This window comes from Schistocerca cancellata, chromosome 2, assembly GCF_023864275.1.
Source record: "Schistocerca cancellata isolate TAMUIC-IGC-003103 chromosome 2, iqSchCanc2.1, whole genome shotgun sequence".
Taxonomy (NCBI): Eukaryota; Metazoa; Arthropoda; class Insecta; order Orthoptera; family Acrididae; genus Schistocerca; species Schistocerca cancellata.
In genome coordinates this window covers 449,359,438-449,431,526 of record NC_064627.1, presented here as the reverse complement: position 1 = coordinate 449,431,526, position 72,089 = coordinate 449,359,438, and the positions used below count along the sequence as shown (strand labels likewise).

Genomic DNA, 72,089 nt, shown 5'->3' with positions numbered 1-72,089 from the left:
TAAAAAGACGAGGGCTAGTAGAAATCCTTGGGTAACAGAAGAAATATTGAATTTAATTGATGAAAGGAGAACATATAAAAATGCGGTAAATGAAGCAGGCAAAAAGGAATACAAACGTCTCAAAAATGAGATCGACAGGAAGTGCAAAATGGCTAAGCAGGGATGGCTAGAGCATAAATGTAAGGATGTAGAGGCTTATCTCACTAGGGGTAAGATAGATACTGCCTACAGGAAAATTAAAGAGACCTTTGGAGAAAAGAGAACCATTTGTATGAATATCAAGAGCTCAGATGGAAACCCAGTTCTAAGCAAAGAAGGGAAAGCAGAAAGGTGGAAGGAGTAGATAGAGGGTCTATACAAGGGCGATGTACTTGAGGACAAGATTATGGAAATGGAAGAGGATGTGATGAAGATGAAATGGGAGATATGATAGTGCGTGAAGAGTTTGACAGAGCACTGAAAGACCTGAGTCGAAACAAGGCCCTGGGAGTAGACAACATTCCATTAGAACTACTGACGACCTTGGGAGAGACAGTCCTGACAAAACTCTACCATCTGGTGAGCAAGATGTATGAGACAGGCGAAATTCCCTCAGACTTCAAGAAGAATATAATAATTCCAATCCCAAAGAAAGCAGGTGTTGACAGATGTGAAAATTACCGAACTATCAGTTTAATAAGTCACGGCTGCAAAATACCTACACGAATTCTTTACAGACGAATGGGAGAACTAGTAGAAGCTGACCTTGGGGAAGATCAGTTTGGATTCCATAGAAATATTGGAACACATGAGGCAATACTGACCCTACGGCTTATCTTAGAAGCTAGATTAAGGAAAGGCAAACCTACGTTTCTAGCATTTGTAGACTTAGAGAAAGCTTTTGACAGTGTTGACTGGAATACTCTCTTTCAAATTCTGAAGGTGGCAGGGGTAAAATATAGGGAATGAAAGGCTATTTACAATTTGTATAGAAACCAAATGGCAGTTATAAGAGTCGAGGGCTATGAAAGGGAAGCAGTGGTTGGGAAGGGAGTGAGACAGGGTTGTAGCCTATCCCCGACGTTATTCAATCTGTATATTAAGCAAGCAGTAAAGGAAACAAAAGAAAAGTTCAGAGTAGGTATTAAAATCCATGGACAAGAAATAAAAACATTGAGGTTCACCGACGACATTGTAATTCTGTCAGAGACAGCAAAGGACTTCGAAGAGCAGTTGAACGGAATGGATAGTGTCTTGAAAGGAGGATATAAGATGAACATCAGCAAAAGCAAAACGAGGATAATGGAATGCAGTCGAATTAAGTCGGGTGATGTTGATGGTATTAGATTAGGAAATGAGACACGGAAAGTAGTAATGGAGTTTTGCTATTTGGGGAGCAAAATAACTGATGATGGTCGAAGTAGAGAGGATATAAAATGTAGACTGGCAATGGGAAGGAAAGCGTTTCTGAAGAAGAGAAATTTGTTAACATCGAGTATAGATTTAAGTGTCAGGAAGTCATTTCTGAAAGTATTTGTATGGAGTGTAGCTATGTATGGAAGTGAAACATGGACGATAAATAGTTTGGACAAGAAGAGAATAGAAGCTTTCGAAATGTGGTGCTACAGAAGAATGCTGCATATTAGATGGGTAGATCACATAACTAATGAGGAGGTGTTGAATAGGATTGGGGAGAAGAGAAGTTTGTGGCACAACTTGACTAGAAGAAGGGATCGGTTGGTAGGACATGTTCTGAGGCATCAAGGGATCACCAATTTAGTATTGGAGGGCAGCATGGAGGGTAAAAATCGTAGAGGGAGACCAAGAGATGAATACACCAAGCAGATTCAGAAGGATGTAGGTTGTAGTAGGTACTGGGAGATGAAGCAGCTTGCACAGGATAGAGTGGCATGGAGAGCTGCATCAAACCAGTCTCAGGACTGAAGACCACAACAACAACAACATCTCATGCTTACATTTGCCTGTGATCTTGCGAAGGTGATCACTTAAGACAAATGTATTCAAGTATTTTCATTACTCTACATTAATAATTTTTTGATGTTGCAATTTTTTTCGATCAGTGTACATCAGTTTGTGTAAAGCTACTGATTTTCCTCTTAAACTACAGGGCTGACATTTTTATCTAATACTTCTATAAAAGCACTTACGTAATTTTCTACAGAAGATTATCAGTTGTCTGTATACAGGCAAAATCAAGCTCTGTTTCACACAAATATTGGATTTAAGCTGAATTTATGTCTGTGATACAAAATACTCTGATAACTAATTTAGTGAAGGCTTACAAGCAGCCTGCTTTCAATAGGTAGTAAGTGAGTGACTATATTAAATCATGCCATACTTCTCCTGATGATAATCCACACGAAAGGAGTCCCAAAACAGACACCACATATGAAAACACCGAGAAAGGAAAGTATGTAACACAGCGCAGGAGAGTCAGAGTTGAAAAGTGTATCAGACTACTGTCAAATCAGAACAAGAATGCGGTATACTTTATATGTAGAGCTAATCACGAAAGACTTGTGGACATTCGACACTTGCAAGAAGCACATATGGAAATGAATGTTTTGGTCACTCTAATGAGAATTCAACTGATTCTGGGTGTCGATTGTATACAGTGGATGGAACTATCATTCACCCCTTCAGGCCAGAACCAAACAAATAATCGAATCATTGGTGGATTTTATCTTCCATAAAGTTAGTGGCCAGTGTTTTCTGAGTTGGAGTTGCGGAAGGGATCCTTCTCATTCATAACCTTGCAAAGGGCAAAGCAACACTGGCAAATCGTATGGAAGTCTTCTGAATCAAATGAATGAACAAAATACGTACGAAGAGATCTGAATTAGACAGTCAGTCACCTTTTATCAGGGCAGTGCATGCCTCTGACCAGGCCTGCAGAGACCCAGGACAGGTGCTAGTTAGTGGTAGGTCTCACAGGGTCACCCAACTCGACCACATAAAAGTACTTCATGTGTTTCTTTTATAAAGCCCTGTGAGTTGGCGATCAAACAATTATTGAGATGAAAGAAGCTCTATGCCATTTGCATGTAACAATATGTGGACAACACAGAACTCACACATTAGAAAGGTATGTACTGTATGAAGCCAACACTGCATTCCACAGTATGATTTAGCCATGTACTGCTTCTCATGTATTGTAACACATAATGTACAGTCATAAAAGACTGTAACAGAACTGTGTTCGCAACAGATTGTTAAGCTCATAAAGCAGCTTTCCTTGCTCTTTGCTGGGTAAATGCATCAATTCTATCATTGAAGTTTAATTTATGACCAGAAGTCTTTTCTACGGCAGGTATGTTATGGATCTTAGAAGACTTAGACTACTGTTTATTTGTTCCAGTTTGCTAAACAATCTTGCTGCCTCAGTCACAGATACAGATCAGTCATCTTACAGTTAAAAAACTTCAACACATGGAGGCTGCAATGCATTAACACTCAGACGCAGGTATCGTGTGCCCATCTGACAGCAATGTCATCACCAAAGCACCTGTTCCTAAGAAAGATAGTAGGTTGTGTAGAGACTACCATAAGCTCAATGCATGTACTGTACTGCATGCAGAAGAATTATAGGCTGTCTGTTAACCTTTTGCATGATGTAAGCTGTGACATATTCAAATATTTTCCTGCTTCAGTGGACGTTTCCCAAGCGCACTGCAGAACATGGAAGTTGTGTGCGTAAAGCCCAGTCCCTCACATTCATGTCTTTGCACAGCAGCTCCACAGTGTGTAGCTCTTTTCTTTTGCTGACTGTCAAAAAGCTTTCCACCAGATACATATGCACAAGGACGATATTCCAAAAACTGTCATCATCACACCATTTGGCCTGTTTGAGTATTGCTTTATGCCTTATGGTCTGAAGAATGATCACCCATGACAAGTCACAACTTCGACACCATAGCGTTAACTTCCTCAGCCACATCCTCATTTCCAAAGAAGTCCATCTGACTGCGTAGCTTTCATTATTGTATTGCTTCACAAAAACTTATTGTAACATCAGATAGTTTCTTGGCATGGTGAGCTTTTCCTGGTGTCATATTGCTCACTCTGCCTCTATTCGGGGCCCTATGACAAATAGCCTGGCAGGCAAAAACACTTCCAGCACACGGAAGTGCAGTGGTCCGAATGTATAACTCATGCTTCAATGACCTCAAGACAGCTCTTACAAATGCAATCACTCTCATGCATCCAAGCACTGATGTTTGCATCTCCATCACTACAGACAACAGCGAACCTTCGATCAGCGCTTTTTGGTAACAGTATGTTGGTGACACCTCACAGCCACTACACTTCTTTTCCAAAAAACGTTCCTCCTCACACTACAAATGATCAGGCTTTGATAGAGAATTGTTAGCAATTTTCATGAGGACACAGAAGCGAGAGGTCACAATTTTCACCCATCACCAACTGCATGCGGATGTACTCCACAACCCTGCAGCTTACCTTCCCCACGACGTTTCCAGCAGTTGGACATCATATGTCAATACACCACAGACATCCACGGCATTGAAGAGGCTGACAACTTAGTGACTGACTTTATGTTGCATGTGCATGCATGCTATTTCCTCCTCACTTGAATTAAATGAACTAGATCACCTGCAAGCACAAGACCCCAACATCCAAAACTTATTACATGATACCTCTTCCTCTTTCACTGTCAACCACGCCTCCTCTTCAGTTCTTTATTGCCGGTTTTGTGTGACACAACCATGGGTACACCTCGACCTGTGGTTTCCACATCCCTACGGCATAAGGTTTCGCACATGAGCTGGTGCCATCCCCACATCAAGGCTACCATGCTCCTTGTGAAGGAACTTTTGCCTGGCTGGGAATTAAATGTGACTGTCACGCTTGGACTCACGAGCATTTATGCTGTCAATGGAGCAAACTTGGTCGTCATGTCCAATCTCCTCCGGGATGTTTGGAGATCCCTAAAGGTCAGTTTTGTCATATACGTCTCGACCTCATACGCCTACCCCCTTCTGATGGTTCTAGGTACATTCTATCCATGACCGACCATGCCAGAAGATGGGTGGACGGAGTGACACAGTCTGACGTTTCAGCCGATTCAGTCGCATAAGCTTTTGTTAACAAAAGGGGCCACTGAGAGCCAGGGCTGGGCAAGATCTGTGATTGGACCTCATCTCCAAATATGGCAACCCAATCTCATTGTTATTTTAAAGAAGGTTTGACAAGATTTAAATGTAATGTGATTTGGGAAATATTGGAGATGCACAAAAAATACTCATTGGGATGAAATATAAAATGAATATAATTTCTTACTAAACACTAAATATATCTTCATAAATGCAATGGGTTTGTGCATGACAGTGCAAGCTACCAATATATTCTAAAAATCCTTACGCAAAAATGCGATGTATCAGGGTGTCATGTCTCAGGTTCTACGGATCACAGGGGTAAGCCCTCGGCCTACCAACCAATTGTATACCTATTGGAAGAACTGACGTACTGTATCTATCCTTCAGTGCAGGGTGAAATTTAAACATAACACATTTTCTCCAGCGCAGGCAAATTGGTTGGTTCCTTTGCATTAGGTATGGACTAGAGTGGACCTTAGGTAGCTAAAATTTTACCATATGTTCTTAAGATAATATTTTCCATGGACTTTGAAACTTTTTTTCAATGCTATTGTCTGTTACCAATATCCAGAGGTTCAAAATTACTGTACTTGTGCAGAAAACTACAAAAATCCATTTTCAGCTGCTTTTCCACCATAGGTCGCAATTATCTAGATAACTAACCATAGCATTTGAGGCCGAATTTGAGCTGTACATTCTTTAGGCATTCTTGTGGAAATGACATTTCCTGTTGTTGAAAATATCTATCCTTTAGCAAGATGCACCCGAAAAACCACAATATGTGGTTACCAAAAGTACCAGTTGTGGGGCTGATCCCTTATATAATTTATATTGATTGCAGATCGTCTTTTACATGTTCTTAAGCTGATTTTCTAGGGGAAATTCAAAACTTTTTTTGATTATGTTATCCATTACCAAGACCCAGAGGTTCAAAGTTGTCATCCTTATGCAGTAAAATATGCACATAATATCTGGTCTGAAGCATAAATGTGCTTATAACTGATGATGTGAACACATGGCAAGGGTTCTAGGGTCATTGCAAGGGTTCTGGGGCGTCAAACTATGTTTTTAGTCGGCATTTTTTCACCAAGAGGCCTTTGTGACTCACTGTCTCTGTATATCGGGCATTTCACACCTATACAAATATATCCAGAGTGGTACTGCAGTAACAAAATGCGGGCTAAAAAGGATCTAACTTCAACATGCCTGAAAAGAACTTAAAATGACTGCAAAAATTATGTAAAATTGGAAAGACTGCAAATTAAGTAAAGATTTCCATACCATTTTTATTCTTTTGTGATACAAATTATAACTGGGTGTTTTCAATGAAGTGCAGTCAATAAGCAAAGTATTGAGACAAAACGTACAGCAAACGATTTTGTGTTAACCTTATATTATGCGTAATTATTTGTTGTTTATATGTGTCAAGTATATGAATGTGTCAACGTACATAAATAAACTGTTAAACTTCATTGACCTATAACATTCATTTTATGTAAGCTGCATATGCTGCAGTAGCAGGAAAAAGAAGGGAACTAGCAGAAAAATGCTCCCACTGGAATGCTTGAAAGTGAATGTGTTCCTCTTTAAAAGATTGACAGGAAAGTGAGGAACCAGCTGTCTCGATCCTCATTTCACCTTCCTCACCAAAAATGCTGGCAATTGAACATATTTGCTCATTTTTGTTCTGAAAGAGGATAACAGAGAGTCAGTGCCAGAGACAATGGGGGCGGGAGAGAGAAAGCTACAGTAAAAGAGAAAGATACATTGATTAAGGGAATGGAGAGGGAGGAGATTCTGTTGGTAAGTGAGAGAGGGATAAAAAAATAAAAATAAAAAAAAAGTTCAGTGGGGGGGGGGGGGGGGGGGAGAGAGAGAGGAGAAATGAATAAAAGAGATGAGTGGGCACCATACATAGGCTTGGAGGGGGAGGGGGGTCTGGACCCTCACAGACCAGTGAACTTTTAACACATAAGGATACGTGCATTTTAAACGAAAATCTTAAACACGTGGGTTGGGTCTTTCACCACCCCCTTCATATCTTTGTCATCGCTTTTGCTTCCACTGTTATTCTTACCAAGGAAACAATGAACTACTGAAGTTAGTTTGTTCTATTGGTCACAAAACATCCTCTAAGAATTTGGTTTACTGTTTCCAGTACTAAAATACATGACATTGTTTTTCTACAAAAGTGGAGAAAGACAGGCTTTCTAATTACAGAATTGACACAAAGTTAATTTGCTGCCTCCGGTACATAAATTTTTTACCAAGCACATTTTCTGCATTCACATTTCTGATTTCCAAACATATTCTCAATCAGAATTAGATCAGACTGTGGTAACTACAAATTTAAATAACATTTATAAAATTAATCACAATTTTCACTGTATTTAATTATAATAATTTTACAGAAAGAAAACAGTTAGTTGCATACACACTATAAGGCCTTATTATGATCCCGCTCTAAATTTCACAATCAATTTGCAATAAAGTCTTTCCAGAACTTTTGTTACAATATATAGCATCCTTCATCCCACTGCAAGTTCAAAACAACACATTACTGGACACAGCTTTATTAATCAAAATTATTAACTTCATGTCCTCAGTTATTTCAGGAAACCAGTCTGAATTATTGTAATACACCTTGTACAATGTTCTACAACAATTAGAATTATTTGAAATGCAGAGAACAGAACAAAAATTGTCATAAACCATGTCTCCAGTTTCCTACTGCAGCTCTGAAAGAACTAATTTACCAGTCAGACAAATCATGAATGAGCGTGCAAAGGTTAAATATATCGAGGAAGGATAGTAGCGTCAAGAGTAGGGGACTGAAAGAACAGTAATAAATTGATCTGAAGAATAGTGAAGAAGACATTTATCGGGAACCCAAGACCATCACAGCTTTGGAACTAGATGATAGCTCACCTACTAAGCTAAACAGAAAACTGATATGAATGACAAACTTGGCTTCAGATGCTACTCAATAATGAATTATTGTAAAATGTATGTATGCCCCATTTAATTTTATTTTTTACATTGGTTTAATTTACTTTCACTTTACTTTAAAACAAAAGGCTAAGTGTTATACTGACTTGTACATTAACAAAATGTCTGGTGCCAGTAACAAGCCTTATGGTGTTCTGTCTCCACTCATTCCCTGGTATGTCCACACATTTAAGTAAGTAGGTTAAACACCCCCGCATGTAAACTGCCATGAGTCATACAACATGTAGCATTATAATAGCCCACTTGCCTATAACACTGTCAATGACACTTAGTGAGCCTTTCATTCATAAAATATTTGAATCACCGCATCAAGTCTAGTTCTCTTGCCCAATTATATTCAGTTGCCAATGTTCTCAGATATGTGGGACGTTGTTGATGCATAGCTGATTGGAGACCCCTTTTTAACATGAGTCACAGTGCTCAATGACCTTTCTGCTTCAACTACTCTCACTGGAAGAGTGTAAAAGATGAAACTAGCTTAAATTTTTGAGCCTGTCAACACATGGCTCACCCATTTCAGCTGCCCCTCATCCACCATGACCCACCAGGGAGGCAATTTGAGTCACCTTTTTTCCAAGCTGTGTGCCTGATGTGGTGCCAACCAATTCAGTCCAATATATATCACCCTCACAGCAACGGGTCAGTTGAGCATTGGCACTACACTGTAAAAGTACCCTTACATGTCACGACTGAACCTGGTCCTATCTGGGTGTTACTCACTGTACATACCACTTTCAAGGGCGATCTCAACTCCCGGTTGGCTGAGCTCCTGTATTGTGGACATTTTGTACATCTGGCCAAGTTTGTCAAGGAGTCTGCTCCCCTTCATCTGGCCAAGTTTCCTGCACTAGTCAAGTGCATCTGCTCTTACATCACCCACATACCACCCCCTCCCCCATCCCAACAAGCACTCACTCCATATGTCTCGTGTTTATCCGCATGGAAATCAATTTGTATGGGTTTGTTATGCTCCCCGATGACTTTGTTCACGCAGATTTGCAGCCTCCATACTCGACATCACACAGAATATTTCACTGTACAGACAATACAACAGACATTTACCTGAATGGGAAGTGCCAAACTGTATCACTCAACAGAGTCAAACAGGTGAATATCTTGGCCTGTGGTCACCTACGTGCAGCTCATCAAGTGTGCCTTCAGATTCAAGTGCTGCATGTGATGTGTCACCCCCCCCCCCCCCACACACACACACACACACACAGTGGTCCTTCTTCTACGTGCCGTGGTCTAGAGGTTTCCCTGACCCTCCCGTTCAGTGCGCCCCAAGATATGTACGCTGCATGTGAAGTGCCTTCACCACCTCACACTCCATCCAGTGCAGCCACCTTCTGTGTCAATGTTTTGTTATACTACATCAAGGACTTCTCCCTCCAACTATGTGATGGTACTATGCACTCTGCCTTACTGTCATCATACCCCTCATCTCGTACCCCACCTCTACAACATATGACCAAATGATTCCACTTCCAATGTGGGTTGCCCCTTACATCCACCATGGACTATGTAATCCACCATGGACTATGTAATCTTGGTCTTCAGCATCGAGTCACAGCCATCTCCACAAGAAATGGTCCACTCATGTCTCCCCACAGAGCCAGCCACGTAAGTGGTCACACAAACGTTCAAGGACCCCAACCGGTCACCATCTCTGCCAGACGCCCTCTCCTCATCCTCCCTTATGCCCCGCACTGCTGGGGTAGGGGCTCTGTAGTCACTATTGACAGTTACATCACCTGGAGCATTATCAGTGTAGTGTTGTTTACATTACTTAAATTAGTGTATTGTGTAATAACACCTCAATCTTGCAATCAAGTGATGAATCATTCTATTTTACAGTGAGTATAGGACCCAATTTCCCACACATTAATGATATGCAACTTTTTTTGTATGGTTCAGGTGCTCTAAATTCACTTGTGTCACTCCTGAATATTAGCACTACATAGCACTATGCTCTCATAATGGCCGATCGCATGCTGGGCAAGACAGGCTGTATAAACCACCGTCACAAGCAGTTCATAGTGAGACAAATAAGAGTAACTTCAACAATTTTTAAAAAATACTTGCAGTGCATCTTAGCATCTAAAATTTTATCAGTGTGTTTCTTTCATTGTATTTTTCCTGCATACATAATCTGTGAAAAGGGGTAATTATATTTCAAAAGATCCATTTTTTAAATTTTTGATGGCTCTCGTAAATCAAACAGCTTTACTCACAGTGAAATAAAATTTGTATCAGTGCGAGGATTAGATCCTGGCACTGGAACAAATTTTATTATTTCTTCAGCCTACACTATTATCATAAATAGAGGTGAGACTCAATATATATCACGAACATGAGCTTTATATGATTAATATATCACCTACACATGAGGTAGAGGCAAGATTAACTCCATTTTGCTAATTGTTAAGGCGCTACTCCAATACTGAAGAGTCTTGGCAATACTGATGCGAGTTCAGAAGGGGAATAGCAATGGGCTGAAGTATTAACTGGAATTTGTATTGGGGAGGAGACTTGTTGTTGTAATTTGTGCAGCTGTGGTAGATGCAGTGCCAGTGTGGCGCAACAGTTAGCGCATCTGTCTACTAAGCTGGAGACCTGGGTTTGAATCGTATGCAGTGCAACTGCATTGCTATCTAAATGGGGCACATTTCACAGTCCTCCCCTCCTGATTCTCAGACAGTGTGGTGTGGCAGTGGGGGAAGTGTACAACCAGGCGAGAGAGCTACGACACACAAACAAGAGCACTGCTCGCATGCCAATTCTTGGCTGTCCCTACTTTATACATTCTGGCTTACTTCAAACTGACAGTGAATTTATACATACATATGTGTGACAGAGTAGGATGCGAGTTAGGTCTGTGAATATTACAACCTTTTTTGCAACAGGCAGCCAGCAGAAGCTGCTCTCTCATGTCCCTCACTCAATGCCTCCACCCAGTACTACCACATACTTTCAGTTCCAGATATTTATGTGAGATGGCCGCCTCCCTTTGTGCTTGGTTAAGCCCATATTGAAAGTCTTCTATATTCTTGTTTTCATAATGCCCATTCACCACTTTACACTTTTTACTTGGTTTGTTGGTTTTTGACCCTGTTTCCACATCAAGTTTGTCAATGTGACTATACTAAACTATTTTGTGGTTAATACTTCAGACTGAGATTATAATGTCCTTTTACTGCTTTGTTTATACTTCACAGAGCACATCTGAAATTAGTTCTACATCTGTTCTCTGAGAATAAACTGTAGTTTCACCTGCCAAGACATACTCGTTTCAGTCACATTTCTCACCAGGTACAGCACTGATGCAGTACAACACTGAAGCTGTTGGAAGACCAATTAACATGAAATCTTGCTAGTTACATTAACCCAAGGTTCCTGAATATATAAGTTGTGAAGAGAGATAATTAGATCTTAAAAGATAAACTTACTGCATTTTTGATGGCTCTCATAAGTAAATAGCTTCACTCACAATATTTTAGTTACATTGCAGCAAGTACCAACTCAATAATATTCTGGGTAGTTGCATGTTGCAAATTGAAGTTATCTATGTTGCATTTCAATTACTGGAGACATATTCTGCTCAAGGGGGTTTTTGTAGGAGATTATGGTTAAGGGTGGAGGTAATATGGTAGCAAGCTCAACACAAGGCTGTGACAGAGATTCAATTGGTTTGTAACAGAAAACTCATTCATTGGTGAGTCAACCCACACATTAACTATTTACAGAAATAAATTGAGCCCTAATTTATATCATATGTAACCCAAGCAGTACAGTGGCAGATTCAAATTTAACTATGAATATAGCGAATACTGGAGTTCTTGGTTGTTTACATGTGGCTATGGGACTGGGGACCTCATGGATTGGCCCTCTTCAATTTTCTTCATACTTATAAGATTTTAAATTCAGTGACCAGAAATCAATTTCCTATTAGCGATGATGATGATGATAATAATAATAATGATGATAACAACAACAACAACAACAACAACAACAACAATAATAATAATAATAACAATAAGAATGAAAGCTCTAAATTTATTATAAATGAAAATGTTAACAAACACTGACTTATAATTTTTTAATCAAAAGTAACAAATTTCTATTTGTAATTACTAATTGCATGTAAATGCAAGTATTCACAATTCACCCGCTCCACACCAAGAAGTCCATTCCATATGGCCTCGCCACCCATGGTCATCACATCTGCAGTCACGAGCAGACCCTCTCAAAATATACCGAGGTCTCACTGAAGCCTTCACTGACCATAATTATCCTCCCAACAAATCTCCCACCACCTCCCACAGTCCCGTCCAGCCACAGACGAGCATTCCCCTCATAACTCAGTTACCAGCCAGGACTGGAGCAACTGGATTATATTCTCCACCATGGTTTCCTTTACCTCTCGTTGTGCCCTGAAATGAGGAATGTCCAGCCCACTGTCCTTCCCACCCATCCCACAGTGGTATTCCACCGTCCACCAAACCTACACAATATACTCGTCCATCCTCACACAACCTCTGCTCCCAATCCCTTACCTCACGGCTCATACCCCTGTAATAGACCTAGATACAAGACCTGTCCCATACATCCTCCCACCATTCATTCTTTGTCTTGATTTCCATGTGCTTGTTACGACATCACAGAAACAGAAAGCATATTCTGTGAGTGACAAACTAAAAATTATTGATCATGTGAGGAATGGTGAACTAAAGCAAGTTTACTACATGGGTGTAGTGTACCAATGGAACAATCAGAAGGTAGGTGAAACAAGAGAATAAACTTAGTAGCTTTGTAAACACAGTTGAAATTGGTTGGTGAATGGACAGAAAAAGGATTGAATTAGGAAAAGACAGTGGACTTGATGAATGCTTTTATAGGTGGCTTTTAATATACAGAAAAGCCCAAGCTGGAAAATTTGACTTTGATCCACATGTCAATAAATATTTTATAGTTTCTGACAGATGGTATTCAATATGGAAATTTCATCATGGAATTCACCAAATGACCATTGCTTCACAGTTTCTTGAAATTCTACACAAAGTGATGGTAGATGAAAATTTGAATGATAAAGTGCTTAATTGTGACTAAATGGTGCTTTGTTATCACTTTCTTCCAATGCTCAACACAAAAGAAAATATCAAGAAAGAGAGCACAACTGAAAATGAATACAGACAGAATAACCTCCTATTTCACACACAATTTAATGCAGACATGTTGCTCCTCTAATTCTGCCATCTTGGTGTTCACAAACTGTGTGACACAACGTTCTTCTCAATACAGCACTGAACAATAACTAACAGACATACAAAAATGAAACTTTCGGCAGTTACACATTAAACACAGGCTTGTGTAGAGATGCCAACCGCATTTTGCTCCAACACAGCACTGGCACAAAATTCCAATGTTCTGAAACATTTTTGAACAGACCTTGTACAGAGAAATATTTGGAATCAGAAACCACGTTTTGGATGCTTTGAAAAAATGAGAAGTCCTGTATGCCTGAAATGTTTACAAGAATACTAGGCAACATGAAATGAGTGGATGATGATTCAAGTCAGTAAGTTAAAGGTGCTCAGAAAATGAAGGAAAAATGAAGTGAATTAGTTTCAAGTTCCGTCGAAGTATCATTTTTAATCAAGGTTGTGGAAGGAAAGTTTGTAGAAAAAGACATTTTCATGGAGATGAGAATAATCTTCCAAATGTAATGTTGCAAATATCTTGTTGAGAAGAGCATAAATGTGTTAAAGGAACTACGTATATTCAAATAAAAGTTTAATTGCAATTCTTGGAGCCAAATAAGAAAGAGACCTACCATAGGAAAATAGACTCACTCCAGATCTCTCATAAAATTTGACAAGCACTGAAGTTTATTAGGTTGGTTGATTTGGGGGAGGCGACCAAAAACAGCAAGGTCACTGGTCCTGTCAGATGAGGGAAGGATGTTCAAAGGAACCATCCCGGCATTTGCCTGAAGCGATTTAGGGAAATTACGGAAAACCTAAATCAGGATGGTCGGACGCGGGTTCTAACCGTCGCCCTCAGGAATGCAAGTCCAGTGTGCTAACCACTGGGTCAACTCACTCGGTGAAGTTTATTAGATTGTGTACGTAAAGGTACAGGAAGATAGTATAACTACAAATGCAATAATGACCAAAACCACGAGATAACAATTTTTTTTACATCCAATCTATTGTCAGTGAAACACTTTGCATCCTAAAACTTTCTTGCACTGAACTCAGCATAATAAAGTGTACAACTGAGTAAGATGATGCAGAAATAAAAACACTGGAGTAATATTCAATGAACTTTAGGTCTCAAAACCCCATACAGCTGCCCTGAATTACTTTTTAGGTGATTTCCTCAATCATTTATGGTAAATGCCATGATGCTTCATTAACAAGCAATGGTACACTTCCTAACCTGTCCTAATTTAGCCTAGTCTGAACTACTGCTATATCTGTTATCACCAATGCTGAGAGGCCATTAAACTTTATCCCTACTTCAAATAGCACATGGGGTTTCACACTTAAACTACCTTCTGTAGTAACAAGAGAAAAAAAATCAACAACCAAATTTCTAAATTATCAGATTTACCATTGATTCATGCACTGATAATCTAGTCTGTTTTGAGGCTGATCCAATGGCATATCTGGGGGGGAGGGGGGTTCAAATGGTTCAAGCACTATGGGACTTAACATCTGAGGTCACCAGTCCCCTAGAACTTAGAACTATTTAAACCTAATTAATCTAAGGACATTTCACACCCATGCCCGAGGCAGGATTCGAACCTGCGATCGTAGTGGTCATGCGGTTCCAGACTGAAGCACCTAGAACCGCTACGCCACACCGGCTGGTGGAAGAGGAGGAGGAGGAGGGGGGGGGGGGGAGGTAGATAAGGTTAATGTGACACAGCTTCTGAGTTGACAAGTTCTTACAGTTGCTGATCATCTGCCAAGAATGTATTTGCTTGCATGAGGGCTAAATAAGGATCAAGTCAGTATGCTCCATCCACTGCCACCTCTATATAGGCAGCCAATGGTCTGCCCTATCAACTTGTTCCTCAAACGATTGTTCACCTCGATACATATTGGCAACAGCCAACAATTTTCGTGGTTTCAACTTCTCCCAACTGTATCAATCTAATATTTATTGTGTAGCACTAGGCTTAATATAATTTCATATTCTGTCTTCTTTTTTGTATTTGTATTGTTCTGAGGAATTCTCAATGATTTCGATGTATTGGTCAAGTTTTACAGGGATGACCTTCTTGAGAATAGTGCATTCATCATTCATCACTGAATAATTACACAGTGAATATTTGTTTTGGAAAAAAAAGAGACACTGAATGACCAGTTATCAAAATATTAACTAATTGTGGGAAAGAGATGTTTCCGAACATACATGAGCTTTTCAGAATAGTTGCAGTAATGTGTGTTACCGAAGCAGTGGCAGATAGGAGGGATTAAAGACAAAGTAGAAGTCTGCAATAACTCAGTTGTCGGGAGACATGCTTTAATGCTTTACTCCTGCTTTATAGCATACCTGATTTATATCAAGAGTGAACTGTTTAATGACAAACTACACATGGAAAGTTAAGAACAACACACAATACAACACCATACAACACTGTATTTAAAGAAACTTATCAGATAGGATACAGCAATTAGACAAACTTCATCACATGTTGATCAAACATAACATGAGTTTCAATCCAGTATTTGAAGTACACTATCAAATACAGTATGATAATTTACCACAATGCCTGCAAGCTGCAGAACATGATTATTCTCCCACTTTAAAGAAGTCAGTTAGCTTTCAGGGCAGGTCATTCCGCGCAGTTCTTTGTTTTGTTTCATACTCTTCAGGTGCAACAACTCATTTGGTTTGGTTCACTTTATTGCTCCATCCATGTAATCACTTTATTTCATCCAATATTTCACACATACTGGGAACAGTATCTATACTTTTTTCTTCAGTTTCTTCACTCTCATCACTACTCTCATTTCAAACATCATTCTGACAACTACCCAATGGTTCAAGCCTTCCAGACCAATATTTTACTGTAAAACACGATATGCAAGTGGATTTCACTGCTGTTGAAATCTATGTCACTGCAACATTTGTTGCACTTTCTCCAATGGAACACTTGTTCCAGCAATTCCTAATTGTGGACCGATGTTTTGCCACTCCAGGCCTTCTGAATATGCAACACTCAAGATTCACACGTTTCAAGAACATTTCCATTTCTTCATCTGAATATATTATTGCAGTGAGCAGTTCACAGCAATAATGACCCTTAAATGCTACCCTTGTACAAAATGTTGCTTTCCATCTTCACTATCTGTTTTTGTTGGTCTCTTCTTTACAGTTTTATTCACTGATTTGATAATGTTGAAAATTATGGTATCAATGACAGTGATGATGACTCCCATGTCTCTACCAGAAGTTTGCTGTGCCTCGAAAAGCTCTTCATAAGAAATGCCTTTGCCAGGGGGGACATTCAAGCATTCCTTGCCTCTTGTAGTTGGTGCTACTATATCATGGCTTGTACTTCTTGTCTTGTATTCTTTATATTTGAAACACTCGTCCACCAAGTTACGTGTGTTGCCATCCTCCAAGTTAGATGAGAAACGAGACAGAACATTAGTGTCTAGTGGACATACATCAGTCTTCGTAAAACCATTTTTAAACTGCTACATCCAACCTCTTCCATCTTTTGCATAAGCTTGTTCAAAAGGGATGGGAAGGTCTCCTTTGGTACAGTAGTCCATTTCAGTCCTCTTGTTGTATCTTTCCAGTGATATAAAACCATTCTCTACAGACATTTCAATGGTCTAAAGAAAGCAATGTCAAGAGATTGTAGAAGGTGTGTAGGGTTGAGAGGTAGAGCAACGAAAGCAATATTATTCTCTCTGCACAATCTTAAGACCTCTAAGTTTAACTGTGAGCTCAAGTTGTCAAAAAAATTTTCCTAACATGCTGTTTCTTTAAAATTGGTCACAGCAGATGTGAAAACCAATCTCGTTTACAATCGAACTGTCTAGATTTTCTTGTTACACCTGGCAAGGGCAGGCCACTTTCTGTCCAGGTGCTCCTTAGTTTCTCCACTTTGTATAAAACATATGAGGTTCTATTGTCTTTCTGCATTACCACACATCATTAGCGATGTACATGTCTTTTTGACATGTTGCAAATTCTTTCAGGATATTTAGCATCATGTTTGGTCACGGTTTTTTTGCCCCAAGATCACCTACCAAGTTCATTTTGTCATAATTCCACACACAACAGAGGAATGCTTACTAGCGTCCTTGACAATTGATCAAAATACTCAATGCCTGTCGCCTCATGAACATCTGTTCTAGCCCTTGTGATGTTTTGGGTAAACTCGCTACTTATTTTTTTGACTGTGCCGTGCCACATTCTTTGTCTGGCAATTTCTTTTGGAAGGGTAATTCACTGTGGTCACATTGGTCAAAATATGCTTTCACTGTGGGTCACAAATCCAACAATGGGAGTGGGAAACAATAATCATACATTGTTACAGGATGTGCAGCCAACACATCCTCCTCTTCTTTACTAAATGCAGTATTTTCATCATCTGGTGCATTACCGTATTTACTCGAATCTAAGCCGCACCTGAAAAATGAGACTCGAAATAAAGGAAAAAAAGATTTCCCGAATCTAAGCCGCACCTGAAATTTGAGACTCGAAATTCAAGGGGAGAGAAAAGTTTTAGGCCGCACCTCCAAATCAAAACAAAGTTGGTCCATTGTAATATGAGACACAATTTAGGTCGAATGAATGACGATACAGCTACAGTAGTTTGGTTCGAGTCGTAAGCTTAGCAGTTAAGCTTTACCAGGTAGCCATTGCTATGCGTCAGGCGCTCCGTCCGTATTTATACGGGTACCCTTCCTTTTTCACGTGCTTCGTCTGGTTTGAATCGATTGCTTATTTTGCTTTGATCTGATAAGTGCCGTTTTCTCTGTTATAGGTGTTTACGTGACTCTAAGCTGAAAATGCATCACTGTACTGTGTCATGCATTGTTTGTCGCATTCTGATAGTGCGTGTTTACGGCCTGTCGCCGCTCGCGGCATGGCTTGCTTTTGTGCGCGCTACCGCCGCTTACAACTAAAAAGAGGCGAATCGTCTCATTAGCAAAACAATGGCAAGAGACTGCTATTTGTTGTTACTTACACTGCTGCTTCCTTTGAGAATGATCAACAAGAACCAAATAATAGGCTGCGTATGATAGAACATGTTCTGAACGAGAGTTAGGCGAAAATTTTTCTCAGTTTGAAAATCTTTGCGGCCGCTTCTTTAGTACATCAAATTCTGCGCAGAAATTAGAGTCATCTTAGATTTAAAAATCTAGTCAGTTGCCGTGCTTCATTTCTGACTGTATCACTATTAGGCATAAGAATAATACGAATATAAACATGAGACGATAAGTATATTCTTCCGCATTTGCTGTTGTCTCACTCTAGTTTCGTAGTTTATTAGGCAGACAGGATTTAAATGAGATAGCAACAAACACGGAAGAATACATGGCAAAATGTTTATATTCGTATTATTCTTATCGTGAATGGTGAAGAGAATACTGCTTGTGATTCACATTTCATCAGGTTACTATTAACAACCATCTCTTCTCACAGGTAGGAAAAAATTCAGAACGTAGAGTTGGCCGTATTGAAAAACATCCCAAACAGTCTTGCCAGTCGGATTTTCGTAGTACATTGAAATTCTACTACATTCGAAGATGAACAATACGGAATTTGTATTTACTTTGTTGGATAATGTATGAAAATGCAGTGGTCGAAGCTCGGGGCGGAGAAAAAAAAAGCTCGTCTTCCACATTTTTTTAAAATTTATTTACTGACGCAGAAGTTTTGGCGCCAGTATTTATCTTTGTGCCGACAAATCATGCCTGTGTAGCGCTACATATATTCAACGGCAGAAGTTAGTTTTGGCGGCACCTACCAACATTTTTCAGAACTTCTGCTTGCTTTGCACTCGATTCTAAGCCGCAGGCGGTTTTTTGGATTACAAAAACCGGAAAAAAAGTGCGGCTTAGATTCGAGTAAATACGGTATGCTTCCTGTGCAATTTGTTCATGAAAGTATTTCACTGAATACCATATTTGTTAACTGCTGCACGAACTGAGATTTTCTCACAGATTTCTTGAAGAGCATTTTCGAACAAATCATCAGTGTAGGGACAACAACTTGAGAGTTTTTATACGCTCGTGGCATTTTCTGCAACAATACCATACATTGAAAATCAGTATTATTGACACGGTGATTTGTAAAAAGGGGAAGGGGGGCTCTGGCACTATGACCTTCCAAAGGGGGGGTGTTGCTGAATTGAGACTTTTAACTCTTTCCTGCCCATTTTAAATGTGTGAATATATTTGTACTGGTAAAAAATTCAGTTATATCGTCCCACATCTCAAAGTCTTTGGTTCTCATCCCCCCCCCCCCCCCCCCCCCCCCCCCCTCCTCAGAGGTATCGGTATAGGGTACCTGTGCATACCATCACAAAGCAAAGATGGCACACAGTCACCCCTGCATCTTTCAATTTTTAAAAACACTACCTAATGTGCAAAAACAGCGAAAGATCATTAATACTGTGGCATCAGACAAATGAATAATGTAGCAAACCATTTACTAATGTCAGTTCGCTGATATTCTTCCTCCTGTGAGAGGCAAACAAAATTTTCCCGACAGGCGCAGGCATGCTCACACAGCAAAATACTCAAGAGTGCTGTGAACAATTTGGTGGGACCATCCAAACTAGGATGCAAATTATGAATAAACCTGCACATAGCAACACTATCCATCAAAATTTTAGGCACTTCAGCGTTTCTGATGGGGACTTTCTGAATTGCTAAGACACACTTGTTCGAAAAAAACTGCAGAAGTCACCCGTCCGGGCATATAGTCACCCTGGTTTATGGTAGGCTTTTGCCTGTAGATGAGCAACAACTTCATTCAGTTACAGAGGAAAGTAGTGTGCAGCAGGCTGTTAATAAGAATTGAACAGACAGGTTGGAAACTACATTTAGAAAAAATATTGGCCAAGAATGTACAATACTAGCTTAGTGCCCACTGCTTCGCTCGCGTAGACTGTATGGCTGGCAGAGATTTATTTAATCAAATTTTTATGTTGCTCATAATTTGCAACACCTCCCAAGCTTTTCACATTAATTAGGCCATATAAGCACAGTATTTTCTGAATGTATTTCTGACCAAAAAGTGATTCTGATAGCTGGAGTCCAAAGTTTTTGTTAATCATGCTGTTTGCACTCTTGTGGGAATATTTCCATAGCAACTTTCAACCCCTAACATGTTTCTTTACATCCAACCAACAAGTGAAATACCAATTTTCATAAATTTAGCTTTAAATTTTTTTAATGTAATGAAGTATTTTCTTAAAAATTTTCGTCCTCTATTGCAGTCCCTTAGAGGCTGAATTTCCAAAAACACTGAAATTTATTTTTTTTTTTGGACTGGTCACACTACAGACTGTAGCTACTTCGGCGCCTCCGACGCCATCACCTGTACCGACACCGTCACCGACGGCACCGCCACTTCGTGCCTTCAATCCTAATGTTGAATGCTGGCCAGAATACATCGCCCAGCTCGAGTCACACTTCACAGCTTACAATGTACCAGGTACAGAGCGGCTTGCTTTTTTCATAGCCAACGCGGGTGTTGTGTTGTACCGTGTGCTCGAGAAATTGTTTCCCACCACCCTCCCAGAAACTAAAACTTACGACGAAGTGATTGAAGCTTTGAACTCCCACTTCCGTGACAGTGTAAATGTGGTTGCTGCAAGTTACAAATTCTTTTGCCTCCAGCGTGGCCCTACTCAGTCGAATAAATCTTGGTTAGCGGACCTTCAGCGACTAACTTCTGATTGTGACTTTCATTGCTCGTGTGGACGCTCATACGCAGATATAATGATTAGAGACGCTATAGTGCAGAATGTGTCGGATCACCGCATCCGCGAACACATCCTTAGATTTAAAAACCCGTCTTTGCTGTAAGTAGTGGACTTGCTAGACAGAAAAGATACATTAAACATGGCTACTTCCACGTTCGACGTAACTCCGGGTATGTGTACTGTTAGCGCGGCTCAACACGTGCCCACCCAGCCAGCCGCGCACCGCTCGTAAACATGGTTCAAACCAGGCACCCACTAAGAAACTGAAATCGTGTCCGAACTGCTTTTGTGCCCGCCCAGGGACAGTTGCGGATCCCGTCAAGCACAGTGTTATTTTTGTAACAAGAAAGGACATGTGCAAGATGTGTGTAGTAAGAGAAACTCTGATTCACAATATGTCTCTCGTTCCCATGACTCGCGTGGGCGTCACTGCAACAGACACCGCCGTGACCGTGATTCACATCAGCCTATAGACATTAATGCCATATATTCAAAGCATTATGCTTCACGTGCTTCGACAGCTCGTCGTGTGAATCAAGTTTTACCTGACGCTTCCTCTCGCATTCAGCGGGATGCGAGGAAATTTTTTGTGACTTTGAATGTTTATGGACGTTCTGTTCACATGCAGCTGGACACTGATGCGTCAGTTTCTTTACTGAACAAATCAATGTATGACTTGGTTGGTTCGCCCCCGCTTCGCCGTTCGCATTCCACGCTGACTGCATTTACTGGACAGGAAATCTCAGTGCTCGGCGTGTGTAGTTTGCAAGCCACATATGGTGCCACAACCTGTACAATGTCTTTCCATGTGCTCCACTCTAGTGATGCTACAAACATTTTTAGCATGCACACATTTGAACTCTTTGCCCTCGCAATTCAGGACAATTTACTTTGCATCAACGCTAGTGACCATGCAGACAGTGTTGCCGCACTATGCGATGATTTTGGTGAACTCTTTTCTGATGGACGGCGCCACAGACTTTCCAGCGCATGCCATATCTATTTTCCGGGGCGCACAACCTGTACCGAACGCACTGCGCAATGCCGTAGCCGCTGAACTAATGCATTTGCGAGACAGTAGTGTCATTGAACCTGTTTCTGCTTCGCCAAGGGCTTCGCCTATAGTGTGTGTAAAGAAACCCAATGGTTGTCTCTGTATTTGTGCTGACTTTAAGTCTACAGTAAATCCCCAGACAGTGGTAGCTACATTTTCCTTACCGCATCCTGAGGACATTTTTGATAAGCTTGGTGCGGGAAAATTCTTTTCCACGACTGACTTGCAGGACGCATACTTTCAGATCCCGCTTGACGAACAGTCGCAGTGCTATTTTGTGATCAACACCCACCTTGGCTTTTTCAAGTTTCGCTGCCTTCCATTCGGTTATGCTTCGGCTCCTGCTATTTTTCAGTCTTATTTGCAACAGTTGTGTGCCACTGTCCCTGGTTGTGCCAATTATCTGGATGATATAGTTGTATCAGGTCGCAACCCTGATGAACATTTGCAGAATTTGCGTACCTTATTTACTGTACTTTTGCAGGCAGGACTAAAGCGTAACAGGGACAAGTGCAAATTTTTCAAAATGTGATTCAGTATTTCGGACATATGAGTAATGGACAGGGTATCCATCCCTCGCCGTCACATCTCAGTATGATTAGAAACTTGCCAGCGTCCAGGAACTTGAAAGAACTTCCAACTGTGTTGAGCAAACATACTCACTATATTCGGTTTACACCAAATGCAGTGCAGATTGCAGCGCCTTTTGTTTGGTCTTCGGAATTTGACGCTGCTTTCCATAAGCTCAAATCTGCTTTGCTGAGTGATCGCTGTTTGATACCTTTCGATCCATCCAAACCAGTTGTTTTGGCTGTTGAATCTTCTTACGGCATTGGAGCGGTTCTCTCACACCGCATTAATTCTGTCGATCGCCTGATCGCTTTTGCATCTAAGTTGCTCAATTCTGCCCAGCAAACTATTCTCAAATTGAGAAAGAAGCTTTGGCCATTGTATATGGCGTAACTAAGTTTCATAATTTTTTTGTAAGGTCGAAAGTTCTATTTGGTCACTGACCATAAGCCTTTGACGTCGTAGTTCCACCCGCCAAAGCCAGTTCCAGCCCGTACTGCACAAAAGTTGCAACATTGGTCTTTGTTTTTCTCCAACTACAATTATGAAATTTTGTTTCAGCCACGGCCCAGCATGGCAATGCTCATGCTTTGTCTCATCTGCCTATCGGTCCTGACGAAGTGTTCGATTCTTCCGGATTGTCATGCATCTTTATCGATTCGCAAGATAAGGACTTAGCTGATGGTTTTCCGGTTGATTTCCAACACATTGCAGCTGCAACAGCCGCCGATGCTTCTTTGTAGATTCTTTTGCAGTATATTCATACTTAATGGCCTCCATTTGCTACGCAGATTCGAGATCCACTTGCTCGACATTACTCTGCGCAATGTCACAACTTGTCCGTACACCACGGTGTTATCTTGTTATGAATAGACAATGATCAGTCTCGTGTGGTTGTACCTCGTTCGTTGCAGTCAGAAATCTTCCGCTTGCTGCACACTGGTCATTGGAGTATCGTGCGGACGAAGCAATTAGCGTGTCGTCACTGCACTTGGGTCGGCATTGATGAACAAATTGAGAATTTGCTTGCTAACGGTCGATCTTGCGCAGAGCATCAATCTACTCCCCGCCAGCACTTATTTCCGTGGCCAACTCTTACTGCGCCTTGGCAGCGCGTTCATATTAATTTTGCGGGTCCTTTCTGGGACACCCACTGGTTGATTGTCATTGATGCATACAGCAACTTTCCTTTTGTTGTGCCTATGTCTTCTACAACATCTGCGAGTACTATTCAGGCTTTGACATCTATTTTTAGCATTGAGGGCCTTCCTGAAGTTACTGTCTTCGACAATGGCGCCCAATTTGTGTCCTCAGAGTTTGGAGCGTTCTGTGCTGCTAATGGCATTTGCCATCTGACCTCAGCCCCGTTCCACCCTCAGTCTAATGGTGAGGCTGAACGCTTTGTGAGTACATTTAAGTCGCAGATGAGCAAGTTGCGCACCACGCACTCGCAAGCGCACGCTCTAGACTTTCCTTGCTTCCTATCGCACTCAGCCGCGCAGCACCCATTCCCCATCGGAATTGCTGCATGGCCGCACCCATTGGTCGCTCCTGCAGCTATTGCACTCACCACAGCACATCGTTCTGGCTTGGCGCCGCATGATTTGGTGTTCTATTGCGTTTTCACTGGCAGGCAGCGCTGGGAGGAGGGGCGCATTCTTCGCCAGCTTGTCCGCGCCTTATTTGGCATTTCTGGCCCCTCCGGCACTGTCAAGCGACACAAGAAACAGATTCGTTTGTGCCATCCTCGGTTTTCGGCCGCTGGTTGTTTTCCAGCAGAATTGGAGGCTTTGTGGCTTCCAACGCCACGGCCCACGACTCCACTGATGGCGCCTCCGCCGCGGGCGTGCCTCCAGTCGTCGCCGCTGCCGGTCCGGTCACCTGCTCCAAACGTACACCTCCCGCCACTGCCGCCACCGTGTTCCTCCGCAGTGTCAGAACCGATGGACACTGAAGCTGCCGTTACGCCGCTGCCGCCGCTTATGGTGGTCGTTGCTCCGCCTCCTCATCCGAGCATACCCAGTAGTAGTGCGCGGCCAGGGCAGGTTTTCCATGGGGCATTTTCCTCGCAAGAAATTTGGGGTCGCAGGTGGACAGCGCACCCCAGCAGTTCAGCTGTCCGCCACCTCAGCTGCGCCGCCCCTGGGTCCCTCCACCCACCGTTGGAAGCCATACTCAACGACGGCGCGTCGTTTCAGGAGGGAGGGATGTGGTATCATAGTAACGATGCCACATAGTTTCAAAGGTTGGCACTACCAAGAGACACCGATGGCAGCGCCCTCTAGATGGTGCTGTGCAGCTCAACAAGCTCCGCAACTGCTTCATCCCATTTCATTAGGCGCAGCCAGCCAGGACACTTTGCTTCAGCTTCGCACCTCATTCCAAGTTATGTATTCTTATTGCTTGAGTAAAGGGAATTTAAATTCATACAGCAGTACCGACATGTTTTACTTTTTCCTGATCCAAACTACGCGCCGCCTTCCAGGCGGGATACAAAACCCTTCCTGAATGATGCCTACAGTAAAAGATAGCAGTCTCACACAGAAACATAGTTTTCATTGAGGTTCTGCAGTTTCTGGATCAATCCTGTACAAATAAAGCCATTATGTGTGTTAGCCAGGAACTGAGCATGTTGCTGCTGTTTTAGGTGAGGCTTAAGGTACGTTTATTCTGCCAGCTTGCTGCTTGCCATCATGGCCCAGCGATGATGAATCAAACCCACTGCATCTTGATGGTGGACTAAATCTGCACCATTACTGCATTTCCTGCTGCTAGCTACGATCCTCACCAGGAGACAATATCAAGTTAGATTGTATTTCGTGCTGCAATCATTGTCATATGTCCTCAAACTTGAGCCGTGATTGGATGCTTCAGCATCATTCCTCACATTTGACTATGCTTGTAGTAGGCTAGGTAAGTGAACAGCTGCAGGGTAATTACTCCTAGTGAGCAGTAAGCAGAGAGGCCGCAGCATTAATACAACAAGGCTCCCAGCTAGCAGTGAGGTTTAATGTGCCAGCAGTGAGCAGCAAGGTGCCAGCATTGGTATTGTGCTAGTTGCTGCTACTGAGAGGTGGAGATACACAAGACAAGGCTTACGACTTAACAGGAGCATTGAGGGGAGATATCTTAGTAGCAAATATGAAGTGGGGGTCCCAATGTTACAAATGGTAAAATTTCTGTAGTTCCCAGTGTGGGAAGTGAGCTGATTCACTTTTTTTAAAAACTTAAATACTTATTCACACATACTGCTGCAAAAGTGATCTAGATAAATTAACTATTATACTCCAATTAAATTTGCTTTGTGACTGATGCTTCAGTGAAGTGAGTGGTAGGAGCCAGGCATCAGCCAATCACAGCTGTTTTGAAGACTCCATGTGCTCGCTGCACTTCCTGCTCTGAGAGCACAAGCAGCACGGCCTTGCAGGTGATGCTGCCGTCGGGATCTGGAGGAGGAGGAGGGAGGGGGGGGGGGTCATGCCACACATGTGGGAGTGGCAAGGAAAAAGTGCAAAACATGCAGTAATTTTTGATTTGCAGCAATAAAAAACAAATATTCTTATTCAAATAAGGCAAAAGTATATCCACTGCTAAAGTTGGTCTTTGGTGAAAATTTTAGTTTATGTACAAAAATATTGAAAAGAAAAATGTCAGGTTTATAATATCTATCACACAATTGTATAAACTAATTGGTTAAAAGCTTCGATTCTTTCGCAAGTCATAGCTTTCCTTTAGTGGTGATAGTTATTCTGATGTTTTGAAATTAAAAGACCTACAGCAGTTAATTCAGAGAACTTGCAGTGAATAATGTAGTTGCTTTACATTCAGAGAACTATAGATCTTATGTTACTACACACGAAAAGCAGCCATTATACCGAAATTCTTTTAACGGTGGAAGGACAGCCACATCTCACTGTACTGTGGTATAAATATAATATGCTTACTGTTATGCAGAAAACAATGTTCTCATTGTAATGTGATCATAAAGTTAATAGCTCACATTTCACTATAATACTTTTATCAATGTAATAATCTGTTTTGTTGTTATATTTCCACATCCATGTGCACAGAAAGCTGAAAATTTATATATATAATCTTTCCTAGGTTTTAGCTTCTGATCAATACATTAAAATGCAATGGGAATATGTCCCAGTTAAAGGCATACAGAAATGGGATCTGTGAATTGTTCTGCAACTCTTGATATCAAAGAGCCATCAAACACTAGAGAAGATCTTCAGTAATAATTATGGACAAGGCCTCTTATCATTTGTTTATCCCTGATAAGGCACCTACATTAACTTTCAGAAAACAGACATTATCGACTGGCTACAGTGAAAAACAGTCCCATACCAGACGACCACAGGAATTACTGCATCTCATGGCTCAGAGTAAACCACCGTTACCTCTTATGTTGTAGATGACCTGACATAGGGCTCTCAAGACTTCCATCATGTCACTGCCATTTCAATTCCACTGAACTCATGCAAGCTTAAGTTAAGGGGTAAGGTGGCAAGGAACAACAAAAAACGTATAAAAGATGCTATAAACCAAACACTGTCATCAGACAAACATAATATTGTGAAACACATAAAGGAAGGAATAATGAAAGCATGGGAACATGAATGTGTAATGGAAAAAATGTAGAATAACTTATTATTTCATTAAATTCTGACAATGATTCTAGTGGCTACACAGACGATAATGAAAGTGGTTCAGATATAACTAGTGCACTTTTTCATTAGCGGTATAGCGCGTTACCAAAAGTTCAGCTGTTTTTACCCCCTACAATTTTTTCTGCTTATCTGGATAATTTGTTGCTTTGCGACCTGAAACTTGCTTCATTAAGCAAGCAGTGATACATTAATACAACAGAAGACTAAAATTAATGAATTTCTTGTCTGTTTACATGATCTAGGAGGTCTAAAGTAAGTTGATGTGTCCTAGCTCCACATAAAGAATTATTACAATATATAGACTTCCTAAGCAGAGAATATTTCAGGAACAAAATTAACTTTGAGGCTTTTTAAGAGAGAGAAATGTGCAGAAGACTTTCCTGAGGAACATAGGAAACAGCAACATAAAAGAATGACAATTATTAAGAAGAAACAACAGTGGGCATAAAAAATCGTTAAGTGACTGCTGTACATGATCAACAGTTGGCCACATTCCCCATTCCCTCTTAAGGTTTAAATTCTGTGGTGGTGGTGGTGGTGGTGGTGGTGAGGAGCTGTAGATTCAATGTATGTTCTCATCAACAGAACAGAATGTGTTCAAGGTGTATACATGGACAAGAAGAAAAAATTCCTGCATTTTTTCCAGTTTTCCCGGTTAAAAATACATTTTTGCCCTGGTGAAAATACACAATTTCCTGGGTTAAAATATACAAACTCTCTCTCTCTCTCTCTCTCTCTCTCTCTCTCTCTCTCTCTCTCTCTCTCTCTCTCTGTGTGTGTGTGTGTGTGTGTGTGTGTGTGTGTGTGTGTGTGTGTGTGTGTGTGTGTGTTAAGTGACAGTATACATTCCCCCAGAACTGTAAAACTTATCAGTTCTCTGAATGGTAAAAGTTTTATACACCACTTCCTGGCACTTCAGGAAACGAAATCTAGCAAAAACTAACATGTTTTGGAGAAAGATCTCTATTCCACAGCAACACGTATGCTGCATATTTTTGTATTACAAAAGTACAAATACAAAGTAACTGGATAGATAAAAAATTTACTCACAAAGTGCCAGAAGCAGATCACACATACTTTATAGTGCCAGAAAACATAAATGTGAATTCCACCAAACACAGCACGTTAGTTTCCGAAGCACTGAAATCCAGATTGTGATGTGCTTTTGTCAGCCAATCATAGGTCAGTCATATTACCTCACCAGCAAACGAAAGCAGATATTCAGACCACAGGACACCTGATGCAGTCAGCCAATAGACACATCACTCAGCCCCTTTACATGGGGCTCCAAAACCAGATTTCGTAAACAGATTTCCTAACACTTCTTCTGGGTGGTCATATAAACACTTCAAAATCAAACCTGAAAATCCACATCTAGTTTGCCAGCTTTCCCACTCTGCAACCGATTTTTGCTCCCATGTAAATACAACCGGCTCTGATGTGTTTCTGGATTGTCAAGTTATATCTTGTTTTTAAAATATTCAACTAATATAGACGGGGTGAATTTCTGTGCAGTGAAAGAAAAGCAGAAATATTAAACTGGGCATGAAACTGTCTGGGCTAGCAAATCCACTTCAGACCTTAATATGTAAACATGGCATCAGAAAACGGTTTTCGAAATTCGGTTTTCATCTTTCAGAAGATGGTCGCATGTAAACATAGTGACTGTTAAGAAGAGTGAACACACAAATAAGAAAAGTTCATGGTTTAAATTAATATACATATAGTACAGCTACAAAAAAAGCTAACTTTTCAAATATAATATTGGTCTTTTTTGTGTGTGTTGCCCTTTTAAGATATACCAAATACAAACGTGCCAATAAAATTTTAAACGATGACGTAAATGTCTTGTCTTCTGGGCCCGAAGAGGCTGGTCCTCAAAGCATTAAGTTTTGAATGAGAGTCAAACGCTCTGTCATTTAAGAAACTCATCGCACATTCTCACACATAACAGAATTCATCTTCCATAAAAGGAAATTTACTTTGAAAGTAACGCTTCTCAAACCACGATTTGCAATATTTTTCCACAACCTGTCAGAAAAATAGGTGACACCATGCTCATCTAAAGCAGTTGCCATGAAGTATTGCATAGCCTTCAACCTGAAGCCTCTGGCACATTTTGATGACAGCGAACATTTATGTGCGCACTGCGTTTTGTTTCTGTAAGGGTGCATTTTCTTCGCGGTTTTTACATTGGTGTTTTTCTCTCATTTACATTTTATTGCTGCAGTATTAGTCTACAGTAGTGGACTTCAGTACAATTCTTTGTTATAGTATCAGTTCTTACCAGCCAAAACTACAACAATTTAAATAAAAACTAAGGCAGTGCCCGAATTCTAAAAGATTCCCAGGTTTTTCCCGGATTTCCCAGTTGTCCCGTGGCATGTCCACCCTGGTGTTTTATTACCAATTCCCTGATTAGTTTCTAACGGATAGGGGTAATTTGTTGAAGAGTGTCAATATTTCTCAGTCCATTCAGTCCATCAAGACTTCTGCTCGATCTTTGGCTAACCGGATGAATGTTTCCTCGATTTGTGCTAGTATGGTTGTGGATTATTATTAGTTTTACTATTATTATTATTATTATTATTATTATTATTACAAACACACAGGAAATTGTTTCTAGATTGTAAAAATATTGAACTGGCAATATATTCAGTCATCTGAAACAAGGAAAATTTTTTGTGAACGATATTCATAGGCAGCAGAACTCAACATAAAACATTGTTTTCTAATTATATTAATGTTCTTACTGTAACTATTTCATTCAAAGACAATTTACCACTTCTCAGAGTTTGAAATGATAAAAGCTACTTGATTACACAAATTTTACTTCGTGCTAAACATTGTTGTAGCAGCTTTATGATTCAGGTACTTATTGTAAGTAATATTGGAGTGTCCCTCAACACACTTTTGTTTAAAATGTTGAGAGTAGATTATAAAACTTTATTTGAAGCAAGCTATTGCAATATAAATCACATTCTGCACATCTCTAAATAAATATAGGGGGACATAAGCAGTCATGATTTTTAAGGAAAATGTCCTGAACAATTTTTCGTTAATGCAGAACACTTGAACTCTATACACTGTCTTGATGACACAGGTCATTAACAGTAGTTGGTAATACTACCACTCACCTATCAGGTGGTATCACACTTACAATTACAGGTATACAATACGTGATAAATCTGGGAAGTGGTCAGCTGTGGCCTTGGCAAGAGTTAGCATAAATAATGCACAGCAAATTATCTATTTATTTTAATCATCATTCTCAGAGCTATTTACATCAAGATCACCAGTGGAATCACCACTCTCCAACGTATCACCACCATCGTCGTCGTCGTCACTCTCATCATCATCATCATCATCATCATCATCATCATCATCATCATCATCATCAGTGTCCATAGATTCATCACCATTATTTTCATTTTCCTTCAATTCAGTGTCAGTTTCGCTTTCTACTTTTGATTCTGTTTTAAGAGTTTCTCCCACTATGTTCATTACAGAATTTTCATTCTTCAGTCCATACTTCTTCTTCATCCCACTTCCCCTTAGCTGTTGACTTTTAGCTAATTCAACAACCACCTCTTTTCCTTTGAACTTGTGTTTACTGGGATCTGCTACAACAGCAGCAGCTTGCTGTGCTGTAGTGAACTTGCATATAGCACGGCTGTAAAAATAGAATTAATTTGTTAACTTAAAAGACATTTTCATGCACTCTCATTTTTCATTTTCTTAATAGTACTTAAAACACAGTACGCCTTGTTTATTCAGGCTTCTTTTGTATAGGTTTATGTTTATAGTATCTGAAACTTATTTATAATCAAAACAAATGTTGACGAAAATTGCGACAGCTTGTGCAGCAACCCTTCTTGAGTGAAGTTTTCACATGCTTCTAACGCAGAAACATTGCTTTCAACAGAGAAAAGAGCATTACAGAAACTAAGTATACTTGGCTAAACAGGCTGAGATCGCTGATGCAGTCAACAAAATAAATGTTTTACTGTGACACAACGATATGTGAAAGCATAATTCTTTGAGTATACACTTCAGTTCCATTACAATATCTAGTGAATGTGAAAGGAGAGGCAATATTTCAGATCCTATTCATATTAATTTCAAAATCAATAACACAAAACAAATATCAGAGGCAAATGCTGGCCAAACCTCCACTGACTGCCTTGCTATCTTATGTACACAAAACAGGCTTTTCCTCTTGTAGGTGATGATAAATCTGTTTCATCAAACAGTGACGGGAGATTCTCACAGTAGAACTGTAAAGAGCTTCATTAAAACCCCTACACAACCTAGCATTTCCACTGAGTTCTGACGTGTTTCAATATACTGCAATTTTTTAAAATTTTTTTCCTGCATCAAGTTTTAACATATAAGCTCACAGAAGCACTCAGAATTTTCTTTTATCACAGTGATCTTAATAGCACTCAGTCAACATCGCCAAAAACATCATTGTGCGTAGAGTGAGCAAAAACTTGTGCAGCAGCCAACATCCTAATTTAACACAGTTTGGAAAAGATTATCTGACAACTGATATTCAAATGACTTCAGTAAACAGGAAATTAGGAAGCAGCATGATACAAAATCTCTGATAATCAACATTTTGGTAACGAAGAAAAATCTAGAAGTTGCCTTCATAGCAACACTGGCTACACTTACATAAACCTCCTCCCCTTACCTGTTGGATTTCATGAACAGAAACACAAAGCCAACACTCATCATAGTAAAACAATGTTATACACCAACTGGAGAAGAGACTTAAGAAGACACAAAGAATGGATTATTAGATAAAAGATATTATTCTGGTAGTTAAGGGAGAAGAACATTTAATTACAACTGATGACTGGAATAAAATGGTAGAAAAAAGAAGATAAGGAAAGGTGTAACAAAATATGGATTGGGGGAAAGGAATGAAAGAGGAACTCACCTGGTAAATTTTGGATAGAGTACGATTTAATCATCGCTAAAACATGGTTTAACAATCATGAAAGAAAACAACCTGTGGACACTGGATGGTTTAATTTTGGTTGTATGAGTTTTTTTTAGTAAGTGCCATTTTAAAATTAAAATAAAACAAGGACATTTTGCTTCGGAATGTTATTTTTATGTGAAAGATTGGAGTTTTAATCTACCTTTCTATTTAATTCCCAACAATATTAAGGCACTTATTGTATTACACAACCACATTTCAGTACCATTCTCATCGAAATCTGCCAACTGAGCATAACTTTCGGTAACAAGGGTTTCTTGTCGGAGGTTATTCTGAAGAAAGGCAACCCTACATTTACAGCATTTATAGGGCTAGAGGAAACTTTCGACAAATTTAGCTGGACTACACTCTTTGAATTTTAGAAGGCAGCAAGGATAAAATACAGGGAGTGAAAGGTTTTTTATAACTTGTACAGAAACCACAATGCAACTGTACAAGTCAAGGGACATTACAGGGGAGCAGTAGTTGACATGGGAGTGAGACAGGGTTGCAGCATACCCCATGTTATCAAGCAATACAATGAGCAAGAAAGGAAATATAGGAGAAATTTAGAAAGGGAATTAAAATTTAGGGAGATAGAATAAAAACTTTGAGGTCTGCCAGTAATTCTGTAAGAGATAGCAAATGACTTGGAAGAGCAGTTGTATCAAATGGAAAGTGTCTTGAAAGGAGGATGTACAATGAACATCAACAAAAACAAAACATGGATGATGGAACATAGTCAAATTAACCCAGGATATGCAGAAGTAGTTAGAATAAGAAATGAGACACTGGTAGTAATGGATTAGTTTAGTTCTTTGGGCAGCGAAATAAATGAAGATGGCAAGAGTAGGGATGACATAAAATTCAGACTGGCAATAGTAAGAGAAGTATTTTAGAAAGACAGGAATTTGTAAACATGTAACATAAATTTAAGCATCAGAAAGTCTTTTCAGAAGGTATTTATCTGGAGTGTGGCCTCATACGAAAGTCAACTGGGGATGATAAGTACTTAAGATAAGAAGGGAACAGAAGCTCTTGAAATGTGGTGCTATAAAAGAATGGTGATGATTAGATGGGTAGATCAAACAAATAATGAGGTGGTACTAAATAAAATCACAAAGGAAAGAAATCTATGGCATGACTTCACTAAAACAAGGGTTTAGTTGATAGGATACATCTTGAGGTATCAAAGTATTACAGTCAATTTGGTCATGGAGAGAAATGGGAGTGGGTAAAAATGTAGAGAGAGGCTTAGGCATGGATCAGTGAACAGGCTCAAATGGATGTAGTTATTCAGCAATGACGAGACATGTGCAGCATAGACTATCACTGAGAGTTACAGCAAACCGATCTTTGGACTGAAAACTGCAACATTGTATCTTACCTGGATTTTGAAGCTTTGCTTCTGTACACCTTAGCCCAAATGCATCCAGGAAAAGTAGCTATAAGGTCCTTGTCTTCTGTTTTAAATGGCAACTTCTTTATCCATAGTCTGTTACATGAGAAACAAGAAGAGTAATAAGTCATGCTAATATGACAATACTAAAACACAGTAATTTAAAAATGAGATTGTAGATATTCAATTTTCTCTGACCACTGTATTTGAAGCAATATACAAGCATGAAACCATATTCTAAGTAAAATTATACAAGTCATCACCTTCGGTCATTGCCACCACCAGCTGCAGGTTTCCCACTTCTTCTCCTCACATGTTTGCCAGCTGTAATGCGTGAGCTTTCAACTTCTGTTTGAGGCACAATGCTATTATCATCAATGGATAGTTTATTTTTTGCTTTGTGTTTATTTCCAATTTTGTTCTCTTTTAAGGTCTTACTTTTTTCTTGAATAGGAGGTTTTTGTTCATTTTTTATATATTTCAGTTTTCTTGGCAGCTCCACGCTGAGATGTCCATTCTTATATTCTTTTTTGTTCAACTGTTTCAGAACTTCTGGAACAACAGATTGGCTCTCCAATACTATATGACAAAACCTATGGGAAAATATTTCTTACAATCAACTGACTGAAGAAATAAAAATAATCTTACAGAATCTTATCATTCTTTACAATTAATTGCTAACATCAGTAACTAATTAAACAAAAATAGTGCAAAAATATGGAATATGCATATGAATCTTGTGCAGTTTACAGCTACACACTGCAAAATACAACACACAGGTAAGTGAATTTCATATTCTGATTCAAGGAGGTGAAACGAATAATCAGAATAGATCTACAACAATTAAGTAAAGTGTATGGTATTATTTCGGAATGATGTTTCGGTTCGTGGTCTTTGACCACCGAAAGACAACTTCCCTTACAATGAGCAGCATTTACTGTAAAAAATATCAAACACATACTGAAATATACAGTTTCCTCCAGGTTGTAAGGTTCATCCAACAGTAATTTATTCTTTTTTCAACTGCTTTAAAACACTCATGATTATATAATTAGTCTATCCTTGGTAATGAAGTCAAGCCCTAAACATACACAGTTTTTCTACGATTTGAAAGAGCAGGTGGTCACATCAGAAACATTTCCCCCATCATCGCCAACACAATATGACGAAGAGGAAACAAAGGTAACATAAGAGATACACCACTTTCAGTTGGCTTTTCAGAGAGCTCTATCCATGACAATGGATTGACAGAATCACCAGTAAGTGGTCACTGTGACTATGCTTATCATGCAGTGACCACTGTGGCAATGCCACAGACTGGGAGAGAGATCATATCATCAATAGTCAAAAACTTGCCATGGGCAGCACAAAAGTAAGTAAGAGTACCCTCATTAAGACATAAATTATGGTCAGAAAAAAGACAATCAGAAGGCCCCTGCCAGAAGACATGTTACTTCCCCACAGATGGTGGTGCACACTGGAGCTCCTAAATACTCAAAAAAGGGAGAACGGGTGAGGGAATAATGTTGTCAGATTAAGGTTTATCATAAATAAGGGCCCTGCCTTAGGGTAAAAAGATGTTACAAGTGCTGGGGTCCTTCCCACTTGCACTGCTACTACTTCTAATGTGGTACAGTGGGAAATCCACTCACAACATCTGTGCAAACTAGAGCACAGACGCCTATAGATGCTCTTCTGGAACCAGTAGGTTTCCAACTGAATGCACAGTATAACTGATGACTTGGAAAATGGTAATCAGTGAAATCCATTTCTTGGAGAGCAACACTGATTACAGAACAAGAGAGCATTAGTTGTTCTTGTTCCAGCAGGTGACAGTAATTAGGGTGTTCTGGTTAGGCACAATGGGGCCAAGATGGCATTTCACTGTCACTGCACTGTCACTGTCATCAGTGGGGATGGAACAAGAACAACAGCAACAACAAGAACAACAACACACAGGTTCAGATCCCAAATGCCACAAGGAGATCTGGCAGCTCCAAGGTCACTGGGGTAGCCTCCTCTCAAGATTTCTTCTTTTTTACTTCCACAACTTTAGACAGCCAGGACTCATGCAAGAGCTGCAAGTTCCTATTCAGTACAGGAACTGAAGAGAAGCAGGCGAGGCCAGTTGCCCACAGTCCAGGGGTCTTTCAGCCATTGGCTTGTGCCTCCTTGCTGGTCCGTTATGTGTCTGCAGAGAGAGTTTGTGAAAGAGCGCTCTGTCACTGGTAGACACCGAAGGAGATGATGCTTTTTCGGTTGTGTATGGGAAGTTGAGGTCCCCAAAGATGATGCTGTAGGAACTGTAACAGAATGTGCCTATTTCTCTTCATGGTCTTATTTACTTGTGTGACTGCCAGTGGTTGGTGTAGTAGTAGTAGTAGATGGCTGCCACGAATGGGAAGAAAGCCAATGTGCACTCAGTATGCATACCAGGTGGAGTCATTCCAGATGTGGAACGGGTGCTTCCAGATGCCATGACGAGCACAGGGTGCAGCCAACTGCAGGTGGTGGCCCATGTCAGTACCAATAATGTGTGTAACTTTGGATCGGGAGAGATTCTCTCTGGTTTCAAGCGGCTAACAAAAGTGGTAAAGCCTTCCAAGCTTGCTTGCGAGATGAAAGCAGAGCCCACCATTCGCAGCATAGTTGACAGGACTGATTGCCAACCTCTGGTACAGAGCCGAGTGGAGGGTGTGACCATGTAGGCTCCAGATTCCTCAACTTGTGCCATAAGGTGGTTGGGTTTCAGGTTCCACTGAATAGGTCAGGAGTCCACTACACGCAGGAGGCAGCTACATGGGTAGCAGGGGCTGTGTGATGTGGACTGGGAAGTATTTTAGGTTAGAGGATCTCGGAAAAACACAAAAGGGCTTCAGTATCAAAGGGTACAGGCCAAACACTGGAAGAACATAGATACAGGAACCATCAGGATAACAGTTGTAAATTGTCACAGCTGTGTTGGGAAAACACCAGAGCTCCAAGCACTAATAGAAAGCAGTGATGCTCAAATTGTTACAGGCACTGAAAGTTGGCTAAAGCCGGAGTTAAGTTCAGCCAAAAGTTCAGCCAAACTGCTCCAAGATGATAACCAATTCCACAAGCAACTTAGATACATGCTAAACAACTAATACACCAACACGGATAACTACACCATTCCCATAAGTAGCATCCCCAGCCATAACAAAACTAAAACATTGAAAGCTACAGGATCAGTTAATACTGATGCCCAAGTTCTCAAACAAATAAAAGTACAAATTGTTCCATTCACAATCAGATCACAGAATGATTCCTTAACACCAGGTAGGGGGCCTGCCGACTGGAAATTAGCAGACCAATCTGTTTGGTTAAAAATACTTAGAAAGGTATAGAAAAGGCTGCTTGGCGACAGGTTACACTCACATTGGGCTCTTCAAAGACTTAATCATTGCAAGTTTGGCATAAAGAGAACGAAATGTACTGAAGAAACATTTAACAAGGTGTCAAAAAAACAGACATACATAACAAAAATATGCATTTGCAGCATTAACTGACACTGCAGGAGCATTTGATAATTTATGTTGGCCCACGTTATTTGCCCGGATTCTTGATCTACAGGAACCTCGGTACCCATACCAAGTTTTATTAGTTATTATAGAGGCAGAGTTGTAGAATGGATAGCTGGCACACGCAATGTAATAAAAACAACTAACAGGTGCCCACAGTGATCAACATGAGGGCCAGTAGGGATTTAGCAATCAAACATTTCTTGTGTCAACTGGAAGAAGGTGACAAAGTCAACGAAATGATGGCCTATGTGACTACATCCTAACTGTGGTGTCGGGAACTCAGCTGAGCTGGAGGAAATGGCAAATAAGAGTCCTCTCTCAAGTATAGCAAAGGGGAGTGGACAACAAAGTAACATAGCCCCAAATTAAACTACACATATGCACCTTAAAGGTCAACTTTCATTGTGCAGAAATCCTATAACTAAATTAGAAAACATCTCCATCAACAGACAAACAGTCACATGACACTTTGTAATCCAACTGGAGGAATAGTGCAACTTCGCACAGCAGATTCAGACAATTTCACGTGATGCAAGCAACATTATGCACAAAATTGCCCATGTCTCACAGCTAACTAAAAGCTATTCCTGCATGTGCTGATGACCTATCACAATGCCATTTTCATGTTCATCATAAGCTTCACAGCAAGATGTGCACAGAGAAACTCACAGGTGCCTTTGGCACTATACCAACCAATAATGTACTGGTGAATCTCAAAATTTACCCAGTAGAAATTACATTAAGATGTCATGCATCCTCAAACTGGTTATGTAAACAGCGTTTGACGAAAGTCAAACAAATCTTAGACCAAAGGATAACAACTAAAGACGAACTCATGAAGAGGAAAGTAGATACATGGCAGAACAAATGGGACAATGGTGAAATGGGTCAAAGATTCACCAACTTTTCCTGTGTATTCGCCAACACCCAACACTTGGTTACGTAAGTCCCAGTCAGGACACTGCACACTACCGAACAGTACACAGTCAATATCCAATTTACATGTACAGCTTCAAAAGACAGTATCAGTGCACACTCCGCTGCAGAGTGAAAATCTCATTCTGGCAATGACATCTGTTGGTGCAGTCATACGGGAACACTCAACCACACACTATTCCTCATGCACTTCTGTCATGGAATTATGGAACTCACAAAGACTAAAACAGTTACAAGAACTTTTAAGATATCATGAATCATGGACAATGACAATTTTATGAAATTTCTGTTCCAAATTATGTTGAAAGATATGTTTTTCATGGTCAAACAAAACTGTTGACAACACAATCAGATCATAAAATCTATAAGAGTTGGATGTTCAAAGCATATGGCTGGAGAATTTTGTAACTGTCATTAGCTAGACATTGAATTTGTGAAAAAGCAAACAAAAGTTTGTTTATAGTTTTATCAAATCTGTAAGTTATTAGCTCTTGTCTCTTGCATCTGTCCATTGTATCTCCTGCTGACGTTGTGTGCTGCTGTTATTGAACTTGAAATAAACACGCAGTTACAGTTTGAAAGTGAACATAAATGCTTTTATTAACACACACAGAATGAATGTAACACAAGGGTATGCAAAACACAACCATGTTAATAGGAACGTCTATAAAAGCGTCCGTAACAACTGCAGCAAAGATAAATATGTAGCAGAGGCATCGATTCTAAATTCCAACACCCCCACTAGATGCAATGTATCTCAGTACTTCATTCTCAGAATCCAAATTCTAGTGTTAGATGCTGATGTCTGGTCCTAGGCAGTGGCTTTGTCATCATATCTGCAAGCATTCCATTTGTGGAAATTTGCTCCACTGTGATTTCTCCTGTATCATCTCTTCCCTGATGAAATGATGCCTGGTGTCAATGTATTTAGTACGACCTTTGTATCCACTTGTCTTTGACAGATCAATTGTACCTTTGTTGTCGCAAAACTATCTTATCGGGCCCTCTTTTGGGAAAGGGGATCTCTCTCTTTGCAGACGTTGTAGCAAAAGTGTTTCCTGACACACAGAAATTAAAGCCATATATTCTGCTTCTGTCGTCAAGAGAGCTACTGTTGGTTGTTTTTTACTTTTCCATGAAATTGCTGCACTTTGTGACATTAATAAAAAAATCCAGTTGTTGGTTTTCTATCTCCTATGTCCCCAGCCCAGTCAGCATCAGTGTAACCTGTGACGTCATGATCTTCTTTGGAAAATTGTAGCTTGAACTCTGTAGTTCCCTTTATATACCTTAGGATTCGCTTTACAGCTTGCCAATGGATATTCCAGGGTTATTATTAAATCGACTCACAACTCCAATTGCATACACTAGATCTGGTCTAGTACCTAGTTGTGCATACATTAAGCTACCTATGGCTTCTTTATGTCAGACTTTCTTCATGGCATCTCTTACTCTGTTTTTGGGCTCATTTCATGAGTTAATACTCGGTTATTGTCATGTGGAGTGGATACTGAATTACAGTCTTCCATGTTATACTTTCGTAAAATCTGATTTATATAATGAGTCTGATCCAACCATAAAAGCCCAAGTTTACGATCTCTTGTCACTCAGATCCCTAGACAATTGGATACTTCTCCAAGGTCCTTTAGTTTAAGTTGTTCCTTTAGTTGTTCTTTAAATGCAATTTTCTGTTGCATATTGTTACAAAATATCAGCATGTCATCTACGTAAACAGCTACAATTAATATATCACTTCCTTGGTTTCTGTGATAAACACATGGATCAGTGGTGGACCTGCCGAAATTTAAACTTAGCAGAACTTTGTCCAGTTTGAAATTCCAACAGTGACTTCCCTGTTTAATACCATACACTGCTTTTTTGAGTCTTTTAATACCTTCATATTTGACTGTATTTGTCACGTAGTCAACTGTGGGAATTTTAACATAAATTTCTTCTTTCAAATCACCCTGCAAAAAAGCTGTCAGCACATCACAATGATCGATGTCCAAGTCGTATTTAGCAGCTAGACTAAACAAACATCTGAGTGAATTGTGTCGTATCACTGGTGGGTATGTTTCTTAATAGTCTAAACCTTTAACTTGTGAACATCCCTTAACTACAAGTCGAGCTTTATGGCAAATTATCTGTCCTTGTAAGTCTCTTTTTACCTTAAAGACGCACCTAGCATCGATCGCTTTTTTGCCTTGAGGTAGGATAGCTGATTCCCAAGTTTTATTTTCTGCATGTGACTTCAATTCTTCTTCTATTGCTTGAAACCATTTCTCTGAATCCTTGGATTGCAAAGCTTCTTCCAAAGTTGATGGCTCTGATTCTTGCGAATCTTCTTTAGTACAATAGGTCACATTATCATCCATCTTCTTCGGTATGGGTATTCTGGGAGATCTTCAGAGCACTTGTTGAGGCAGTTCCGATTCTTCTTCTATTTCCACTGAGCCTGTTTCTTCTGAAATGCTGTTAACTGATCTGTTGTCCCCCGAGTCATCTTGAATCGTACTGTTCTCCTCCTTATTTGTAAATGGAATAGATATTTGATTTGGTTCCAGCAAATGATCACACATTCCTGGCTTGTTATGATTCTCTTGAATTATTTCTTCTTTTAATATCACATCTCTGGATTTAATAATTCTTTGTTGAACCGGATGCAACAACCGGTATGCCTTGCTGTTTTCACAGTATCTGACGAGTATGCACTGAACACATTTCTTGTCCCATTTGCGCCTAAAGGTTTTTGGTATGTGGACAAATGCCTCACTGCCAAATAATCTTAGATGTCGGTGGTCAGGTTTCTTTCCTGAGAAAGATTCTCTGGCATTATGTTGTTCAAAGCTTTTTTGGTGATCTGTTAATGCGATAAACTGCGGTAAAGACTGCTTCTCCCCAAAAATTCGTAGGTAATTTCGCTTCAAATAACATACATCTTGCCTTTTCCACAATTGTTCTATTGTACCTTTCTGCAACACCATTTTGTTCTGGAGTGTAGGGAACAGTGGGTTCATGTTTAACTCCTTCTTTTCTTAAATTTTGTCAGCCTTTCATTTACATATTCTTTTCCATTATCAGTTCGCAAGATCTGAAGCCTTTCGCCTATCTGACTCTCTATGAACTTTTTAAAATTGCATATAATGTCAGGTACTTGGTATTTATTTCTGACAGTAAACAAAATACTCTTTCTAGAGAAATCATCAATCAGAGTTAGAAAATATTTAGTTCCACCAATTGATGTGGTTTGCATTGGACTACACAAATCTGAACACACTAACTCCAAAATTCTTTTAGCTCTAAAAGTGGAATGAGGAAAGAAAAATCTAGTTTGCTTACCTTCTAGGCATGTAACACACACAGTGTCGACGGCTCCTTTATATTTTATGCCATTAGCCAAACCATTTCGTAATTCTTCCATCGCATCTGAGTACAGGTGGTCTAATCTTCTGTGCCATAGATTCGCATCAATAGACAAAGATGAATATTTTGTTTCTGCACTGCGATCACTTCGTTGGTCCAGCCTATACATTCCGTTCATTAACGATGCTGTAGCTATCAATTTCTTCTCTGTACCTCGAATGCGACAGCCTCTATTGTCAAAAACGACTGAGTGACCCTGTTGCACTATTCTGCTTACAGAAAGTAAATTTGTACTCAGCTGATGAACATACTGTACATCCGTTCCCTTAGTATTTATTTTCTCTCGGCCTGCCACAGCTTTAATATACATCCAACCTGTCCCTTTAATGGGTAAATTTTCATTGTTGGCCACGACCACTTGTGAACTGGGAACTGACGCTACAAAATTTGAATCACATGGATGGTTTGACATGTGAGCTGACACGCAAGAATCCACAAACCAGTCTTTGTGTATAGCTTTAGTTGACGGTGGCATAATGAAAAATGTCTTCTAACTGGTTTCTTTAATTACTGATTTTTCGCTTGCCTTGTTTTTACTATGACTTTGTTTCGCTATGTGTCCATATTTGTTGCAGTTGTAACATTCGGACCTCTGGGATTGTGGTGTGAGCTTATTCGCTTGTCTTTTTTATTCGCCTGGAGAGCCACATCATTAACATATGAGTTGCCACACATTTCATCCTTTGCTTCCTGTAGTAATTTGTTTTTAATGGAATTGCCCGTTATCGGCATGCTGGAGTTTTCTAAACCCATCATCATTGGTTTGTACTCATTAGGCAGCCCAGCTAACATACATTCTACCCAATCATCTTTCACTTCAAAGTTAACATCATTCAATTTATTTGACGTTGAAATTATTCTTGACACATATTCTTCCAAAGACAAACAGTTCTCTAAACGTGTTGTTAAAAGCTTTCTGAACAAGCCTATTCTTCAATAAAGTCCTGAATCCTCGTAAGTTTGTTTTAATTTATCCCACGCTCCTTTTGCAGATGACATGCTCTGCAGATGCACATAAATAGCAGGATTAACCGATAAGATTATTTTGACCCTTGCGGTGCATATCTTCACTTCATCTTTGATCTTGCCCGTTATACACTGCCACAATTGTTCGTGCTGTAAATAAGTTTTCATTGCAAATTGCCATTTATTGTAATTTCCTCTTCCTTTCAGTTTTTCAATTAACTACAATGAATTAGCACTGACTGAACTCATCATATCAGCGTTCTGTATCTGCGTCTTGATGTGACGAAAAAAACTTGGTTTTTATTCACTTCAAATAAACTATTGGGTGCCTGCGCCTGGGCCCATAACCTGTTGTTATTGAGCTTGAAAGAAACACACAGTTATGGTTTGAAAGTGAACACACAAATGCTTTTATTAACACGCATGGAACGAATGTAACACAAGGGTTGGCAAAACACAACCATGTTAATAGGAACATCTATAAAAGCGTCCGTAGCAACTGCGGCAAACATAAATATGTAGCAGAGGCATCGATTCTAATTTCCAACATGTGCCGTACCAGGTCGTGTGCAGAAAGTCATCTTAGAATTTTACGCCTCACTGGAACTTGTTTCATAACAACTGTTATTGTATCTGTTATTAAAAGACTTTGATAACAATAAATGATCTTCCTTTAACATAAGCAATCACTGTGCATGGAGCATGACAATACAATGAAGTCAGTGAAGTTTAACTGGCAAAGATAACAAAGCCTAAACATTCAAAGTTCTACAAAGAAACATTTATACTTATTACAAAAATACTTTTCTTTCTATCAGAATATGGTATTTTACGGACTGTAAGATGCTATGGACTATATGACGTACCTTAATTTTTAAGGAATTATTTTTACAAAATGACATACTTGCCACTTTTATTATTAGACTTCAAAGCCAGACTAAAAAAATTCTTAGTTTATAAAACTAAACTGATCTTTAAAATTCCTGAAAATCGGCATCACAACTCTCTTCTTTCTCCTTCTCCTCTTCATCATCGTTGTTGTCCTCTTCATACATAAGATGGTCTTCACTGCCATCGAGACATTTATGCCGCATTTCTTGAAAGATTTAAAAATAATGTCTTCTCTCACTCTAGATCACAAATGTTTTATCCACTGACACACTTGTTTGATTTTAGGTAATTTTAAAGCTCCTGTTGGTGTGAATTCACACTGGGTTTCATCCATCATCCATCAGTTCCATTCCTATCTCGTATACAATTTATGTGGTTTATTTATTGAGACATCAAGAGGTTGCAGTTATGAAGTCCTTCCAAAAGAACAGCAAGCTTTTATTTTCCTGGCGCAATTTCCCTTTCACAGAATATTTCAAATGACTGCTAAAACTGGTGTAGCACAAGAAGAGAACTCTTATTCAATAAAGCACATTTCCTTCTCTCTCACACCATGTTAATCTATAATTTCATACCAGCCTGATCCATCCAATCCTTGTCATGTACATGAGCAACACTTGACAGCATTTCAGAAGGTTTTTGCATTGTTTTGCGCTTGAAAATGATCACTGGATTAAGTTTAGTACCATCAGCACAACATGAAAGGACAACAGTGAAGGGAATTTTGTCATGTTCAGTTGTTTTTACTGTTACAGTTTCAGCACCTTTCATAGCAACAGTTGGTGTTATTCGGCACGTCATTTGATATTCATATTCGCTATTTGACTTAGTTCCACCTTCATTTTCTTTCGGTGGTGAATAATAAAGTGATGGAAAGTTAATATTTTCTCTTCACACTTATGGCGCATTTTCTGAGATATTTTTGTTCTGGTTCACAAGCTAAGCCCATGACGCTTCATAAACCAACCAACCAAATTCCCCCCCCCCCCCCTTACAGTCTGTTAAGTTCCACTGTAGCACTAGCTTCCAAGTGTGTATTTCAATCATTTTTATATTAATTCCAATGCCATTTTGACGGTGTCCTTGAATCCATATCAAATCATCATCTTCTAGTTTTGGACTTTTGCATTCAGTCATCTATTTGCACATTTAGTCTCACTCGTTTTATTCAGTTATTCTTTGCTAGCCCACCAATCGCTAATGGTTTTTCAACTGGTGGAGGGCCAAAATATCGCTCAGCTGCTCTGTTTCCATGTTCCTCTGCATATGCTACTACTTTCAAATTATAACCCACATCATATAAACACTTTTTATTTTTTGCATTATGAAACTAGCTATCAACAAAAATATTGTACTGTTACTGAAAACATAAATTACTTTAAGCTCAAATTTACTGGCACCATGGACTGCAATGACGCATCGTAGGCTAGACAGTGTTCTGGATTTGTGATGGCAGGGTGGGAAGGAGACAGTGTTAGCAAGCTTATGAATCTCCCCCCAACTCATGTTCATCATATTGGTCCACTGCTGTTGCCAGTTGAATCCAATGTTGCCAGATAGAGGAAGGTTTCCTGCAGCATCGAACATATGACCATTTTTAAGACTGGTGAGAATTTTAAATCATACAATGATCAGTTTTATATTAATTTAGGTATATGACACACCTAAATATTGGAGGCAATTTTTCGAAGGAAAAAGTGTGTTTCATAGTCCATAAAATACGGTAGTAAAATCACATTTACATGATGAATTATGAAATAGATGTTACGCTGCCAATCAAAGAAATGAAAATGACCCTGGCAATCACAATATACAGGCAGTAATGAAGACTCCTAAATTGTCAAGTGCTCTACAGACTTTGGCCTTGCGACAGAAACTATAACAATCCAAGATGCCTTGCCTTGAATAGTATCACAAAGCCTTAACTCTGATACTAATTTGTTACAAAATGACACAATGAATCAGTTTTGCTCAATGAGAAGTTGATGTCACCTGTGAACAACCTGCAATATTTTCATCTCTGTGACTAGTAACAGTATACTACTGCTTCACAATGGATTTGCTTGAACAAATTATTTAGCAGACCAAAAACAACTTATTTCACAGTGTTAATGAAATCTGCCACAGGCAGATGTGACAATGTATGTGTAAAGTTCACACATTTTACAAAATAGACAAAGTTGCATCATTAAAACCCATCCATGGAAAATAAAAGACTATTCAAAGATATTGCATTCCCTTTAACAGACAGTGAGACAAATGTACTTCACACGTTGTCACATTAGTGCTTCTATCAATATTATGAGAAGGGAAGTTGCCACTCATCATATAGCGGAGACTCTGAGTGTGGTTTCAGTTGCCTGAGACTGCAGTCATGTTTGTGAGTTGTTTGTGTGTGTGTGTGTGTGTGTGTGTGTGTGTGTGTGTGTGTGTGTGTGGGCGCGCGCGCGCGCGCGCGCGCCTTAACAGCCAAAAGCTATAATTGGAGAGTCTTTTTGTTGTGCCCATCTGCGACTCAGCATCTCCACTAAATGGTGAGTGGCAACTTTCCTTCTCATAATATTGTTACATTCCATCCTGGATTTTCCAGTGTTTGATTATTGGTTCTATCAACTTCAACTCAATTGCCATAAATGGGCCACTTTCCACGAGTCAACAGCTAATATGCTATATGTGAAGAAGGCAGATCAGCACATGTTGGCAAAAATTCTATGACCAAGACCAATATAGTCCATTATTAAGTTGCTGAAATATCAAGATTGTTATAAGGTTTCATTTGGTGACACAATGGAAAGATAAATATTTCTACTTCTATCCATTTAGCTTTAAATTTAATTAATGTGTAAATGTGTACAATAATGTATACTGAAGTACATACTACAGAACTCTAAACAAATGGTTTTTATATTTCCACGAAAAAAATAAGTTATTACCTTGCACTCTTTTGCCTGGGATAAGACACACGGACAATGTGTGGACTCAGCGCCTTCACTTTTTCCTCTGATGGAACCCTTTGGGGGAATTTGACATACAGCTTCTTGTATGCAAGTTCTGTGATTGTGTCTGCCATTTTTACAAAACACTCGCCCAAATTTCTTTGTTTAGAATTCACTGATGTAAAATTATATTTTGAGTCTGAAATCAAAATTTCTTCAATGCTGTATCAAGACACATTATCAAAGAAAATCTTGTGAAAATACATGTAAACAGAAAAATGTTTCAGTCACAGAGACACCATCAGACATAACGCCACACTAGTATGAACATCACTACATCATGTCTTCAAAATCATTTAATAACTTGTAAAAAAATTAATGACTCCAGGTACAATTTGGATCTTTCAGTACAGTAACGAGATTTTGCGAATGTGACTGATGGGTAGTGCACAGTACCAGTTATATAACATTTTCATTTCAATGCATTTATGCTAACATCTATTTTTCAGTGACAGTGCTCATTATGGTTGATGTAAAGAAAGCAACAAACTTCATGTTTAAAAAAGATTGGGATAGAGTTTCACATACATAAATGTTTCAAATGAGAGTCAGAGGCAGCAACAGGATACTCCTGTCGCACTTACTACAGCATTTTCTTCTGTCAGGAGAGAGAACTGCCGCAGCATAGAGCACTCTCTCTCTCTCTCTCTCTCTCTCTCTCTCCCTCCCCCCTCTCCTCTCCTCGTACTGGTCATGAAAAATTCTTTTTACTTTTAATGAGTGCAGCAGCAACCTATCAAGGCAACATACATCATCATCATCATCATCATCATCATCATCATCAGTATACACTCTAATAATTGTGAAAATTGTAATACCGAAGAAACATACGTGACCAAAATGAATTTTATAGCAAAAATTAAGTACACAGTCTCCAATTGTGAGAATTCAGTTTAGTGTGAAGACAGACACATGGCTTCAAACAGAGACTGAATATGTTCCTGAGGAATCTCTCATTCATTCCTCCACACATAACCCATGAGTGACATATTGTCTGAACATGTAGGCCTGGAATGCAGTAGTCCTTGTTACACACTGAAGGTCTGCACATTGCTAGTCGTGTGACTGTGCATTGCTCTGTTGGAAGCTGGATTTTGGAGTTGTCTACAGGGGAGGCAGTTACTTCAACTCTAAAACCTCCACCACGTTGTGACTGCTGTTCAGTGTACATTAAAATACAAAGGATTTGTAATCACATGCCGTAGCCAAAGCCATCACAAGATGGTCATGATCATAAGGTGTAATATGTATGTGGTCATCACTGCAGAAAATGTTGAAGCAAACTAATCTACAACACTATAAACATTTACACTCACTATATCAACAAGGTTTACTTAGTGGTATTGCTTTGCTTTTTTTGTAGTTCTTGTATGATGTATGTACATAAAATGCACCAAATTTTTATTCAGTATTTACCTATTTTGCAGTACATACACTCCTGGAAACTGAAATAAGAACACCGTGAATTCATTGTCCCAGGAAGGGGAAACTTTATTGACACATTCCTGGGGTCAGATACATCACATGATCACACTGACAGAACCACAGGCACATAGACACAGGCAACAGAGCATGCACAATGTCGGCACTACTACAGTGTATATCCACCTTTCGCAGCAATGCAGGCTGCTATTCTCCCATGGAGACGATCGTAGAGATACTGGATGTAGTCCTGTGGAACGGCTTGCCATGCCATTTCCACCTGGCGCCTCAGTTGGACCAGCGTTCGTGCTGGACGTGCAGACCGCGTGAGACGACGCTTCATCCAGTCCCAAACATGCTCAATGGGGGACAGATCCGGAGATCTTGCTGGCCAGGGTAGTTGACTTACACCTTCTAGAGCACGTTGGGTGGCACGGGATACATGCGAACGTGCATTGTCCTGTTGGAACAGCAAGTTCCCTTGCCGGTCTAGGAATGGTAGAACGATGGGTTCGATGACGGTTTGGATGTACCGTGCACTATTCAGTGTCCCCTCGACGATCACCAGTGGTGTACGGCCAGTGTAGGAGATCGCTCCCCACACCATGATGCCGGGTGTTGGCCCTGTGTGCCTCGGTCGTATGCAGTCCTGATTGTGGCGCTCACCTGCATGGCGCCAAACGACCATCATTGGCACCAAAGCAGAAGCGACTCTCATCGCTGAAGACGACACGTCTCCATTCGTCCCTCCATTCACGCCTGTCGCGACACCACTGGAGGCGGGCTGCACGATGTTGGGGCGTGAGCGGAAGATGGCCTAACGGTGTGCGGGACCGTAGCCCAGCTTCATGGAGACGGTTGCGAATGGTCCTCGCCGATACCCCAGGAGCAACAGTGTCCCTAATTTGCTGGGAAGTGGCGGTGCGGTCCCCTACGGCACTGCGTAGGATCCTACGGTCTTGGCGTGCATCCGTGCGTTGCTGCGGTCCGGTCCCAGGTCGACGGGCACGTGCACCTTCCGCAGACCACTGTCGACAACATCGATGTACTGTGGAGACCTCACACCCCACGTGTTGAGCAATTCGGCGGTACGTCCACCCGGCCTCCCGCATGCCCACTATACGCCCTCGCTCAAAGTCCGTCAACTGCACATACGGTTCACGTCCACGCTGTCGCGGCATGCTACCAGTGTTAAAGACTGCGATGGAGCTCCGTATGCCATGGCAAACTGGCTGACACTGACGGCGGCGGTGCACAAATGCTGCGCAGCTAGCGCCATTGGACGGCCAACACCGCGGTTCCTGGTGTGTCCGCTGTGCCGTGCGTGTGATCATTGCTTGTACAGCCCTCTCGCAGTGTCCGGAGCAAGTATGGTGGGTCTGACACACCGGTGTCAATGTGTTCTTTTTTCCATTTCCAGGAGTGTATTTTCTGAATTTACCAGTTTCAGTTGTGAGACTGAAAAGTGCATTAAATACAGCTCAAACATAAATATAGGGCAATGCTAAAGCCTAATGTATTTTCAAAAACCTTTGCCATGTAGCCACGTTCATAGGCTTCGCAATCTCTCAACCAATCCTATCTGAACTAGACCTTAGGCTACACTACAGAACAGTCTGTCACCACAACCACAACGAAGATTTCAGGGGACAGGGAGAGAAGCTGGGGCACTATCATTCTTGCCTAGTACGCTAGATGGCATTCACGTGTCCACTGAAGCCTGTGCCATTTTGTGGCTCCAGACAATAAAAGATGACACAATGGTATGCTTTCCATTGGTCAACTCAGGCATTCATTTGATACCAGCCGAGCTCGGGGAAGATCAGTTTGGATTCCGTAGAAATACTGGAACACGTGAGGCAATACTGACCTTACGACTTATCTTAGAAGAAAGATTAAGGAAAGGCAAACCTACGTTTCTAGCATTTGTAGACTTAGAGAATGCTTTTGACAATGTTGGCTGGAATACTCTCTTTCAAATTCTAAAGGTGGCAGGGGTAAAATACAGGGAGCGAAAGGCTATTTACAATTTGTACAGAAACCAGATGGCAGTTATAAGAGTCGAGGGACATGAAAGGGAAGCAGTGGTTGGGAAGGGAGGGAGACAGGGTTGTAGCCTCTCCCCGATGTTATTCAATCTGTATATTGAGCAAGCAGTAAAGGAAACAAAAGAAAAATTTGGAGTAGGTATTAAAATCCATGGAGAAGAAATAAAAACTTTGAGGTTCGCCGATGACATTGTAATTCTGTCACAGACAGCAAAGGACTTGCAAGAGCAGTGGAACGGAATGGATGGTGTCTTGAAGGGAGGATATAAGATGAACATCAACAAAAGCAAAACGAGGATAATGGAATGTAGTCGAATTAAGTCGGGTGATGCTGAGGGTATTAGATTAGGAAATGAGACACTTAAAGTAGTAAAGGAGTTTTGCTATTTGGGGAGCAAAATAACTGATGATGGTCGAAGTAGAGAGGATATAAAATGTAGACTGGCAATGGCAAGGAAAGCGTTTCTGAAGAAGAGAAATTTGTTAACATCGAGTATAGATTTAAGTGTCAGGAAGTCATTTCTGAAAGTATTTGTATGGAGTGTAGCCATGTATGGAAGTGAAACATGGACAATAAATAGTTTGGACAAGAAGAGAATAGAAGCTTTTGAAATGTGGTGCTACAGAAGAATGCTGAAGATTAGATGGGTCGATCACATAACTAATGAGGAAGTATTGAATAGGATTGGGGAGAAGAGAAGTTTGTGGCACAACTTGACCAGAAGAAGGGATTGGTTGGTAGGACATGTTCTGAGGCATCAAGGGATCACCAATCTAGTATTGGAGGGCAGCGTGGAGGGTAAAAATCATAGGGGGAGACCAAGAGATGAATACACTAAGCAGATTCAGAAGGATGTAGGTTGCAGTAGGTACTGGGAGATGAAAAAGCTTGCACAGGATAGAGTAGCATGGAGAGCTGCATCAAACCAGTCTCAGGACTGAGGACCACAACAACAACAACAGCCGTGACATAATGTAATTACATGGTGAAGCTTGTAAGCACCCACTTATATTATTTTATCTATGGTAGTCTTACTAACTGTGGCTGAAAACTGTGACTGCTATTTACATGAACTGTGAATTATGTGTGCAATTTACATTTATTTTTAATTGTACGTGAAAAATATTTATTTTTAGAAATGATATTGTTGTTCTGTGTGCGATGTCCTTTTCATGACTTAGTGTTACGCTATATGACAATTAGCTTGTGTCTTATATTGTATATGATCTGCTGTATAAGGCTTATTTAATAGTTGGTTATTGTCTGTGATCATGCTGTGTTATATTTTGCAATACGGATCCAAAATTAACATCCAACAGCCGAATGTTGTGGATTGAATGGGGATGTTGAACAACTATTAAATTTTTGCAGATGTTGACGAGTGTCATTGGGGAATACCTTAAATGTCACATGCGTTACAATAAAATGAGATTGACAAAGGTGTCTTTTGTCGATGATCTTTTGATGGCTATAAGTGGAGGCATATTAGGCATAATTTGTGATAGTACATCATGCACGGAACATGGTTTGTGAGATCGACACTCAGTCTATATGTTGTTGTTATGCTAACATACTATTTTTGTTATCAGTTTTCAGTTAAATACGGCATGCATGAAACAGGTGACTCTTTAAAGTACAGTATTTGACTGGTTTTTGTTCTGTAGAGATGTATGTGGGGAATTCATTAAATATATGTGATCACCAGCAGACGGGAGGGAAGAGCAGTAAGGGGCATAATTTTTTTTTTATGTTTGGGGCAATTGTTTCTGGAGGGACTTGTGATAGTGTTTTCCAGGTTGTTGAAAATCATAATACGCGAGTATTATATATATGTGAAATATGTAGCAGAGTGGTGCACAATCATATTAGATGTGTTTGCTTTTAATAAGGTGTTAGGAAGTAACGGATATAATAATTGTGGAGTGAATCATAACATTTAATTTAAAGATTACAAGGCTGAGACCTGTACTAATACTACTGAAGTATATTTGGGGGGGTGGGGGGGGTCGGTCTGTTGCAGGAGTAAAAGGAAGTACTCTGTTTTACAGGCTCATCCTCACGAGTGCTGTTGTCAAAAAGAATTCTGCATGTGTGTGTATTTTTCCTGTCGTTATGAAGTTAATAGCATGGTGCACATGCCCAGCCTTGTAAATTAAAAGTAGGTGAGTGGGAGTTTTTCGTGGTGTGGGAAGGAGACTGCATGGTACTGCTCTTTTTCTGTGTTTCTTTTTGGGTGGGGAGGATGAAAGGTCCAATTCATGTGGGATTTGGTGTCTGGTAAGCTTGATGCTAGATCTTATACAAGTCGTTTTTATTGTGTAAATTGCGACCTCTCTGTATCGGTGTTTTAAGCTGTTCTATGTAAGTCAACATCAGTTGATCTCTACTGCCTTTCGTTAACTTTTTATGATTTCTAGTTATGTGTACTGCCTTGTTTTTTGTAGAATCATCTGTTTTAGGATTTTTGTATTGGTATCGGTCTTTGTAGTTAAGCTATACAGTGCAAGTGATGTTTTCGATACCAGTTGCAATGTGTCTGCTCTTGCAGTGGATGTTTTGCTTTTTTGAACTATTGTTTCATTTGGTTTCTGTTGTGCATTTTGTATATTTTACGATTAAAAAGATTTGAGGGTGTTACTTTAGAGTATAGTTTGTCCCCGCCCAAAACCCTCATTTTCCTGCGGTAGTCTCATAAGCTCCAATATTTATGACGAATTTGTATGATCCTGTAATTGTATTTTCACACAATGGAAACATTTTAAGCTTAGTGGTTGCCATTATGAAATAACAGCTGTGTTGCATCTTGGGCATTGTGTGACAAAATTGGTCAAAGTTGAGGGTCATATTGAATGCTCTAGTTTATCCCTTACCACAGCAGATGGTGCCAAACAGTTGACACAGACGTGCCACACTAATTTGAGTGAAATCAACATTGTGGATGAGCTGGATGGGCTGTTGTAGCCATGTGGACATAATGGCATTGAATTCACGACTGGAACAGGAAGAAAACCTAACATATGCTATGACGGTAAGTACTCTGCCATGCACTTTTCACTGGTTTGCAAAGTACGTATGTAGATGGCAATTATCTCATGCATACCATTATCTGTACAGTGGTGCACACAGTTTCGTAAGTGTGGTAAAAAGAAATTGTTTTGTAAACAATCCTCTGAAGGATACATTCTCGGCCCAGCGATCCTCCAGTTTTTTCTCCCCATCGGAAAAATAAGTCCTGTCAAACTCTGCAAAATACTTATTGACTGCAACTACCACTTCCTCATTTGATGAAAACTACTTCATAGCACACCAAAGTTTCAAGTTAGGGAACAGGAAAAAGTCACTTCGGGCCAAGTCTCACGAAGAGGGCAGATAAGGAACCATTTCAAAGCCTAATTCATGTACTTTCGTCATTGTTATCGCTGATGTGTGGGATGGTGCATTATCCTGGTGAAAGAGTACTTTTTTGCATGTCAACCTTGGTGTTTTTCCAGCCACCACATGTCAAACAGTCCAACGATGAAGCATAATGGGTCCAGTTCTTGGTCTCCCTTTTTCCAAGTAACCTTTGAGGACTATTCCTTCATAATAAAAACCAGTGGCCATCACCTTACCAACTGACAAAATGGTCTTTCCCTTCTTCAGTGCACTTTCACTAGACTCTGTCCATTGGTTTGACTGCCATTTTGATTCTGGTGTCTAATGATGGCTCCAGGTATCAACAGTCACAACATGGCACAAAAGTCTGGCAGATTGCAACCAAAGCATCACCAGAATTGTGTTGAAACACTGCACTGGATGCACTTTTCAACTGTGAACAATGACAGCACCAACCTCACACATAGCTTATTCATAGCTGCAGATCAAGCAATGTAATGCAGTGGTTAGCACACAGGACTCACATTCGGGAGGACGATGGTTCAAACCCACATCTGGCCACCCTGATTTAGGTTTTCTGTGATTTCCCTACATTGTTTCAGGCAAATGTCAGGACGATTCCTTTGAAAAGCCATGGTCGACTTCCTTAACAAACTTCCTGATCTGATGGAACCAATGGCCTTGCTGTTTGGTTCCCTCCCTTGAATCAATCAATAAATCAACCAACCAACCAACCAACCAACCAACCAACCAACCAACCACAGCTGCAGGATACTATGCACTCAGTTGAGATGCCTACAGTCTCAGCAATCTCACAAATTTCTGTTTGGCGGCCTTGCATTACATATCACAGATTTTTTCTGTGGTTTCCTTATAGCATATTTGTATCCCTGCTGGCCTTGGTTTCTGAACTCATCTATTAAGAATATTAGGATTTTTTTTATTAATTTACATTGCATTGCAAACCTTCAAAATGCTTTCCATTACAGTTTGCAAAAATAAAGTTAAGTGAAGCTTTAATACCACTTTGCCCATTCACAACCAAACTGTCACCTTTCAAACTAACACAGACCTCGAACTATACTACAGACAATTGTTTCGCAACCACTAAGACTTTGTAGTCACATTCATTGGCTCTACCATCGCTTCTCAACTTTCAACCTAACCTATACTTCGGGCTGTGCTTCACGGTGTTACTACAACCTAAAACCAAAAAAATTATAGATATACAGGTACATAGATTTGTTCTCTTCTGCACATATGATGTCACACAACACATCACTACACCAAGAGACAAAGTTAACATCCAGTATATTCAGCAGACCTGGAAATTCTCTATACTTTGAAACCAACATTAAATCAAATGCAACATTTCCTCACAGACGGGCACTTACACCACACCATGGGAATTTAGCCTGTTCTTTGTCAGGAACCATAGAAAATTAACATGCAATAACTATCATGCACTACTTCCTCTGACAATATACTCACTAAATTATATGTGCAGTCACTGGAGAGGAGTGAAATAGTACTTTTGTGATGGCACAGAAGTAAGTCTACAAAAAGACTTAGTTCTCCTAGCGGTCATGTCAGAATGCTAATACTATGAAAACTCTACTACCCACTACCTTTGTTTCACAAGCTATAGAGAGACATTCAATTTACAATTGAATCTTGAATCTTAAGATGACCAAACAGGGTGCTGAATAGTAACCCTACTTTCTATTCTATAAGTATGATCCCGAATTGTTACATGGTTAAAGCACATAATTTAAACAATCGCTCACAGAAGCACTCAGAGAAATCATTTTGTCATAGTGGTCACAATGCCACTCAGTCAACATCGCCAAAAACATCACTGTGCCTCAAGTGAGTATCTTATGAATTCACTGACGTACCTCTGCACGATTTAAAAAGAAATACGTAAAAACAGTCATCATACAGAAGGAATAATGATGCATTTCGCAAACAAACACCATTTTCTCATCATATACTTGCCAGCACAATGTTCGGAAGCTAGTTTTTACCTGTTGCAATCTAATTTCACATAAAAATTTGAATTATTGCTTCTGGCGTAGCACACTGCCCCATTTCAGCACCTTGTGACATTACATGTGATCATGTAAAGTTAAGATAATAATAGAGACAAAAAACACACAAACAAATTTCAAGCTTTCGCAACCCACGGCTGCTTCATCAGGAAAGAGGAAAGGAGAGGGAAAGACGAAAGGATGTGGGTTTAAGAGAGAGGGTAAGGAGTCATTCGAATCCCGGGAGCGGAAAGACTTACCTTAGGGGGGAAAAAGGACAGGTATACACTCGCGCATGCGCACGCGCACACGCGCGCGCGCACACACACACACACACACACACACACACACACACACACACACACACACACACCCATCCGCACATATACAGACACAGGCAGACATGTCACGCGTGCACGTGCGAATGTATACCTGTCCTTTTTTCCCCCTAAGATAAGTCTTTCCGCTCCCGGGATTGGAATGACTCCTTACCCTCTCCCTTAAAACCCACATCCTTTCGTCTTTCCCTCTCCTTCTCTCTTTCCTGATGAAGCAACTGTGGGTTGCGAAAGCTTGAATTTTGTCTTTGTGTTTGTGTGTTTTTTGCCTCTATCAACATACCAATGCTTTCGTTTGGTAAGTTACAGCATCTTTGTTTTTAGATATATTTTTGCCACGTGGAATGTTTCCCTCTATTATATTCATAAGATAATAATAGGTTATACATATCAGATAATATGGGATGAGGACGATTTTGTCAAAATAATGGCTTTTCTGCTAACTTTACAACGTCAAAGAAAAGGACTGTCTAGCAACTTAACAACAGTTAGTTACTGATACAATGCACATAATTAGCTTCTAACAGTTGCTTCTCTTTATTCTCTACACCTCGAATCATTCAACTTATGTTTCTTCTTAATGGTGGGATATATGGAACAAAATGAATGAATGAATGACTGTAGGCCACCGCAAAGGGCCATGATAAGCAATTTCCTATTTGCTGATAGGTCAACTTTAAGCATCTTCAACAGAGAAGCATTATTTCCTTTTGTGGCTGTCACTGTAAATCCTGACCATGAAGCGTATGTATAGAGCATTTAAAATTAGTTGCAACTTTTGATGTTTGGCTGACCAGCAGTGGACATGACACCATTGCCTCCAGATAATACCAATGGCAAACCAGCTTTCCCTACAACGCTGCCAGTGGCTTGGCTGATAAAGTGCCCCTGTTGCAACATTTCCTCTACGTGGGCATTCACACCACACCATGGAAATTTAGCCTGTTCTTTGTCAGAAACTGCAGAAAATTAACAGATAATAAGATCACAATGTACTGCACTACTCACTAAATGATATATGCTGTCACTGGAGATGAGTGAAACAGTATTTTCGTGATGGAGTAGACATAAGTCTACAAAAAAACTTAGTTCTCCTAGTGGATATGACAGAACGCTAATGCTATGCAACTCTGTTACCTGCTACCTACAGCTGAATCTGAATCTTAAGATGACCAACCAGAGGATGAGTAGTAGTCCTACTTTCTGTTATATACAGTATGATCCCAAGTTGTTGTCATTAAAGCATGTAATTTAAAAATTGCTCACAGAAGCACTCAGAGAAATCATTTTATCATAGTGGTCACAATACCACTCAGTCAACATCGCCAAAAACATCACTGTGCTTCAAGAGAGCTATCTTATGAATTCGAAGACATACCTCTGCAAGATTTAAAAAGAAATACAAAAAAACTGACATTCACCATACCAGGAATAATGATGCAATTCGCAAACAAACACCATTTTCTCATCATATATTTACCAGCACAATGTTTGAAGGCTAGTTTTTATCTGCATAGAAATACTTTGTTGCAACCTAATTTCATGCATACAAATTTGTATTATTGCTTCTGGCATAGCACACTGCCATATCTTGGCATCTTGTGACATTATGTTATCCACAAAAAGGCAATGTGATCATGTAAAGTTAAGGTAATAATAGCTATATTGTGAAAAGGAAAGTTGCTACTCACCATATAGCAGAGATGCTGAGTCATAGATAGGCACAACAAAAAGACTGTCACAAATATAGCTTTCAACCAGTAAGGCCTTTGTCAAAGTTACATGACAAACACACACGAACACACTCATGCAAACACAACTCACAGACACATGACTGCGCAGTCTCAGGGAGGCCACACTGCAAGCAGCAGCACTAGTGCGTAATGGGAGTGGCGACTGGTTGGGGTAAGGAGGAGGCTGGGATGGGATGGTGGAGGGATAGTGGGTGGGATGGCGGACAGTGACAGGCTGTTTGAGAGGGCACAGGGGATGAGGTGGAAAGAGGGTAGGGCAGATATGTGAAGCCGGGAGGTGGGGGGATACAGGAAAGGAGAGAAGTAAAAAGACTGAGTGCAATGGAGGAATAAGGGCTGTGTAGTGCTGGAATGGGAACAGAGAAGGGGTTGGATGAGAGAGGACAATGACTAATGAAGGTCGAGGTCAGGAGGGTTAAAGGCATGTAGGATATTTCCACCTGCGCAATTCCTGAAAAGCTGGTGTTGGTTAGAAGGATCGATATGGCACAGGCTGTGAAGCAGCCATTGAAATGAAGGATGTCATGTTTGGCTGTGTGCTCAGCAATAAGGTGGTCCACTTGTTTCTTGGCTACAGTTTGTCAGTGGCCATTCATGCGGACAGACAGCTTGTCGGTTGTCATGCCTACATAGAATGCAGCACAGTGGTTGCAATTTAAATAGTAGATCACATGACTTATTTCGAAAGTAGCCCTGCTTTTGATGGGATAGGTGATGTTTGTGACCAGACTGAAGTAGGTTGTGATGGGACGATGTATAGGACAAGTCTTGCATCTAGGTCTATTGCAGAGGTATCAGCCATGAGGTCCTTCCTCATTTCAGGGCACGACAAGAGGTAGTCGAAACCCTGGTGGAGAATGTAATGCAGTTGGTTGGTTGGTTTGGGGAAGGAGACCAGACAGCGAGGTCATCGGTCTCATCGGATTAGGGAAGAACCATCCCGGCATTTGCCTGGAGCGATTTAGGGAAATCACGGAAAATTTAATCAGAATGGCCGGACGCGGGATTGAACCGTCGTCCTACCGAATGCGAGTCCAGTGTCTAACCACTGCGCCACCTCGCTCGGTGTAATGCAGTTGCTCCAGGCCTGGGTGGTACTGAGTTACAAGAGGAATGCTCCTATGTGGCCAGACAGTGGGACTTTCTGATGTGGTGGGAGACTGGAAATATAAGGCAAATCTCCCGTGCCTCATCTTATAAAAATAACCTTACAACTTCTTCATTTACATTGCTACAAACCCCACAGATGCTCTCATTTCACCAGTATTGATGGCTCTAAATAATTACATTATTTGATTGAAAAAATCTGTAGTTGGTTGAATATCATGGTAGATGTGGAAGTTGCGCATTTTAATCATACAGCAAAACAGTCTTGTCCTTGTGTGCTATCATTTGCCAAAATCCTATTTCAGTATCTCAAACCATTTATGAGATATGAGGAATTTATGAATATTTCATTCTAGCTTTTTCACTGACTCATGAGTTCGTGAGAGCACACTTTACATACATTCCATTTTCTAAAGACTGAAAACAGTCATCCACATCCTTCCAAGTTTAAAGAATAACTCAATATATTATCTACATTTAACACACACCAAAACATGTAACCTAACATGCATCAAACACAAATTCATAGCAAAACCTATTTTTCACTGCAAACTAAGAATTTCTTGCTGTAGTTTACCCACTACAGAAATAACTAACAATAACTAGGGCCATTAACGAAATGATAGGCAGTTCATCATGAAGCTGATTCATTAAACTACAAGGTGTGTGAGAATGAGAGTTTATTACCGAATTGTTTCTTTAAAATCGTTTGAGAAAGATTGCAGATTGGTTGGTTTGGATGACTTGCTGTTCACGAAGTCAAGCAAGCCAGCCAGGTTCCACACCGAGTAGGTCTGGCATTATAGCACAGTCACCTGCTGACGTACCCAGCACATGCTCGCAACTACACTTCCAGTTATGAAGTTCAGTTACATACCATCAAACAAAATTATTTTCTGTAGACACAGATCAACAATCAAACTGAAGATCCTTTTACAGGAGCAGCTTTCTTGTCTCAATCAACTACTTGTGGTAAGTAAGTCTACAACAAGGTTTTTGGTGTTTTATTTCTATACCCAGTCTCATCTTGTGGACTGGTCGTTTTCTTTCACATGGCAGTCCAAAAATTGTGTACTTTGTCAGTGCTGTAAAAATGAGGTTAAGAGAGACCATCGTTTTTACAAAAAAGTCAAAATATACAAAGAGAATGTGGGAACGAGAATGATAAAAAGAGTTTGCTAACGTCACAGCAAAATTCATAGTGGGTGTTCTTGACAAAGGTTGTGCTGTTAATACTCAACACTGATGAGAATTGAAAGAATAATAAAAATGTCTTTTTTTCCTTTTATGTATGTCATAACATCAAAAATTATTTTCTTTGTTAAATAGATCTGACTTTTTAAATGTTGAAACAGTCTTCATTGAAAATGTTTATGCATCTTGTGTTTTTATTTATATGTAATGTGGGTGTTCTACCTATCCAAGGATTGTAAACATAAATACCTCTGTGTTTTCAAATATTCTCTCTCTTTCTTGTGGAAGGACACTAGCAGGAAAAATTGCTGGATACTGGGCAATCTTCACAATGTCTCGTGGAAAAAAAAAAAACAATGGCTTAAGAGAGACAAAAAACAACAGAATTCAGCGAGAATAGGTTAATATCTTTAGTTAGCATACAGAGCCACAGTCCCCTATTTCTGCTTATGTGCAGTCTGCAGCATACTCAAGATGTCAGAACTCTACACTTGGCAACACTATTGATCACTGACATCACTGGCACAATGAGTGGTTGATCTGTGCCATAACATTTTAAATGTACACAACAGTTAAACAGTCCTATATAGAACTGTCCATATTCCAATTGACATTCAAATGACAATATAGGTAGTGAGGTATCCATCCATACCACCAGAGACTCAAGACAGAAATTTTAAGAAAAAAGAACTTTTTTTTTATCTTTGAATGGGAAATCATGAGAATGGTTCTGAATCAATTCATCAAGAGAGCATGTGCAGATGAAGAAAGAACCAAGAGCTATACAACCTGATGAAATAACTCAACTTCATGGAGAAAATGAAAAACAAGGTGTAAAAAAAGTACTAAAATCTGTTAAAATTCAGCTAAAACTTTCTTCATAAGCAATGCATCTACACAGCTAAAAAATACTTAATGGTTAATAATGAAAGGGGAAAGCTACAACACCAGATCACATTACAATAAATGTAACCCTTTTACAAGACAACCATGCGCATAAAACCTGTAGTGCATAACAGCAATGTCTTATTATTTTCCACAGCTGAACACCTCACTCATCATAGTAGGATAGTCATAGCAGCATGTTCATGGATCCACATGTTCATTTGTGTGTACAGTGATAAACTATGTTTCAGATCATAATTTACCTGATGCAAACTGTGTATACATGAAAGAACACTGTATAATAGGAACCAACAGAATGAGGCAGTGCAGTTACAAAAGCAATGACATATATTCTAGAGGATGGAGTTTGCTCTGTATGGCCACCCTGAATCATTTCAGGCAAATGCAAGATGGTTCCTTCATCGAGGCCACAGCCGGCCACCTGCCTTATCCTAGCAAAAGCACACGTGAATTTTTGTATATTATGAGATAATTATATTCACTGCATAACAATACCAATATTGTTTCAGATGGATGGATGGATGAATAAATAAATCAAATCAAATCTATCCTGCCACGGCACATTGCTAGGGGGCCACACACTTTCTGGGCCAAAGTTGTGCTTATGGGAAAATCTAATGGTACTCGTCTAATTGAAAGAACAAGGAAGAAATTACTGGATGAGCTGCAGAAGGTGTTTCAGCAGCTGGGTATGCATGAGAAATACACCCAAAATCCAAGACTGCCATCTGTGGCGGACTATTGTAAGGTTGGCACATGATCTTTAGGATTGTACACAGCGATCTGTATGTATGAGTGTCATGGGGGAAAAAAGTGTGACCATCTATTATATGTGGCACCTGGTCACAAGACAACCCACTGTACACTGGTATGTTGCATACAACTAGCAAATCTGTGAAAACATAATTACCGCTTGAATGGCAAGAACCATTACACATTAAAATGAATATTCTACACAATAAATTGCTGCACATAACAATACTGAATGATGTTCTGACCATCTTCAGAGTATAACTTTACTGTAGAAAACTTTTTAAAAAAATTACGATAACTGTGGCTTAACACAGCAACAAATAACTGGTTGCTGTATTCATATTATATTACTTATAATTCTTCTAAAGTCATGTTTGTAATTTATATTTCCAATGATGTGTATTAACAAGGTAAGGTCACTGTATGCCAACCCTCAAAAAAATTTAAAAATGCTGATTGTAGTTGATTTGTATTAACATCAGGCTTTTTAAAGTGGTACTGATTTGCAAGTAGGCACCAGAACTTGAAAATATCTTTCACCACATACATAGAAATACCAAAACACTTTCAGGAACTCGTACTACTAGGGTCGGGGATAACTTTTTGACAACTATAAAAAAGAAGTCAACATTCGTTAATTATTGTTGACTTTTACTCTCAACTTACTTCTGAAAGAGATACTGATGTGTAAGTAGGATCTGGAAACTGAAAATTTTTCCTTCATTGCCTAAAACCACATCTATTACTTCGACAAAATTTTATGGCAGAAGGTTAAATGAAAATTTTAAAACATTTATGGAATATGCTAGAAGACTTGAAATCTTTTTTTCAAAACTTCTGAATATAAAATACCTGGCTACAATACAATATTTTGAAAAGATAAGCACAAAGTACTCCCCCTCCCCTCTCTGGCCAAGGTACTGGGAGACTTAATATAGCACTGCACAAAACATGGCAGTAAGCCCCTAAATACGAAATAATAGAAATGTGAATGAAGAAACGGCTCAAGGGAGCACTGCACAACAGATGCATTGGAACAATGAAACAACATCCATGTTGTTGAGGTCTTCAGTCCTGAGACTGGTTTGATGCAGCTCTCCATGCCACTCTACCCTGTGCAAGCTCCTTCATCTCCCAGTACCTACTGCAACCTACATCCTTCTGAATCTGCTTAATGTATTCATCTCTTGGTCTCCTTCTACGATTTTTACTCTCCTCGCTGCCCTCCAATGCTAAATTTGTGATTCCTTGATGCCTCAGGACATGCCCTACCAACCGATCCCTTCTAGTCAAGTTGTACCACAAACTTCTCTTCTCCCCAATCCTATTCAATACCTCCTCATTAGTTACGTGATCTACCCACCTAATCTTCAACATTCTTCTGTGGCATCCATGCAACATTGAAAAGGGAATGTACCGAAGTGGGTCAATATACTATAATAATAATAATAATAATAATAATACAATATAGTTATCTTCAGAGTTTGGCTAAGGCCAGCCATAGATTCACAGGAAGTTTCATATTTCCATTTATGAGGTAATAAACGCTGAAAAGATAACTCGTTTTACTACACTAACAGTGTGACCACAAGTAATAAGGCGCGTACTTAAATCATTTCTGACGCTGTTCACACTCGATATCAGCTAATTAACAAAGCACTCGATACCTACTTTCTTGTTTGAATTATTGTAAATTATTTTTTAAGCCAAGTTATAAAGTAATACGGTAGTAAACAACGTGCAATAGTTAACGTTGCACAAATTAGTGCACCTTTGTTTCCAACTACGTCAGCTCCAGACTATCGAAATGCAAGGGCGTAAAATCTTACCAATTCATATAACGCGGTTTATAGTCACCCACGTACACGTATTATCAAAACAAAAAAAAAAAATACATTCACCCCTCAACACTCGTAAACAAACACATCAACCATGCACAACCGTGAATTCATATCCGGCACAGAACCACAGAGAATAAATCAGTCAAAGATCACTTGTTTCACGGGGTACTCTAAAACTTTTGGAATCTAATTTACCGCGCGTCAACGGGAACTGAAAACTGGCATCTGTACAGTGTGCACCTTCATCAACAGTCATGCCAGCCAATAACGATTATCAGCGAAGAACGTAACCAGGCCCAAATACTTTTATCGCAATAGTTTTATCGCAATGCTATAACCGCTATAGAAGTTTTAGTAAGTGGCTCCGTGAAAAACATGTATACTGCCGATATAAAGTGCATCTTATGCAGTGAAAGACTTTTTAATGGTTTCAGACTATGTTCAGCGAGTCAAAAATGGATTCATTCAAAATGCATCTCGAGTTCTGCCGCGGTAAGTGCAAAATGTGACTGTGGTGTAATTGGCTGTTGTTTGCGATCGATGTGCTTATCAAAACAAGATACTGTGCGAGAAGAAAACGTTGTTTCCACATTAGAACAGGATTTATTGTACGCTAAAGAGTATATACATAATTTGGAAACAGTGATTAGTGATCTCAAACAAAAACAAAAAGTGGAAAACGAGCCTTTTCTTAGGCCTAAAATAAACAGGCGTGTGAAACAAAGTGGAAATCGTTTCGAACTAAAAACAAGGAATAAATATGAGCTGCTAGACACGTATGAAGAGACGAACAACCAGGGACATAAGAGAAATGAATACACGTCTCTAGGGCATACTTTGAAGAGTGAAGAAAACACTAAATTTTCGCAAAATGGTTCACGAAGTGAGAGTAAGGGCGATGTTTACATTTTTTCAGCTAGCCACGGAAGAGGCTTAGCAGGTAAAATGGCCACTATGCAATATAAACGAAAAGTAAGTGGAACCACCAAGCCTGGGGCTCCTCTACGAGAAGTGCTAAAAAACTGTGAAACATCAGTAACAAAAGGTTCGAAATGTGTCATTATTGGAGGAGGTAACGACGTTTATAGAAACGAAAGTGTCAATGCAACAAGGGCTCTACGTGAAACCTTAGGGAAAATTACACATTCAGATGTATATGTTGTAAGCATTCCACAAAGACACGACTTGATGGAAGCTTCATGCGTAAATAAAGAAATTATTCGAACAAATAGAAAATTTAGAAAGATTTGTAGCAGTTTCGCCAATGTAACATTTATTGATGCAACAAGCTCTCAGAGAGATCATTTTACAAAGCATGGGTTGCACAGAAACAATTTTGGTAAAACAATTCTGTGCAAAGAAATATTAGAAAAAATTGACAAACCACAAGAACAGATACATCCACCCATAACACTGCCAGTGAAGGAAGAAAAGGAAGAGTCACCACTTTGCCCTATAAAGGAAAAATCAGTGTTATTACCAGCAGAAGAACCAGTGTTGTCACCTCCAGAAGAAGAAGTTGTGACACCACCAGCTGAAGAAGAAGCACCACCTTCAGAGATCCTGCAGCCAAGATATGGGAGAGGAGAGAGAAGAAAGAAACAGCTAAAGGACCAGGATTTTGTATACAATGAAGCCAGCAGCAGCCGACCAATTCACAAGAGGCAACCACCTGCCCCAGATCAGCAACAGCACACCATAACAGACATGGGGATCAACAATCTGACAAGCACACCACTCGTAGGTAATGTAAAAAATATAAATTGTGATTCAAAGTCAAACTGTATCCAGATAAACAAAAAGGGAGATAATATGCTGACATTACTTCAAGTTAATATTTGTTGTATTAGAAATAAGATGTTAGAATTGGAACATTTCTGTAAAATTAAGAATGTTGATGTAATATGTGTATGTGAGCATTGGTTAGTTGCAAATGAGGTAGATATGTTTGTACCTCAAGGATACGTCACTGCAGACATAATGTGCAGAAAGCAGAGGCGAAATGGTGGGGCTGGGATCTTTATCAGAGATAATTTCAACTTTACAAAAATAGATGTATCATCTTACTGTGCAGAGTTAGATGCAGAATTTAGTTGTATAAAAATGACTGATGAAAATCTAATAATTGTAAGCCTATACAGATCTCCCAATGGCAACATTGATACATTTTTTGAAAGATTTGAACTACTGGTTAGAAAAATACTAATGCATAAAACAAAGATTGCCATATGTGGTGATCTTAATATAGAAATGGTAAACACAAGTAATGAGCCCTCAAGAACTTTTCTTAATTTATTAAGGTCCCTTAATCTGTACTGTACCATCCAGTGTCCAACACGTAAAAATTCATGCATAGACAATATTATTGTGAATTTTCCCCGTGGCAGCTACACTGTTAGCCTTGCAAATGGGTGCTTTGCAGACCACGACCCATTGCTTCTCAATCTCTTTAGTAAGCAACCAAATTCCACTAGTGTGCACAATATGACATGGGTAAGAAGACAAAAAGAAGAATACATTATGTCATTTATTCGTATACTAGAGGATGCAAGTTGGGACTTTGTCTATAAGTGTTCATCTGAGAAGTTTGATGTTGAAACTACCTTTGAAAACTTCCTTAAAAATTATACAGAATTATGGTATTCATGCTCACCACTAATTAAAACCAACTCTTCTGGAACATATAAAAATAAAAAGCTGGAATGGTACACAGACGAACTGGTCCAGATAAGAAAAAACATGCTCGTACTATACACAGCATATAAAAATGCATGTAAACAAAGATCAGAGCAGGAGGGCACCTTTTATGCAGCATACCAAAAATGTAAAAAATTCTACAAACTTAAGCTGATACAGACAAAAAAGGCTGCTTATGAAGGGTACATAGAAGGTGCAACAAACAAGTGCAAGGCAGCATGGCAGATTGTAGCACAAGAAAATCCCACACGTCACACACATGAAACTCAGCTCACTCCAAGGGAACTAAATGACTACTTCATTAGCTCAATTAAAGAAATTGAAAGTAAGATAGAAAAAACAGATACATCTGCAAGCGATTTACTTAATGCCCTTCCACCAGTAGATCATGTCTTTAACTGGTATAGTATCACACCTGCTCAGATTAAAAGAACAGTCACAAAATTTTCAAATTCTAAAAGTATGGACTGCTACTGGCTCTCCAATTACATAGTAAAAAAAAACTGTAGACTCGATCGCTAAACCATTGGCATTCATATTTAATAAATGTTTACAGTCAGGAGTGTTTCCCGACTCCCTCAAAATTTCCAAAGTTATTCCAGTGTTTAAAAAGGGTGACAAACATCTTCCTAAAAGTTATCGCCCAATCTCAATTGTGCCAATATTTTCTAAAGTATTTGAGTCACTTATGTACACTCAATTAAGTAGCTATTTTGAGACACACAACCTTTTGAGCAATAGTCAGTTCGGATTCCGACAGGGCAGAAATACCACTGCGGCCATCCTGGAAATTGTTGACCAGACATTAACAGCCTTTGAAGACCGGAATATGGTGTCACTTGTCTTGTGTGATCTGAGCAAAGCTTTTGACTGCATTCCCTTTGGCACCCTGGTTGCAAAACTAGGTATGTAACCCAGCATTAGCAGTAATAGAGTCATATCTTCATAATAGAAGACAGTTTGTCTCAGTTAAAAATAATTACTCCCCTGTAGCAGCAGTTAGTACTGGTGTACCACAGGGCTCGGTTCTGGGACCCTTCTTCTTCATCATAGCCATCAATGACCTACCTCATCACATAAATAGTACTACCATATGCTATGCAGATGACACAACCCTCCTCACCTCACATCAGAACATCTCAGCTTTGGACAATAACACACAGGAATCACTCAAATCAGCCATCCACTGGTTCACATCCAATAAATTACTGTGTAACTCAGAGAAAACACAACAGCTTCTCTTAGGGTTACCCAAAACCATAGAAAACAAAACTGTAAAACTATTAGGAATGCATATTGATTCCAAACTTAACTGGGAAGAACACGTAAATCAGGTTTGCAAAAAGCTTTCAAGAGTCTCCTATCTCCTTTGGAAACTTAGGGACATGATTAGCATGAACTTTCTGAGAACAATGTACTGTGGACTCTTCCAGTCACATATTACATATGGCCTTCTCATATGGGGGCACAGCTCTCACAGTAACAAAATTTTGTTGATGCAGAAAAGAATGCTGCGCATAATGTGTAAAGTCGGTCCCACGGAGCACTGTCGTCCTCTCTTTATAAGGCTAAGACTGTTGACCATTGTAAACTTGTATATTTATATCTGTGTGTTACACATTAAAAACAATGGTATGGAAGGTGTTGTCAGGGAAGAAATTCATAACTACAACACTAGAAGGAAGGCAGATTATGATATACCAAGACACAGACTAACAAAAAGTAGTAACTCACACAAAGTGAATACCTTAAAAATATTCAACAAACTACCGCAATCTGTTCGGGACATGCCCACAAAAATTCTTAAACAAAATTTGTACAATTGGTTATCTGACAATCCATTTTATTCTATGCAAGAATATTATGATCTGAGTAGCACAGAGATAAACCTGTAATTGCATAATTAACTTAATTAACTACTATATATACTGTTACAAAATATTTCATATTTAATACCTTTGTATTTCAACTGTGTTAGGTAACTACTTTATTTGCCAGTGTTATGATGTGTTACGTAACTACTGTGTTTGCTACTACAATGTAACTCATTTTTGGTACCTTTGTATGTATCTGAAACAAGAATATGTATTAAGCATTGTAGTCACCTGCTTAAGGTTTATGTTATTTGTAAGTTACTCATATGCTAATTATATCTATGCCTTATATATAGTGTCTGGAATATTAATATTATTTTATGTACTGACGAAGCCTATTTCATCTTGCATGATCAATGGCTAATAAAGAATCTTGAATCTTGAATCTTGAACCGGTTTTGGGATACCATGCCTAGCTTCAGATAGTAAATGTATCCAAATACATGTACATTTTTATCAGCACCAAGTCGTCGTTCCTGCATCGCACAAGTATATTTCAACTTTTAGTGCCATTTTATAGAGTGTTTTAACAGTGAAAATGTGGTAGTTTGCCTACATTTAATTATGTAGTATGTGAAACAGATGTGTACGCTTACCGCTACATATTTTCCAATGGATGATACTGTCTTTTAGCTTGATCTTCACTGAAACATCTCTGGGTTCGGTGTTGCATGTGGAAGCCGCTCTTTCTTGGTGCTACACAATTTTTGCAACTTGACTGGCCATAAACTGACGCTCAAGTGTTCATCTTCAGCACGCCACTTTTGTAGTTGTCACAAATTCAACTAAGTGAGCAAATCGGAGCAATTCGGGCGATTATTTACATGTATAACACAACTTACGAATTTTCCTTCTTGTGAGACAGGTCCGATTCGAAATTCTAGCTTCTAACATTTTAGTGTTTGTGATACTTTCACAGAGTCTTACATCGATTATGTCTGTACTGTGGGTAGCGCGATATATTGTGTATTTTAGAACACTGCGAGTGCCGCCAGAAACTCATACATTATCGTCAATTCTAACCTTCTTGTGCATTGTAGACAGTTTAGTTACATACTGTATCCTCGTTCAACACCAATCGTTCCCTAATATCATTATACACTCACGAGAAAAAGGTATATTTTTGAGAATTTTCCGACGCTTGCTAATTTATAGTGCGAGTATTATCAAAGTTACTAGTGTCGTAAGTAAGCTGTTTGGTAATAAATCGGAATTTGTTATTTAATATTACTGTAAATAATTAACATATCTAGTCACATTAGTTTTCTCTTGTAACAGGAATATATATATTCTGTTTTTTTGTATGTTAACGCTATTGTTGACTTGCTTGATTACCATAACATTAACAGTGTTTCAGACAAACAGTAAATTTTCTTGCTATCAAGTTTTTCTGTGGTAATAGATATCTCTTTTCTGGGATTACTGGTAATATTTGTAGAGTAGAAAACTCATATAAATTAAAAGAGAATGAGCAAGCACCTTTTAAAGTTAATTGTTTACCATCCTGTAAAATACTGTACCAGGCACAATGTGGCCCCACAGCAAGCGATTGGAAGCCGCTGAGAATGAACATGTTGGGAGGGCTACTGGGAGTCACGTACCACAGTCACCAAAAGTACCTCGAGTTCTATCGTTTCCAGCGGAAACTGTCTGTACTGCAGGAAATACCTAATCTGTCAGTACACTTCTATTTCATTGAGTGGCATCTCAGTGGCAGGTCTAGACGTCTTGTACAGGGGAGACAGTGACATCTATCCCCCCAACCTACAAGCTTGAGGTGCTTTCATCCACTGAAACGGAAATTGCGCCAGTGGGACTTAGTTCGCTTATTGGGAAGCCTGGTGTGTCCTGTTTCAAGATGAGGTAACACAAAAGATAGAGGTCTCTTAATCAAATGTACAGCGAATGATTGTACCCTTTAGGAAAATTGTAACAAGGGACAGGAAGGAACACCAGGTGCACTCAGTGTGTATGCCTAGGGGCTCATCCAACATTTTGAAGAGACTATCCCGGCAGCCATTGAGGGAAAAGGGTGCAACCAACTGCAGATCATTGTGAACACTGGAACAAATAACATTCATCGTTTGGGCTCTGACGTCGTTCTTACATCATAACAGCGACTGGTAGAGAAGGTTCGAATATCAGTCTTGCTCATAGAATTTCTAGGAAGCTCACAATCTGCAGTATTGGTCCAATAATAGATTATGATCCCTGGTTCTGAGGTGAGTAGAAGGCTTGCTCCAAAGACTGAGGATTCTGCGACAAACGAAGCTGTAACTTCTTAGATTAGTGCTGTAGGGTTGAGAACTGTACAGTACCCAAAATGCTTCAAATGTACATTACACATCAGAACAGTGGTTGTCAATCTGCAGCCAGTGGGCCACATGTGGCCTGAGTCAATTACTCATGCGGCCTGTGGTTCTCAGCTGCATTTTATAGTAAAGTGCATCTAGCAACAGACTAATGCAAATATATCAGCTAACATTAAGAGCATAAGAGAGTAGTTTTCCTGCTTATGAGGAGAGGTCTCGAGTGGTGGGATCGACTTTCTGAAACTGAATAAATGGTGACGTAGGTTAAGATCCTAGGTATCACACCTTGCAGCCATTCACCATGGTGGGCCCTCGTTTGGGAGTAGCTGACGAAAAATATTCGGAATTTTGCTTCATGTTCACTAACATTAGAAAATTCGAGTTATTTAGTACGCTTGTGTAGTGGGCAGATGGTATACTATCTTCATGGGAAAGAGGTCGTGAGTTCAAAACACATGAGGTGCAGAAATTTTTTTATTTTTAAATCTTTATCTAAACGACTTTGATCATTATTTTTTCAATTAATTAATTTAAATGTAATTTTTTATTTCTGTTCCTTTGTCACATTATTTTAATCACCATATGAATTTTTTTTGTTTGTTTCATTTTTTATATCATTCTTTTCCAATCAGAATTTTTGTGAATATGAATTTGATTACGTTTATTTATTATAATATTCAATTATTTGAAAATTCCAATCGGTCAATCAAAAAACGAAAGAACAAATAATCGATTTATATTGACTGGGCAGTGGTATGAAAAATGTATTTTTCGTTACCAGATGTGCAAATTTTTGCATGGTAATCGTCATAGAAGTATTTGCAACATATCCTAAGAACCTCTTGCACAAATGATACTATAACAAAGATGAAGATTTAACAGGAAGAAGGGTTTATAAGTGTAATGAGATTCAAATAAAATGACAAATAGATAAAATGAATTCAGTAATGTGTACGAAAAACAGTGTTATAAAACAAAAGAAATAAAATCGAAATCTATATATAAAATTAATTTAAAACATATGAACAAAGATTTCAAGTGAAAAAAGGATCATAGGTAGAAAAATGAGAGCAAATGAAGAAGTTGATATTATGACTAAAATGATGTGACAAAGGAATGGAAATAAAAAATTACATTTAAATCAATTAATTAAATAAAAATCATGATCACAGATATTTCAATTAAGATTTGAAAATAAAGAAAACTTACTGCACCTGGCAATATTCGAACGTACAAACTCCTGCATGTGAAGCTCCTAACCTCTCCATTACATCATGCAGCCAGCCTATTTTATGCAACTTTTATTACTCTTATTGAGTGTCACAAAAGATTCTGAAGTTTTCTTTCATAAGCTACTCGCAAATGAGGGTCCACCTGGGTTAATGGCTGAAGTGTGTGATACCTGGGATCTTAAGATGTGTAGATGGTTTCAAACAGTTTATCCCTCTGCTGGGGACATCTCGTTGTTAGAGACGAACAAAGTATTTACAGAGAAAGTCATATTTTTAAGAAATACTTTTAATTTTAACTGACGTCGGTGTATTTCAGCATGAACTAAGCAAAGTTGGCCACTTACCTCAGGGGCAGTGCAGCCACTGTGGAATTAGAGGATGTGAGAAGGGAAGTTTTGTTGTTTGTCTTCCAGTACAGAAAACGGACGGAAGTGTGCATCTCATACCAGTTAGCTGTTATAGTATAAATTTCAGATGGTAGTAATAAGCATTCACAACTGCACATAATATGGATTCCATCATCATATGTGGTACATATTTGCAACAAGTAATGTGAACTTAAATACAAAGGAACTTAAATACAAAGGAAGAGTAGAAGAAAAATCAGATTCAGAACATTTATTAAACATTTGTTGTTGTGTCTTACACTGGATAATGCATTTAAATATAAGT

General features: G+C 39.5%; 1 protein-coding gene across 3 annotated transcripts; it reads right to left on the bottom strand.

Moving 5' to 3' along the window:
- Positions 1-30,618: 30,618 nt before the first annotated feature.
- LOC126161942 (nucleolar transcription factor 1-A-like) lies at positions 30,619-63,593 on the bottom strand. 3 transcript variants are annotated; one of them, XM_049918120.1, is made up of 5 exons: positions 63,498-63,593; positions 46,471-46,672; positions 34,037-34,366; positions 33,762-33,869; positions 30,619-31,060 (listed from the first exon to the last, which is right to left on the bottom strand). In XM_049918120.1, the coding sequence occupies exons 1-5, from the start codon at positions 63,556-63,558 to the stop codon at positions 30,646-30,648; spliced, it is 1,116 nt and encodes a 371-aa protein (XP_049774077.1). In that variant the 5' UTR covers positions 63,559-63,593; the 3' UTR covers positions 30,619-30,645. The 3 variants fall into 3 exon arrangements, with proteins under 3 accessions (XP_049774077.1, XP_049774078.1, XP_049774076.1); XM_049918121.1 differs by lacking the exon at positions 63,498-63,593 and adding an exon at positions 63,291-63,446; XM_049918119.1 differs by lacking the exon at positions 63,498-63,593 and adding an exon at positions 57,439-59,409.
- Between the last annotated feature and the right edge of the window lie 8,496 nt (positions 63,594-72,089).

What these genes read in the sequence shown, in the direction of transcription:
- LOC126161942 (XM_049918119.1), bottom strand. Translation starts at nt 57,556, where the DNA reads ATGAGTGTGTTCGTGTGTGTTTGTCATGTAACTTTGACAAAGGCCTTA. An exon ending in CTCAGCATCTCTGCTATATG is followed by an intron (nt 46,673 to 57,438) that starts GTGAGTAGCAAC and finishes TTTTGATTTCAG; the next exon opens with ACTCAAAATATAATTTTACA. An exon ending in CCCAGGCAAAAGAGTGCAAG is followed by an intron (nt 34,367 to 46,470) that starts GTAATAACTTAT and finishes ATTTTCCCATAG; the next exon opens with GTTTTGTCATATAGTATTGG.